The following is a 72089-nucleotide window of genomic DNA, read 5'->3' as shown; positions in this document are numbered from 1 at the left end:
CTATCTATGTGAGGGCCAATCAAATGCATGTTTGGATCACCCAAACAATGTGGGCCTCCACTTGTTTGAATCAGCTTCATAAGATCATCCTAACCCTTCGAACCGTGGAGGCAAAAAATGGACAGATTTGTGAAGGTTTATACACATCCATTTTTCATCCACAAATCGTAGGGTCGGTATGATCCTATAGAGCTGATTTTTTGTTGACACCCTATCTATGTGAGGGCCAATCAAATGAATGGTTTGGATCACCCAAACAATATGCCCTCCACTGTATTTTAAGCTAGTGTGTAGATAACTTATCTACACTAGTGTTTAGAAACCGCTCTCTCTCTCTCTAGTAAAAAAAACCTCGTGTGATGCACGGGCCGAAAAGGAACTGTACGGACCACATCATAAGTTGATCCAAACCGTCCATGTGATGGAACACAAGATCAATAGGTTGTGCCCGTAAAATCATTTCTATAGGCTGATCCTAGCCCTCCAATCTATAGAGGTTTCCATAATCTGTTGTTCGTCTGAAGGTGCCCAGAATTTGTAAATATTTTTACAGGTGTGCTGAATTCGTAATATCCTCAAAATTTTAATAAGGAAAAGTAGTTTTTTTGTAATTGTCATATTTTTTATACCTCTTTTTTGTAGTTTTTTCCCTAATTGTCATATCCAAGTACCCGTTGTCCGTAATTTCCCTCCCAAACTTTACTACGTAATGATTATTATTGCTAGCTTCTTTCTTTACGTATTACTGCTACTAACCTTTCAAGAAATAGTATTTCCGTGCAGTTTTTCATCACATCTAATAAGACAAATCTCTGAATACATACAATTGCAAAGGATGGGCGAGACATAGCATTTGGAGAAGGTGGCTAACAAATCAAGATTCGAAATTACCAGCGAGGTGTTAGTGCCACAGATTTTGCAAATAATTCCGAGCACTCATACCTTTTTTACCTTCACATATATAGTATGTACAGATATGTCGGGAGGGCAAAAAACGATAAAAATCATCCACATTGACGTGTTAAATGGACAAAATTCTCTCATCCTCTCTTCTGCTATATAGTAGTAGATATATATATATATATATATATATATATATATAGAGAGAGAGAGAGAGAGAGAGAGAGAGAGAGAGGAAAGTCTTGGTGAGCTTAAGCTCACCAAACTTATGGTCAGCTTAAGCGCCCAATCACATTGGGGCCTACTTTGTTAGGATGATCCAAAGCATTCATTTGAAAGGCCCTATCATAGATGGGGTGTGTACCAAAAATCAGCTCCATAGGATCATCCTAACCCATCCATTTGTGGAGGTCAAAATGGACAGACATTATTTGTCCACAAATCTGCCCATTTTTGTCCTCCACAAATGGAGAGGTTAAGATGATCCTATGGAGCTGATTTTTGGTACACACCCGATCTATGATAGGGCCTTGCAAATGAATGGTTTGGATCACCACAGAAAATGTGGGACCAATGTGATTGGGGCGCTTAAGATTGCCAGGGAGTGATGCTTCTCTCTCTCTCTCTCTCTCTCTCTCTCTCTCTCTCTCTCTCTCTCTCTCTCTCTCTCTCTCTCTCTCTCTCTCTCTCTCTCCGTGTGTGTGTGTGTCTATATATATATATGAGGAAAATGATTGTGAGCTTGAAGCTCATATAGCTTATATGAGCTTGAGGGCCCAAACACATGTGTGCTCACATTGTTAGGATGATCCAAAGCATTCATTTAAAAGGCCCTTACATAGATAGGGTGTGTACAAAAAATCGGCTCCATAGGATTATCCTAACCCATCCAAAAGTGGAGGGCAAAATGGACAGACACCGTTTGCCACAAATATGCCCATTTTTGCCCTCCGCTTTTAGAGGGGATAGGATGATCCAATGGAGCTGGTTTTTGGTACACACCCTATCTATGATGGGGCCTTGCAAATGAATGATTTGGATCACCACAAAAAATGTGGGACCCATGTGTTTGGGCCCTCAAGCTCATATAAGTTATATGAGCTTCAAGCTCACAATCATTTTCCTCTATATATATATATATATATATATATATATATATATATATATATATATATATATATATATATATATATATATATATATGTGTGTGTGTGTGTGTGTGTGTGGTGTATGCACGTAGCTGCATGTAATTGTTGAAGTATAAATAATTAAATAATGCCAACTCTAACAGCTTAAGCTTTTAGAGTAATTGGCACTATTGCCCTTGTTGAATCTGACATTGGCCTGCTGCCACTGCCATGCCAGAGTCTATGACTGTTGCGACCACCACAATGAACTCCGATAAAGAGATTGGAAAACGTTTCCTATATACTTACAGCATGTACTTTGAACAATATTATTATCCACATGTTCGTACTTTGAACAATGTTTCGTATGAAGGTACTTTGATGAACTCGTAAATACATAAAATGAATAGTTTTTGAGCAAGCCTAGAGCTTGCTAATCCAATGATAGACCTCCAATTGTGCAAAAAATGCATATAAATGTGTGTATGAGTCTCTGTATGGTATCCGTGGGTAGCTATGCGTAATCAAGGTGCTGCCTAGTAGCTGACTTTATAAGATACTTTTGTTGGATCAAACACAAGGGTGGAAAGTTTTCCATCCAAAAGCTTAAGCTGTTAGAGTTGGCTATTTAATCATGGGATTTTTGCTGATTAGTCCCTACATGAAAAATAATTGCTTATTAGTTCCTAAGAAAAGCATATTAGCTGAACAGTCTTACTTTTAGAAAATATTTGCTAAAAGGTCCCTAAAACTCACGAACTTCATTTTTCTACGATAAAAAATTTAAAATGGTAAATTTACCCCCCCACCCAATCCCTTTTTGCGTTTTTTTTAATTTCAATTCCAATATTTTCGGGAAAAAACTAGGAAATAAGAAACAATATTATCTCTTGCAATATTAACTTTCCCTTTGACATTCTCCCTTCTTCTTCTCCTAAAATTAGAAGCCAAACCCTAGTTCTTATTCCCAAAACAAAACTAAAACCCTACCATATTACAAAATGCCTTCTACTTAGGCCCCGTTGGATTGTAGGAATTTTATTGGAAAAGTTCGGAAACGAAAAAAAATCTAAAATTTCTTATTTCTTACACATAAAAAAAGATAAGGTAAACCAACCCTATTCAATTTTTCAGTTAGGGACCTTCGGTTTATGATGTTATCCCTCTAAATTAATCAGACATAATTCCTCAATGAAAAAAAATCCATAGAAATAATTTTCCATCAGAGATATTTTCTTGCAATCCAACGAAGATAGGAATTTCTTAGAAAAGTTAGAAACGAAATATATTCCTAAAATTTCTTACTTTGTTTATCGATGAAGAAAAGATAACTGAACCTATTTAATTTATTTTATAGGGATTTTTAATTTATTTAATTCCTAAAATGATTTTTTTGTTGAAGATTTTTTGACGAGAATATTGGAAAAGATAATATTGTTGCTTATTTCCTAGTTTTTTTCCAAAATTATTGGTAGGGAAATTAAAAAATGCTAAAACTGATTAAATGTGGGGGGCGGGGGTAAAACTGATTACATGGTAAAATTTTAATCATTTATGCTTCAACACTCCTCTTGTGCGACACTTTTTTTTTAAGTTGGCCTTTCAAGTGGACTTTTAATATAAAGGAGTTGGTGGGTTTTGAACCCATGACCTGCCCTAAGGCAATAGCTCTTACATATAGGTTGCTTCTTTCAAGGTTAAAATAACTTTAACGTTCCTTTACCTCATAAAATTTTCAAAATTTTACCTAAAAACCCAATTTATTTTTTACGACCAAATCAGGCGTTTTATTTTGCTATGCAAAATTGGGTCAGGCCTTATCTTCTCTCTCCTTACTAAACAACATTCTTCCCGCCCCTAAACCCCTCTTTTGAAAAAGAGTAAACCATGACATGGGTGAAAATGGATAACTTTATGGGTGATGATACAAACTTCCATTTTTATTAAAAGAGCTGCATTCTTCCAAGATTCTCATTCTCCATTTTTTGAGAGCTGGCAAAACATAAACGTACAGAGCAACTCTGCTTTGTTTTGAAAAATCTGAGATTTTAGCCTCTAGTAATCAAGGATTTAGAAAATTGTCAGAACATGCCCAGTTTGGAAAACCTAATTTCCAATTGACACCGCGAAAGATACAAAAAAAGGTGAAGATTATCGTCTTCAACCTGTTGAAGAAGAGAACCGTTTTTTTTATAAAACACTAGAATCCACAAAAAGAGATTAAAAAAACCTAAAACCGTATTTTATTCCATGGTCTGAAATTCTCAGTCCACATGTCCATATTTATGAAAACTGTTGGGGGTCAAGACCCACGGGCAATAACATCCGCCAATCTACCACCGGTCAACAAACGGAAATACCTAAGAACTTGCACAACAAGATGGAGAAAATATATGCTAACAAACTACAACCACAAAGGGGAGCAAATCACAAACAACCACAAGAAGACAATAATATACGTGGTTCACCACGATGGGCTACTCCACTGACAAGGCAACACTCAATCCATTATTTAGAACCAAAATAGTACAATGTTACATCCACCGGTTAATCCACCGATAAAACCCTTCTCTCCAACCTTCTATGTAGCCACAAATAACCTCCAAATATCCACACCGAGTACATGGAAAAACACTTCTTCGATAAGTAGTTGGAAAACCCTCCAACAAATTGTTTGTGCTACAATAGACAAAATCCAATGGAAAAGGAGAATGGAAGAAGAAGATTACACCTTGATAAACAAGAGGAAAACCATTTTTGCTTCACCACAAAAAGGCCTTTCAAGAGCCGAAGAGAACACCCCTCTTTGCCCTAAAACTTGTCAACCTTTGAGTAGACGAGCCTTGCTTTTGCTTCACCACAAAAGCCCTCCTAGAGCCCCCAAGAGAAAACCCCTCTTGCCTTCCTAGATTTCACCTCAAGAAGAAGAACCTTGCTTTTGCTTCATCATAAAAGCCCTCCTAGGACCCCCAAGAGAAAACCCCTCTTGCCTTGCCCTAGCCTCCTCTCCTCTCTACATTTTTCCTGCTTCTTCAAATCCTCTCTTTCACATACAAACCCTATATAAAGAGAGAAACACATCCCACTTAAAAGGCCCAAGTGGCACCCACTCCAAGAATGAAATACAACCGGTGATTTTGTATCACCAACTCAACAAAAACCAATCTCTCTTTAACCATGATTAGGATAAACTCTATCCCTAATCTAACTCTATCTCATGCTAACTAATAAAGAGACCCAAAAAAAACTAACTAAAAGAAAGAAAAAAAAATTAATAAATACATCCTACATCACAAACATATTTTATCTTTCCATTATGCACAATGGAATAAAGGATAGAAAGCTACCGAAAAGGGTTACAGAACGTAACCATAATAACAAACTGTGGAGAGTATTCATCAACCGGTATAGATTTCTGTAGCAACGTTAACGTATTCCAATTTCAGTGAAGCTTTCGAGTAGAAATGATAGGAAGGATTGATAGTAGTCGCGGAATAGCTTTAATGCTTTTCAAAGTGGCCACTTGGGATGCTGACGAACTTGAAGTTTCTCAACCTTGGAAATCATTTCAAGAAGGTCATCAAATGAAAGAAGAAGACAAGGAACACAATGTAAGGTCAAAGATGAGATGAGCATAAAAGTGCAGAACCAAGGTGGGGGTGGTGCACTTAAGGGGTGGTGCACTTAAGGTTTGGGTGTTGAGTCAAATGAGAGCCGAGGAGACTCTTGAAGGAAAAAAATACATGGTGGAAAATGCTGACAAATTGGTGGGTGTCAATACCATAGTCTCAAATATTTTTCTTTAATAGGGAGAGAAATATTGTTCTCAAATATTCCCATGTACACAAACCCAACTAGTGTCAGGATAAGACTTGGCAAGATAAGCTACCAACTAGTTTGGGACAAAGGCTTGAGTTGAGTAGAATAGGGAGAGAAACAGATTGACAAGATAAGCTACCTATGGCTTTGTATAAATTTGGTTGGAGGGAAAAAAAAAAAAAGTATATTTTTTAAAAGAGGAATGCTTAAGTCAAGGGTGCCTTTGAAAAACAAAAGCGGAAAGGTCGCCCCCATTATCTGCTTGTGATCAAAGTGCATTTAATTTCCTTTTGAGTTGCAGCCATTATAAATGCAATTTGGCCACTTGTAGCCAATGGGGGCGCCCTTGAGCCTAGCATACCGCTTTAAAAATTGTCTTTTTAGGTTTTCATTCGTAAAAGAACAAAAAAAAAATCTAATATATATATATATATATAGAGAAAACGGTTCCTACACATATGTGTAGAGAGTTCTCTACACACTAGCTTAAAATACAGTGGGGGCCCAAATTGTTTGGGTGATCCAAGCCATCCATTTTAAAGGCCCTCACATAGATAGGGTGTGTCTACAAAAAATCAGATCCATAGGATCATCCCAACCCTACGATTTCTAGAGGTACAATGGATGTCTTTAAACCTTCACAAATTAGTCCAGTTTTTGCCTCCACAGTTCGAATGGTTAGGATGATCCTATGGATCTGATTTTTTGTGGACACCCTATCTATGTGAGGGCCTTAAAAATGAATGGTTCGGATCACCCAAATAATGTGGCCCCCACTGTATTTTAAGCTAGTGTGTAGATAACTTATCTACACGTGTGTAGGAACCGTTTTCTCATATATATATATATATATATATATATATATATATAGTAAAAAACCCAGTGCGATGCAAGGGCCGACAGAACTGTACGGACCAGATCATAGGTTGATCCAAACTGTCCATGTGATGGAACATAACATCAATATGTTGTGCCCATAAAATCATTTCCATAGGCTGATCCTAGCCCTCCAATCTATAGAGGTTTCCATAATGTGTTGCTCCTCTTAAGATGCCCGGAATTCGTAAATATTTTTAGAGGTGTGCAGTTCGTCAATATTTTTACAGGTTCTTGCATTCGTAATATCAAACTTTCCGTAATTTGACCCTCACATAGTAAATAAGGGAAAGTAGTTTTTTCGTCATCGTTAGGGGTGCAACTCAAGTCGGGATGGGTCGGGTTGAGGCCAAACCGACCCAACCCAAGGAACCCATTTTCCCAACCTAACCCGACCCAACCCAATTTGCAATTTCCTCAACCCGACCCGATTTCCAATTCGAGTTGGGTTGGGTCGGGTTGACCCGATTTGATATGGTACTAATTGTTGACCCCCTCAACTCAAGCCGGGTTGTTTTGGATTTTGAGAACCAATAGTGAGTCACGAATAATTAGTTTTTAACTCACAGTCGGTTCTCAAAATCCAAAACAAACAGGGACTAACAATTAACAAAGGAAAATGTTATCCGCACTACTATATTTTGATGATCACACTCCTCACTTTATTAAAGTACGGTATGGCTCGCACCATAGGATTATCCAAACCGTCCATTGTGGACTGTGGAGACTATTTCAATGTTGAAAAAGAAAACACATATACATAACATCTTTAGATGGAACCGAAATTCGGGTTTCCGGTCGGGTCGGGTTGCCCGACACCCCAACCCAACCCGATTTCCAATTCGGGTTGATTTTTCATAACCCAACCCAACTCAAATTCGTGTTGAATCCGACCCGCATGGGAACATCCAAGTAACAGTGATGGTTTCAAATTATATATAATGCTAATATCCTCACTACCATATTTTATAATGTTACTACTCACCATAGGATGATCCTATGGAGCTGATTTTTGGTACACCCCCCATCTATGTAAAGGACTTTCAAATGAATGGTTTGGATCATCCTAACAAAGTGGGTCCCCATGTGATTGGGCAAGCTAGCTCACCATAAGTTTGGTGAGCTTAAGCTCACCAACAGTTTCCTCTATATATATATATATATATATATATATATATATATATATATATATATATATATATATATATATATATATATATATATGAGGAAAGTGAAGCTACAGCGCCGGTGTAGCTAATTTAGCTACACTGCCGGCTTAAAATACAATGGGCCCACATTGTTTTGGCGATCCAAACCATTCATTTGATTGGCCCTCACATAGATAGGGTGTCCACCAAAAATCAGCTCCATAGGATCATCCCAACCCTTCAAACTGTGGAGGCAAAAATGGACAAATTTGTGAAGGTTTTTACACGTTCATTTTTGCCTCCACAAATCGTAGGGTTGGGATGATCCTATGGAGCTGATTTTTGGTGGACACCTTATCTATGTGAGGGCCAATCAAATGAATTCTTTGGATCACCAAAACAATGTGGGCCCATTGTATTTTAAGCCGGCGGTGTAGCTAAGTTAGCTACACTGGCGGTATATATATATACGGACCACATCATAGGTTTATCCAAACCGTCCATGTTATGGAACACAACATAAATAGATTGTGCCTCAAAAATCATTTCCATAGGCTGATTCTAGCCCTCCAATCTATAGAGGTTTCCATAATATGTTGTTCCTCCTAAATCGGATGGTTAAGATCACCCTATAGATTTGTTTATTAACAAAGCATAAAAGAGGGGGAAGGATTGAAATTATGTGGCTTTAATGGGTGCATTTGTTAAAAAGTAGAAAGGAGGGGTTAAGATTGAAAATATGTGGGCTGAATAGGTGCCTTTGTTAAAAAAAGTCAAAAAACTGATGTGTAATTTTTATAGAATTTGGGAGAAATTCAAATAATTCTCTCTTTTTCTCATAGACAGGTACTCGTGTCAGTACTTTTCGTATGAAATTGACGATTGTACGCTCAAATAATTTGTCATAAATATAGATGTTATATAGCAACAAAGGGGTTAATGGTAAAAGAGTAATGGTTATGTGTAAATCTGAGATAAAAAGAAAAACAATTTCTTTTTCCTCCAGCTATATTGTAGTAGAAGATATGATCTAAACCGTCCATGTGATGGAATACAACATAAATAGGTTGTGCCCGTAAAATAATTTACATTGGGTGATCCTAGCCCTCCAATCTATAGAGGTTTCCATAATTGTTGTTCCTCTTAAGGTGCCCAGAATTCGTCAATATTTTTACAGGTGTCCTGCATTTGTAATATCAATATTCTGTAATTTGACCCGCACATAGTGAATTTAGTTTTTTTGTCATCGTTAGGGGTTCACCTTGGGTCTCAACCCGACCCAACCCGAAAAACCCATATTTTCCAATCCAACCCGATTTCCAACCCGACTGGGTTCAACCCGACCCAACCCGATTTGCAATTTCCTCAACCCAACCCAACCCGATTTCCAATTCGGGTTGATTTTTCCCAACCCAAATTCGGGTTGAACCCAACCCGCGTGGGAACATCCAAGTAACAACGATGATTTCAAATTATATATATGGCTAATGTCCTCACTCCGATATTTTATAATGGCACTACTCACTGTATTTTGATGATCGCACTCCTCACTTTATTAAAGTGTACGGTATGGCCCGTACCATAGGATGATCCAAACCGTCCATTAGATGGGCCACTGCCTACATAGGTTGTGCCCCAAAAATAATTTTCATAGGTAGATACGAACCCTCCGATCTATAGAGGGTTATAGGTTGATCCAAACCGTCCATGCGATGGAACACAATATCAATCGGTTGTGCCCATAAAATCATTTCCATAAGTTGATCCTAGCCCTCCAATCGATAGAGGTTTCAATCGATAGAGCTTTCCATAATTGTTGTTCCTCTTCATGTGCCCGGAATCCATCAATAGTTTGCAAGTTTCCTGTATGAATAATATAATGTATTTCTTTCGTTATTGTCATATGTCGTGACTTCTGCTTGGTAGTTTTTTTCCTTAATTGTCATAGACAGGCACCCAGTATAAGTACTTTTGTATGTAAAATACAATTTTAACCTCAAATAATTTCTCATAAAGATAGATGTTAGATACTAGCAAAGGGGTTAATGGTAAAAGTGTAATGGTGAGGTAATGATTATTATTGCTATCTTCTTTCCCTACTTATTATACTTATTATTGGTAGCCACCTTTCCACCTTTCAAGCAACAGTTTTCCGTCCTGTTTTTCACCACGTCGAATAAGACAAATCTCTGAACACACATGAGCGAGACGTCGCCTTTGGAGAAGGTTGGTAGCAAACCATGATTCAAAATTAAGTTTGTTTTTTTTGCCGAGAATTGAGCCGCGAGAATTTATGACCAACCCAAACTGAGAGAGAATCTCGTGAGAAAAGGTCAAAAATCTCAGGTGAAGATTTTCTCTCTCATGGGAAGACAAATGGGAGGCTGACACATAAGGCAAGAGGAAAAAAAACGTAAAAACCAAAACAAATATATGCGAGAGGATGCATGGGAGGCTGACACGTAAGCATAATGAACAGTCAAATAGCCCTTTCTCTTTAATATATACTAGTAAAAAACCCGTGCGATGCACGGGCCGACAAAGAACGGTACGGACCACGTGATAGGTTGATCCAAACCGTCCATGTGATGGAACACAACATAAATAGGTTGTACCCCAAAAATCATTTCCATAGGCCGATCCTAGCCCTCCAATCTATAGATGTTTCCATAATTCCTCTTATCTTAAATCGGATGGTCAAGATCGCCCTATAGTTTTTTAATTAAAAAACCATAAAGAAGGGGGGTAAGATCGAAATTATACGGCTCTAATGGGTGCCTTTGTTAAAAGCATAAAGGAGGGGTAGGATTGAAATTATATGATCTAATAGGTGCCTTTGTTAAAAGCATAAAGGAGGGGGGTAGGATTGCAATTATATGAGTTGAATGGGGGCATTTGGTCAAAAAGTCAAAAAATGTGAGGTGTAATTCTCACGGATTTTTCAAAAAAATCGAAAAAACTCTCTGTACGAACCACGTCATAGGTTGATCCAAACCGTCCATGTGATGGAACACAACATAAATAGGTTGTGCCCCAAAAATAATTTCCATAGGCCGATCCTAGCCCTCCAATCTATAAATGTTTCCATAATTCCTCTTATCTTAAATCCGATGGTCAAGATCACCCTATAGTTTTTTAATTAAAAAATCATAAAGGAGGGGGTAAGATCGAAATTATATGGCTTTAATGGGTGCAGTTGTTAAAAGCATAAAGGAGGGGTAGGATTGAAATTATTTGATATAATGGGTGCCTTTGTTAAAAGCATCAAGGGGGGGTAGGATTGAAATTTTCTCGGTGAAAAGATGCGAATGGCAACTGTAGCTAGCAAACACAAAAAAAAATTAATAATTACAAATAAAAGATCCTGTGTAAAGATGCGCATGGCAAATGATGGCAAATGTTGGTAGCAAAAAAAATAAGTAATCATGACAAAAAAAAAAGTAAATAAGCGAAATTTATAAAGTTTTCAATGAGAAATTACCAATAAATGGTTACAAAGTTTTGAAATTACCAAACAAATACGAACAACATGTAGTAATTTATGACAATTACTGGAAAAAAGTCAAACATCTCTGACATAACTATACACCTAAATATCTCTTTAAAATGAGGTATACACAGAAGCTGCATGTATATGGGGTAAATTGAGGGGACGTATGCCTTTCTATACACAGAAATACAGTGTATATCTTTCTCTTTAAGAGGAGGTATACACAGAAGCTGCATGTATATGAGGTAAGAGGGAAATCAAAATTTGTAAATATCTCTTTAAAATGAGGTATACACAGAAGCTGCATGTATATGGGGTAAATTGAGGGGACGTATGCCTTTCTATACACAGAAATACAGTGTATATCTTTCTCTTTAAGAGGAGGAATACACAGAAGCTGCATGTATATGAGGTAAGAGGGAAATCAAAATTTGTTGGAGGGCTGAACCGTAAAGAAGCAAGCAAAAAGCAGCTGGGAGAGGAAGGGACGATGACACGCGGCAGGGGTGAACAGTAAAAAAAGCTTCCGGCTTATTATAGTAGATATATATATATATATATATATATATATATATATATATATATATATATATATATATAGAGAGAGAGAGAGAGAGAGAGAGAGAGAGAGAGGAAAGTGTTGGTGAGCTTAAGCTCACCAAACTTATGGTGAGCTTAAGCGCCCAATCACATTGGGGCCTACTTTGTTAGGATGATCCAAAGTATTCATTTGAAAGGCCCTTACATAGATGTGGTGTGTACCAAAAATCAGCTCCATAGGATCATCCTAACCCATCCATTTGTGGAGGTCAAAATGGACAGACATTATTTGTCCACAAATTTGCCTATTTTTGTCCTCCACAAATGGAGGGGTTAGGATGATCCTATAGAGCTGATTTTTGGTACACACCCTATCTATGATAGGGCTTTGCAGATGAATGGTTTGGATCACCACAGAAAATGTGGGACCCATGTGATTGGTACACACCCTATCTATGATAGGGCTTTGCATAAGTGTGGTGAGCTTAAGCTCACCAACACTTTCCTTATATATATATATATATATATATATATATATATATATATATATATATATATATATGAGAAAAATGATTGTGCGGTCGACCACACCAAGCTTATGTTCGGTCGAGAGCCCCAAACTCATGTGGGCCCACTTTGTTGGGATGATCCAAAGCATTCATTTCAAAGGCCCTTACATAGATAAGGTATGTACAAAATAAGGTACGTACAAAAAATCAGCTCCATAAGATCATCCTAACCCATCCATTTGTGGAGGTCAAAATGAACAGACACCGTTTGCCACAAATCTGCCCATTTTTGCCCTCGACTTTTGGAGGGCTTAGGATGATCCAATTGACCTGATTTTATTTACACACCCTATTTATGATGGGGCCTTGCAAATGAATGGTTTTGATCAGCACAAAAAATGTAGGACCCATGTGTTTGGGCCCTCGACCGCACCTAAGCTTAGGTGCGGTCGACCGCATAATCTTATTCCTCATATATATATATATATATATATATATATATATATATATTAAAGAAGAAATTAAAAAACAAAATCATCAGAGAACTACAGTATTAATTTGTAAAAATAAATTGAAAATATTATAATAAGTTTGAGAAACTTAGGATAAATTTGAGTTTTTGTCTTTCTATCAAATTATTTCGAAAAAAAGAGTAACAATTTTGAAATTTTAGAGACGATGGGGACACAGTTTAATGAGACATTTCATGTTGGCAAGGATGGGAAATTTTATCCGTATAATTTTCTTTCCCTGCGATCGGATGATCGTAGGTTCTTAACAGACACGCCTATTTCAAGTTTTCTGAACTTCTTCACTTAACGCTTGGAGTGCTCACCAGGTATAAGTCCAAGACCAGTTGGGAACAGATCAACCGTCTTGATTGCACATATATTTAAGTATGGGACTATAGGACTGACCATCACTATTCACTCCACCAGTACTAGTCGTTCTTTACATTATCTAAATGACCCCTTTTTTTAGTTTTATTTTCTTCCCTAAGAAGTACTTGCATAGAAACTAATGCAAATGGGTCTGAAGTTAAACATGATTACTTGCAAACAACTGTTATAATAGTGCTACAAATGATATAGTCGATGAAATGGGCAAAGGTATACCAAAACTAGGCCCTAATTTACAAAGCCCATTTGGTAAATGGTGTTGGGCTTAAGTTGAGCTTGACCCAACTTGCAATCCAAACAGTGCCAGTTGCAGTTCCCTTTTAAGGCCAAAAAAAAGTGAAGTAAAAAGAGAAAGTCACCAAAATCAGCAGGTGGAAGACGTAGAGGTGTCAATGAGCCAGGCCAAAAAATGAATAGCCTGAATCCGGATACGATCCAATTACAAGACAAATTTTGGAAGTGATGGGCCCGTGGATCTAGCCCATTGACACCCCTAGAAAAATGAGATAACCAGAAATTCACAGCCTCACATATTCCGTCCAGAACACGGATGACAAAGATAGGTCATTTTCTGTTTACCTGAAAACAACCAATAACACATTAACAACATTTTCTTGCTAAAAGAAAGATAAGCAAAAGAACATAAAAGACCAAGATAGCCATACCAACGCAGTAACTCACCTACGAATGAGCTTATCTAAAAGATTAAAGCAACAATTGATCTCTATTAAGAAATTTTGTTGTGGTGTAATTTAGAATATTCAGTCAAAAAGAGTAGAGAGCACCGCTTAAGCTGAGAAGATGAGAGGGCACAGCTTAAAATGATTTGGGCATATCCAACATAGGCCTTTGGATGCTCCAGTGAGAAGAAGTGACCCGTGCCAAAGTTGGAGTAAAGGATTCATTAGCAGACCCCAACTAGTTTGGGACAAAGACTTAGTTGAGTTGAGTCAAAAAGAGTAGAGACAGATGGAGAGGAAAGAAAGCACATCGAGCGTTAAACAAATTCATTCATCACCAAGCAAAACCATTCATTCATCATCAAGAGGTCAGAGGATCAGATTGCTTAGCGAGCAGATTACAGAGATTTGCACTGAGGTAGTTGGTAGACATCAGCAAGAGCACAACTTTGAGCATGAGCCTATATCACCTTCAGACAACATTGGGCTAGATAAGTGGACAACGGATGACTTAGATCTTAAGATAACAGAGGGATATGTTGATGTGGCAGACACTTTCTACCAGGATCCATTTTTAGAGTACACATTTTTATGCCAGAGGCCACCCATTCATGAGGCACAATATGTAGCAAAAGAATTCATGATACCATCAGTATTGATGTGGTGGTGAGGTTGTGGATGAAAGGTGGTCATGTTGCTATGAGCGATAGACTCGTGTTTGATCCTGGCACTGCTATCATACTTTTTCTAGGGCCAAGTAGAGAGGGATTACATCCCAGCTTGCCCAATGACCTAGACGGAGCCGAGCTTGTGGCCAAGCTCTCTTATTTTGTTTTTGTGTGTGTTGTGTGGGGGTCAGGTCCCGGCCGAAGTAAGATGGGCCTATGCTAGTAAGATGGCATAATTGGAATTAAGCCTTGGTGGCATTAGTCATAATTTCTATGCTTTTATAGGTTGTACTGGAGTGGTATGTTTGTACTAATTGAGTAATTGAGGGGCATGTGATGAGGATTTGAATGTAAAGGAGAAATAGGGAAGAGACTCTCATTTAGGGACTTTTTGGTGACTGTAAGATGATTTTCAAGAGAATTTTTACACCCTATCTTAGGGAGAAGAAGCTTCTAGCTTCTACGATCTTTTAAGTAAGAGAAATTTTCAGCTTGTTCGTTCGCTGATATCATCACATGTTGAAATACAAGGCATTTTCGGGCATAGATCTCTAACTTCAGTAATAATGCCTGCTAATTTCCGAGGACCTGTTGCTTTGCTTCTTCCCCATGCAATGGCATTTGGCCAGTCACCTTCAATGATTAGAGGACAATTCATAGAATTTGTGTACCATCTCAATCACCAAAGACGGGCTCTTACTTATGCCTCATTGGAGTCACATGCAACCGTTGGACCTGAGAGTGTAAGTAATGTGTCCCCATTTGAATCACAAAATACATGTCCTCTTGAATCACAAACTATGCCGCAAATAACAGCACGGTCTGGATTACCTTTCGAGCTTCCATCAAAATTGAGCCTAACCCATCCAATTTGGGGAGGTCACCACTATGGATAATCTTAATCTCCATGCCTTTTACTTTAATTATAGTACTTCAATTTGTAAGTATATCTCACATACTATAATTAGAGAAATTCAAGTCATACCTTCCACATGCTGAGATCAATTTTGATTTCTAATATTATCCTTTCCATTTGCCTCCTTTTTTCCTTGAATATGCAATTATTCCTCTCCTTCCATATATACTAGATCATTGCATTGGGTAACAGACCCCAAGAACCATTCCTGCTTTTCCAAATAGCCATCACACCAATGAAGGATGATATTCTTGATTGATCTTTGGAATACCCAGGAAAGTTCGAAGCTTTTGAAAATGGACCGACGCAACCGATGAGAGAAGGAGCAATGCACCAATAGATGAGCCAAAGACAATTCCTCCTTGCATAAGATACAGAAGAAGACAAGATGGAGCTTTCTTCTTCTAAGACAGAAAAGAGCCAACACAAAATGACCCATGAGTATCAAGGGTCCACCCCTTAGAACAGAAATCTGCCCTCATTGGGGCCGCTCCCACCCCAGAACCGCGATTCAGCGCTCCTTAGGAAGTATCTTCCATGGAGCACGACCCCAAAGAGACGGAAACAACTCCCATGACGCTCCCAACCTGCTCCTATTACTCCATCAGTCCTATCGTCACCAACTTCCTTGCATCAAACTCCTCCAACTCTTCATGCTTCTAAGGTCCACACTACACTAAATGGTCAGGAATATGGGGTTGAGCAATAAGAGGAACTAAGGAGACCTGGAAAAGAAGTACGGCTATGCATATCCCCTCTCCCCTCTCCCCTCTCCACTCTAAATCTAACTAAAGACTCATATAGGGATCTAGTACCACAAATTGACTTCCATGCACCAAATCCTTTTCTTAAAGAAGGGTTCCTATTCTCCCATTCCGCAATCCTGCCCATACTTGTCCGCAATAATTTTGTCCCATAAGGAATCTGTCTCCTTGCTGCATCTCCATAGCCATTTACGAAATAGTGCTTTATTTCACTCCAATTCCAACGCTACCATGTTTCTTTAGTCTACATAACTTCTACCAGTTCATAAAGTGTTTAAATTTCTTATTGGCCTCCCTTCCCTCCCACAAGAAATACCGTTGTAACTCGTATATTGCGACCTACACCGGACTTTAAAGAGACAGTATACCGAAAGGTTTGCCAATGTCATCTTAATGAGAGTGATCATTGCCCCAAAAGATAAGTACTTGAACCAAGAAACTAGTTTCCTTTCAATTCTTTCCACTATTGGACCCCAAAGTGATGTTGCGGAACTCCAACGGTAGTCCTGGATAACTGATGGGCAAACCCTCCTTTCTGCACCCTAATGCCAAAGCGTGTTCCTGAACCTCTTCATTCTGCAAAATTTATTCCTGCTATCAAGCAATTTAAGAAGTTCAACTTTAACCCACATGCTATCTCAAACCATCTAAAAATTCTCTTGAAATTTTTTACTTCCACAACAATCTCCTTGAGAGATATAACAGTGTCATCAGCGAACTGAAGATGAGACAGAGACTGTTTCTGCTAGTTTATTCCTGCGATCAAGCAAATTCTCCTGAAGATGAGACATAGAGTACTTCCACAAATCTATTCCTTCTATCAAGCAATTTGAGAAGTTCAACTTTAACCCAGATGCTATCTCAAACCATCTAAAAATTCTCTTGAAATTTTTTACTTCCACAAGTAATCTCCTTGAGAGATATAATAGTGTCACCAGCGAACTGAAGATGAGACATAGACTGTTTCTGCTAGTTTCCAAACCTTTGATAAAACACCTTTCTTTCACTTTAGAAATAAGAAGACTTGAGCATCTGCTACAATAATGAATAGATACATGGACAGCGAATCACCTTGTCTTAAGCCTCTCAAAGCCCCAGAAAAAATTCAGTCGGGGCCCATTCACTATGACTGGAGTGTGATGACGTGGATATAAAAGCTTTTATCCAACTCCATGTTTTCCCTAAATCCCATATTTTCATGAATGAGGTCGAATAAATTCAAGACAACATGATCGTGAGTTTTCGCCATATCAATCATAAATCTGATCCCTTTCTCACTGCCCCTTTGCCTGGATCAATTACTTGATTTGCAATGAGTAATTCATCTAAAATTTGTCTACCCCTTACAAATGCCCATTGGAATTGCAATATAATTTCCTCGTCAGTCATTTAGTTCTTCTACCTAATACTTTGGCCAAGATTTAATACACACTGCAGTAAACTGATAAGCCTAAAGTCTTTTAACTGAATTCCTCCTTTCAACGAAATGAAAGTAATGAACATGGTATTCATTTCCTTGCGCAACTTACCTCGGTTGTGAAACTAAGATATGAAAGCCATCACACCCTATCTAACTACCTCACAATATTTCTGGTAAAATGCCATAGGGAATTCGTCTGGTTCATGGGTTTTATCTTTTTGCATGCTAAGTACTTAAGGCCGGTAGTCTAAGATTAATCACGTCAACAAGTCATGTTTATCTATTTCTCACGATGGCTATTTCTATTGAGAATTGGACTCTAACCATATCCCATGTATAACACTGTATTGGACACATGTCCTTTAGAATAGATACAAATTCTTTAAAGGAGTTAAATGATGTAAATCACAAAGACATGAAATCAATAAAACATCGGAGACTCACAGTTGTGCGAGTATCCAAAACAGTTCTCATATTCTTTATGGTATCAGAGCCTGGATACCATGTCGTCTCATGAGGGGCAGCGAGTGCAATCGCCATATTACTCGACGGGTCATGTTCAAATTGAGGATACGGTCAATGATAGCAATTGTCTGTTGCATGGTTTCGGCGTCCACAGAACTGGCATGGTGGATATGAGAGACGGCCTGAGCTTGAAAATTGTTGAGGTTGGCCTCGACCAAGTCCACGATTCGGAGTGCGATAGCCGGTATTGTTCAACCATTGTGAGCGTCCACGGTTAGATTGATTTGAAAATCCCCTTGTAGAGAAGTTGGCACTTACGTCAATAGTCTCAGTTGTGTCTGCGAGCTGAATTTCTTGACTGAGAAGTCCATGAAGGTCTATCAGGGATACGGGTTCCACTCTTGTAATGATTGCGGTGACGAAAGGTCCATATTCAAATCGTAGACCACGGAGAACTTGAGAAACAATATCATCTTCATGGAGTGGTTGACCAATTGCAGCAAGGTTATCAATAATTGCCTTAACCTTTTGAAGGTACTCATCGATGGAGGAGGCACCTTTCTTAAGGTTTTGTAATTGAAACTTGAGTTGTTGGAAATGGGCTCGTGTTTTGGACACATATGTTCTTTCAAGAGCGTTCCACACGGCTTGAGAGGTGTCGAGGCCTATGATTTGGGCAAAAAGTGATTCTGTTAATGAAGAAATGATCCAACTTAAAAGGAGATGGTCTCGGCGATTCCAGGTTATATACGTTGGATTGGGAATAGGGGTATCATCTGGTGATAGGGTGAATCTAGGAGGACAAGGGGTAGTGCCATCAACATAACCCATTAGATCATGAGACCGCAATAGTGGGAGGAATTGAGATTTCCAAAGTAATTAATTTGTGGTATTGAGTTTGAGAGGAAGAAATGCGAGCATATTTCCGGAAGATATGGGAGCAGTCATCATTAGTGTGACAGGGGATGAAGTGGTAGAGGAGTTGCTAGATGGTGTTGTTCCATCAGTAATTGAAGGAGTTGATACCATTGCAGGAAAAAAACAACAAAAAAAAAGGGATTGAAAAAGGGACGTGAGTCACTTTGGCTCTGATACCGTAAAGAATATCAGAATTGTTTTGGATACTCACACAACTGTGAGTCTCTGATGCTTTATTGATTTCATGTCTTTGTGATTTACATCATTTAACTCCTTTAAAGAATTTGTATCTATCCTAAAGGACAGGTGTCCAATACAGTGTCATACATGGGATATGGTTAGAATCCAATTCTCAACAGAAATAGCCATCGTGAGAAATAGATAAACATGACTTGTTGACGTGACAAATTTTAGACTACCGGCCTTCCCTAAAACGCCCCCTCAAACAAAACTCACTGGTAGTGAGTTGAAGTTTGGATCGAATATCTTCGAAGATAGCTGATGGTAACCCCTTTGTCATAATATCGGCTAATTGATCCTTCGTAGATATGTACTACACCTCAAGGTGTTTCTTTGCTACTCGATCACGTACAAAATGAAAGTCAATTTCCACATGTTTCATTCGGCCATGAAAAATGGGATTGGCTGTAAGGTAAGTGGCACCAACATTGTCGCACCATAATATCGGTGGAGTGAGAACATAGATGCCTAGTTCTGAAAGAAGAGCTTGAACCCAAATGAGCTCGGCAGTGGTGTTTGCTAGAGAGCGATATTCTGCTTTCGTACTTGAGCGGGCCATTGTACGGTGTTTACGAAAGCTCCATGAAATAAGGTTTGGTCCCCAAAAAATGGCATAGCCTCCTGTAGATTTTCGATCATCTAGGCATCCAGCCCAATCGGCATCAGAATAGGCAAGGAGAGAAATAGATGGACTTTTGCGAATCAACAATCCGTAGTGCAACGTGGATTTGAGGTAGCGCAAGATCCTTTTAACAGCTGTCCAATGTTCAGTAGTTGGATTATGCATGTATTGACAAACTTTGTTGACCGCAAATGCAAGATCGGGCTGAGTTAGTAGTAAGTATTGAAGAGCGCCCACTATTTGTTGATATTGTGTGTCATCTGGTAATGGTGAACCAGAGTGTATTGAGAGTTTTGAAGATGTGGAAATTGGTGTAGAGATGGGCTTAGCATCAACCATATTTGTCCGTTGGAGAAGCTCTAAAATGTACCTTCGTGGGCAAAGAAGTAATCCCTTGGAAAAGAAAGTGGCTTCTAGTCCGAGAAAGTAGTGCAGAGAGCCAAGATCTTTAATGGCAAAGGCTTGGCGTAGAGAGTCAAGTAATTTTGACATGGCCGTCGTATTATTACCCATGAAGAGGATATCCACATAAATTAGGATAAAAAGTCGTACTCCACCCGTATTATAAGATTCGTCTGGTTCATGGGTTTTATCTTTTTGCATGCTAAGTACTGTAGATCTAACTTCTTCCCCAAAGTCCCTTTCCAACTAGCGACATTCATATGCATAAGGTGATTATATTCTGACTAGCCAAGTTTAGGTCTCTAATCATACTCCTTGGAACAAAACATTGAAAAGTATTTAAAAATTGAGTTCCTGAAGCGGTACTTATCTTCAACCAACTAGCGACATTCATATGCATAAGGTGATTATATTCTAGCAAGCCAAGTTTAGGTCTCCAATCATATTCCTTGGAATAAAACATTGAAAAGTAATGAAAAATTAAGCTCCTGAGGCAGTACTTATCTTCAACCAAGTCTAACCCATCTACTTGGTAGTTAATAACATTAATCCTTCTGACATTCGCCATCCAACGGAAGAACTTTGAGTTCTTATCCCCTTCTTTAGGCCATTTAGCCTCAAACTTCCGACGTCAACTTATTTCCTCTCTCCCAAGAATCTCCTCATATTCCCCCTTTAAGGTCATTCTTTCCTTCCTGAATTCCTTGAACAAACGAGCTTCGTCTTTCATTTTTTTTGAAAGGTGCGAGTTTCCTCTTCCATTCTATCTAAAGATTCGATCTTTTGCATTTCTGTACTTATTTTCCTCTTCAAAAGCGTTCTTCCATTCCTTGCTCTCTATCTTCAAAGCTTTCAGTTTTCTACATAAAATGAGGCCTTTACAACTCTTCACTTTAATATTAATCTATCATTCTTTGAACTTCAAAACCAGGAATCTCCCATAGTGCCAAATCAAATTTGGAAGGTCATGGCTCTCCCTCCCAATCTTTCATTTCTAATAAGATTTGAGAACAGTCAGAAATTGAGTTGGGTAGCGCTCTTTGAATAATGAGAGGAAAACAACGCTCCGCTTAAGATATGGTTTGACTGATTATTCGACCAAGTAAATTAGCACCTTCCTACGGCAAGTCTACATGTTCACTTTGCTTGATGAGTTATGATAAATTCCTCATACTCATTGTGGTTCTCCCAAGACCACTCTTTTCATGAGGGTAAATTTAGCACCTTCCTACGGCAAGTTTACATGTTCACTTTGCTTGATGAGTTATGATAACTTCCTCATACTCATTGTGCTTCTCCCAAGACCACTCTTTTCATGAGGGAATATGACAGTGTTAAAACTTCCGCCAAAAATCCATGGACCCATCCACGATAATGGATCCTAGAGACTCTACCCAAAAATGACTAAGTAGTCTAGCCCTTGAAACTCATCTCACCCTTGAAGATAACTCTTCTCACCCTTGGAGATTTGACGATCTTATCGACGAAATGCTAGATTGGATGCGATCTTCAACGTTCCTATTTTGGCACATTCGTACATCTGCTAATTCGATGGCAGATGCCCTCGCCAGAGATGGTGTGATTTTGGAGGATTTGGCCGTTTATGATTCACTTCCTCCTTGAAGCTCTGTTTCTTAATGTGTCACGCCCCGACCCCACTGTGTAGATATTGTCCGGTTCTGGGTCATCTACCCTCCCCGGTTTTGCTTTCCAGCAACACTAACAGTGCTGCAGGGCCCGCCCCTTGGAGATGCTGAAAAAGCGTCTACACAACGAGAGAGGGAATCCACATATATAGCCCAGGAACTTTTCCTCCCTTTCCGAGAGGGAATCCACATTCGTACATCTGCTAATTCGATGGCAGATGCCCTCGCCAGAGATGGTGTGATTTTGGAGGATTTGGCCCTTTATGATTCACTTCCTCCTTGAAGCTCTGTTTCTTGATGTGTCACGCCCCGACCCCACTGTGTAGATATTGTCCGGTTCTGGGTCATCTACCCTCCCCGGTTTTGTTTTCCAGCAGCACTAACCGTGCCCGACCCACTCCGCAGGCCCGTCCCTTAGAGATGCTGAAAACGCGTCTACACAGCGAGAGAGGGAATCCACATATATAGCCCAGGAACTTTTCCTCCCTTTCCGATGTGGGATCTCACAACCCACCCACCTTAGAGCCTAGCGTCATCGTTGGCACACTGAACTGGATGGGAGGTCCAGCTTCGATACCATTATATCACGTCCCGGCTCCACTAGGTAGATATTGTCTGGTTCTGGGCCAGATCTATCCTCCCCGGTTTTGTTTTCCAGCAGCACTAACCGTGCCCAACCCACTCCGCAGGGCCCGCCCCTTGGAGATGCTGACACGATTGATTCCGCATGGACTAATTACGGTAGATCATACCACCTAGGGACTCTTGGCCTCCGTAGGATTCCGACATCAACTAGGGGTTGCGTGGTTCTCCCAAGTTATATACCTTTAATTACGGGGATAACTCAATGGTTTCCCATCACCCTTCCCCATTTCCTTTTTCTTGGATAATTTATATAGTTCAATACATCTTCCAAATTATTTCAGAAAAATGGGAAACTACAGTTAAATTAACAGTTCTCCAATGGAAAAGCAGATATAATGCCAAACATGCAATATAAGAACTGAATTTCATAAAATAAATTTAGAAAAAATAGAATTTTAGAATACTTCGCCCTACTTGTTGTATAAATTGAAAATCCATACAAGCAACGTTAGTTATCACCTGCGTTTCAGATTTTGCAACGTGAAAGAATACACCGGTCTCCGCTACGGAGTAGAAGGGAGTAACCTTGAGGTCAAATAATAAAGGGTAACAGTGTGAGTTTAATTGAATCTAATTTTCATACACCCACACTCCTACACTACTATAAGAAGCCTGTTTTGGGGCGCCAGTACACAACATCAGGAGTTATTTACCATTTTTTTAATACGAAATCACCCTCATTTTAACACTATATTGCTGCCCGTGTTTGGACACCAATACACTCGTATTATACACTGCTGCTGCTGCCCGGTTTTGGGCAGGAAAATGCACACAAAAACACTATTGCTGCATTGTTTTTTGGCAGGAAAATACACACTCAAAAACACTATTGCTGCCCTCATTTTGGGCAAGAAAAATACCCAAAACAACCTCCATACTGATGTCCCGTTTTTGAGACGCAATCCCTTATAAAAACATAGGGTACCACTGTCCCGTTTTGGTGTGAAAACATACAAAAAAATCTATTGAGAAACTCACACCTAATGAACCGTTGAACCATGAAACATATGTAGTACTTTGTTCCTTGATTAGTAAAAAAAACAAATCACATTTATTTAATTTACTTAATCAAGTATACTTTAGGAACAAAAATTTATATATATATAGATATATGTATACACTGATTACATATACAGATACATATATATATATATATATATATATATATATATATATATATATATATATATATATATATCACTGATGAAGTATGAAATACACCAAAAATCTTTTATTGGCTTATGTATATATCACTGATGGAATAAAAAAAACCATTGGCTTAACCCTATGTGCATGTTTCTTATTGTGGTAAAAATAAAGTTATTTACAAAAAGTTTTGATGTAATCTTACAGGCATACAACTGAAAAAATATAAAATACATTACAATTCATTTCTTCACCTTATGCACTGATGAAATCGAAAGCTATATAAATATTGCATTCATTCTTTTATAAATCTTAATATGCAACTACTGTTGGAAATAAAATTACTCCTAAAAATTTTTTTTGCAAGCTTGCGTACATTCAACTGTTAGAATTCAATATAAAGATTTTATGGATAAAAATATGCTCACTCAACTATTTGAAAGCAACCATAAGAAAATTTCATTTGAATATAAATTATTAAACTTAGGACTCTACATGCCATCCTAAATTTTATGCGATAAATACACTAACAGTTGAATCTAATAACTCTTGAAAGATTAGTACTACATAATATTTCATTGTTTTAAAACCCAAGTAATTGGATAAAAATCAACTGTTGGTTTAGAGTGTTTATAACTCCGATGAAATCCAAAAGTTTCATTAACTAATTAAATTTATAAAATATAAGTAAACCTAAAAATTTTCTGAACCGTTTAAAATTACGATGACAATCAATTTTTTTATGGTTTTATTATGTAAACTTAATCAAGTGAATTAACACCCAACTTGTATACAACACAAACAGGTATATCATGATTGAAGTGTATTTTTGAGACAGGAGATTGAGGCTCCAATTTTATCTTCACTTTGTCCCTTCTTTCTTCCTACTGTGAATATGCGCAAGGGAACTAAGGAGAAGACAAGTATAGGCAAAATATATAAGAAACAGAGTGGGGCGTGGGTTTTTAGAGGGCATGGGTTGGGCGTCCTACTATTGTTGGGCGTGAAAGAGAGTCACATATATTCCCTTCCTTTTTGTTAAGATTCCTCTCCTTATGTATAGCAATTAGGGTGAGACATAGGATATAGTGAGTTGTCTAATCTACAAGATCTTATCTTCTAATTTTAAGGGTTTTAAATTTTGAAAAAAAATCAAGGAAATAACAATCAAAAGTGGGAATGATGCGCACAATGAGTTGTGCGCACGATTCCCAATATGGGAATCATGTATAGCAGACAAAATTTGATATTTCTTTCTATTTTATCTCTCATCCATCCATTTCTCATTGGTTACTAGTTATTCTTAATAATATCTCACTATTCATAGATTTCTAGATAATAATCCAAAAGAGATTTAAGGAATAAAGTTTGTTTTCTGTATTAAACAAATCAGGACGTGGGCCCACTTCTTATTAAAGAGTAGGCACATTTTCCCATGAAAGGAAAAAAGTGGCTTTTTCCCAAAAATTTTAAATCTTCAATTTTCCAAATTTTAAGTCAAATATTCCGTGCAATAAAATTTCGAGGAAGCTTTCTAACTATACTAATAACCCTTAATTCAAAGACCAAGAATCTAAATTAGTTTAATACTAACATATGATAAACTCTCTTTAATTGAGGGTTAATCTAAACGATCTCAACCCCAGATCAAATGATCAGATGATCCAATGGTCCAAAATGAATTTATTTATGTGTGTATATATATATCTATATATATATATATATATATATATATATTCCATATAATTTACACTTCAAAATGTCGGGTTTTACATATTCACAGTAGGAAGAAAGAAGGGAAAAAGTGAGGATAAAATTGGAGACTTATTCTCAAGTCTCAAAAATACACCTCGACCATGATATACCTGTTTGTGTTGTATACAAGTTGGGTGTTAATTCACTTGATTAAGTTTACATAATAAAACCATAAAGAAATTTATTGTCATCGCAATTTTTAACGGTTCAGAAAATTTTTGGGTTTACTTATATTTTATAAATTTAATTAGCTAATGAAACTTTTGGATTTCATCAGAGATATAAACAACCTAAACCAACAGTTGATTTTTTTTCCAATTACTAGGGTTTTAAAACAATGAAATATTATGTAGTACTAATCTTTCAAGAGATATAAGATTCAACTATTAGTGTATTCATCGCATAAAATTTGGGATAGCATGTACAGTCTTAAGCTCAATAATTTATATTCAAATGAAATTTTCATATGGTTGCTTTCAAATAGTTCAGTAAACATATTTTTATCCATAAAACCTTTATACATATATTGAATTCTAACAGTTGAATGTACGCAAGCTTCCAAATAAAATTATTAGTAATAATTCTAATTCCAACAGTAGTTGCGTATTAGGATTTATAAAAGAATTAATGAAATTTTTACATAGCTTTCGATTTTATCAGAGCATAAGGTTAAGAAATGAATTGTAATGTATTTTATATTTTTCCAGTTGTATTCCTGTAAGATCGCATCAACACTTTTTGTAAATAACTTTATTTTTACCTCAATAAGAAACATGCACATAGGGTTAAGCCAATGGTTTTTTTATTCCACCAGTGATATATATATGCTAATGAAAGGTTTTTGGTGTATTTCGTACTACATATATATATATATATATATATATGAGTTAAGTGAAGCTACACATACGTGTAGCTAACTTAGCTACACCGACGGCTTAAACTACAGTGGGCCCACATTGTTTGGGTGATCCGAACCATTCATTTGATAGGCCCTCACATTGATAGGGTGTGCTCAAAAAATCAGCTCTATTGGATCATCCCAACCCTTCAAACCGTGGAGGCAAAAATGGACCGATTTGTGAAGGTTTTTACACGTCCATTTTTGCCTCCACAAATTGTAGGGTTAGGATGATCCTATGGAGCTGATTTTTTGGTCACACCCTATCTATGTGAGGGCCCATCAAATGACTGGTTTGCATCACCCAAACAATGTGGGGCCCATTGTATTTTAAGCCGTCGGTGTAGCTAAGTTAGCTACACGTATGTGTAGCTACACTTTTCTCTCTCTCTCTCTCTCTCTCTCTCTCTCTCTCTCTATATATATATATATATATATATATATATATATATATATATATATATAAATTGTTACTGATTAAGTAAATTAAATAAAGGTGATTTGTTTTCTTACTAATCAAGGAACAAAGTACTACATATGTTTCATGGTTCAACAGTTCATTAGTTGTGAGTTTCTCAATAGATATTTTTGTATGTTTTCACACCAAAACGGGACAGTGGTACCCTATGTTTTTATGAGGGACTGCGTCTCAAAAACGGGGCAGCAATATGGAGGTTGTTTCGGGTATTTTTCCTGCACAAAAACAGGGCAGCAATAGTGTTTTTTAATGTATTTTCCTGCCAAAAAAAAAGGCAGCAATAGTGTTTTGTGTGCATTTTTCCTGCCCAAAACCGGGCAACAACAGTAGTGTATAATACGTGTATTGGTGCACAAACACGGGCAGCAATATAGTGTTAAAATTGGGGTGATTTCGTATCCAAAAAGATTTGAGAAATAACTGATGGTGTTCTGTGTACTGGCACCTCAAAACAGGGCATCAGATAGTAGTAGTGTGGGGGTATGAAAAATTAGATTCAATTAAACTCACACTGTTACCCTTTATTATTTGACCTCAGGGTTACTCCCCTCTACTCCCTAGAAGAGACCGGTGTATTCTTTCACGTTCGGAAATCTAAAAGGCAGGTAATAACTATCTCTGCTTGTATCAATTTTCAATTAATACAACAAGGAGGGTGAAGTATTCTAAAATTCTATTTTTCTAAATTTATTTTATGAAATTCAGTTCTTATATCGCATGTTTGGCATTATATCTGCTTTTCCATTGGAGAACTATTAATTTAGCCGTAGTTTCCCATTTACTTGAAATCATTTCGAAGGCGTATTGAACTATATAAATTATCCAAGAAAAAGGAAATGGAGAAGGGTGATGGAAAACCATTGAGTTATCCCCGTAATTAAAGGTATACAACTTGGGAGAAACGTGCAACCCCTAGTTGATGTCAGAATCCTACGGAGGTCAAGAGTCCCTAGGCGATATGATCTACCGTAATAAGTCCACGCGAAATCGGGCGTGTCGGCAAGGGCAACAGGCTAATGGGAGCTGGAGTGCCCTGGGTTTAAAAAAAAATGTCAAAATAAGTATGAAATAGATTTATATGTATTTCTATTGTAATTGACTCTGCTCATTCCAGTTATCAGTACAAATCATTGTTTTAAATTGGTTTCTCTATTCTGTTTTTGAAATGGCAAGATGAATTCATTAAAAAAGGAAGGGAACCGAGGTGGGCCTCAACCAAAATTACAAGAAAATAAAACAACAATAACAAGAAAGACAAATCTCAGGGAGGAAGGAAGTCATTGGTTTCTCTATTCTGTTGTAGAAATTTTGCGTAAATCTTTATTTTGGAATTCAACCGTTTTATTAGCATTATACGAATCTTGAATTGTTGTTAAATTGAACTTTTATACCTGCCTGGTTACTATCAATCTACTCTGACATTGTTTTCTCCACTATAGGACTAGAGACCGTTAACGAGAGTGCGTTTGCGCACGAAGACATTTAGAAGCGTAGGGGATGGGAGCAATTAAATAAGGGATACTACACAGCTTGGTCGTCACTTTCATTTAGTTTAGATTGTCCGGTTGAGACTTTGAATGGTTGAATAATTGTTTTTAAGTGGAAGTTCTTGTAAGGAAACTCTATTGAGATTGGAATAAGAACTATGGATGTTTAGTGTTCATGTCAAGGTTGTCAGAGCGGGAATCGAAACCGGGAATCGAAGGCTTTCAGGGAAGAATCCTGCTCAAGGTTGCCAGAGCGGGAATCGAAAGCGGGAATCGAAACGAGAATCGAAAGCGGGAATCGAAGGCTCCCAGGGAAGAATCCTGCTTCCTTGGTTCATGTAAGGGTTTACAAAAAAAAAAAAAAATAAGTGGTTTTGACAGGTTCTTGCTCGTAGCGATCCGGTCACGGAAATCGGGTCATTACATGATGTATCTTTTATTTCTCATTTTTTCTTGTTCTTGCTTTGTGCTTGCTTTCTGTATTTTGACCATCTCGATCTTTCATTAATGAAATTGGCTACCATTCAAAAAAAATGTCTAGTACTTGAAACTTATTATATTATAGTTTCAATTTAACATCGTTGCCCATACTTGAAACCAGAATAGATAAAGAAAATTCCTTTTTCTCGATCTATTTTGTAGAAAATTTACCTTCCCTAAAAATGATAATGATAAATCACGCAGTCCCTTTATCACCCTTGGGGATTTGACGATCTTTTCGACGAAATGCTAGATTGGATGGGATCTTCAACGTTCCTATTTAGGCACATTCGTAGATCAGCTAATTCGATGGCAAATGCCCTCGCCAGAGATGGTGTGATTTTGGAGGATTTGGCCCTTCACGATCCACTTCCTCCTTGAAGCTCTGTTTCTTGAGGTACCTACACATTTTTTCTTGTTCTTGCATTGTGGTTGCTTACTGTTTTTTTACATCTTGATCTTTAGTTAATGAAATTGGCTACCATTCAAAAAAAAAAGTCTAGCCATTGAAACTCATTATATTCGTTCCCATTTAACACCGTTGCCCGTACTTGGAACCAGAATAGATAAAGAAATTTCATTTTTCTTGATCTATTCTGAAGAAAATTTATCTTCCGTCAAAATGATAATGTTAAATCTCAGTCCCTTTTATCATCTAGAGAGGCCCACTCTTGATTCCTCTATCCCATAGACTGTCTGTCACCTCAATATAATGTCTTTGACAGCCCAAGGTTGCCTGAGCGAGACGTGAAGGCTCTCAGAAAGGTGGGAAGCGGGAAGAGTCGGAGAATTTTTTTAATAGTTAAATATTTAAAAAAATTAAAAATTTGTTAAAAAATATAAGAAATATTTATATAAACCATATTTTCAAAAAAACATTTTATTAAAAGATCCAAATTAAAGTAAAATCCCTATCAGCTGAAATGCATGTGTTGACCAGTCTGTTGACCAGTGCCTGACAAGAAGAAAAAAATTTAGAAACCAAATTACGAGACTATTTTACACGACTTTTGAGATTTAATAATGTTTGGACATGATAGAATTTATTGCTTTTTTTAAATTGGAAAAATACCCCATTCTTTGGAAGTTAAGATTTTGACCCAACCCGTTTTTGTTTTAATTTTGTACTACGACTGGAAAGTTGACATTTTATCCTTTTAGATTTGGATCTTGGAACCATTTCTAATAAATTCAAATGGGGTTTATTCCCTTATTTACATGTAAATCTTAAGTACTTAAATTACTTTGCATGTAAATACTAAGACGAGCAAGAGAAAAGGATTAGCAACTGACAAGGAAGGTAAATAGGTTGACCAGTGCCTGACAAGAAGAAAAAAATTTAGAAACCAAATTATGAGACTTTTTTACAAGACTTTTGAGATTTAATAATGTTTGGACATGATAGAATTTATTACTTTTTTAAAATTGGAAAAATACCCCATTCTTTGGAAGTTAAGATTTTGACCCGACCAGTTTTTTTTTAATTTTGTACTAGAACTGGAACGTTGACATTTTATCCTTTTAGAATTGGATCTTGGAACTATTTCTAATAACTTCAAATGGGGTTTATTCCCTTATTTACATGTAAATCTTAAGTACTTAAATTACTTTGCATGTAAATACTAAGACGAGTAAGAGAAGAGGATTAGCAACAGACAGAGGGTAAATAGGAAGCGCGCTTCCCATAGAGTGAGAATCGAATTTCCAATAAAGTGAGAATCGTGTTTCCCACGTTTCCGAAACAAGATTCCCAAAAATTGGGAATCGAGAAGATTCCCGTTTCGGAATCGATTTTCGGGGAATCGAGATTCCCCATTCTGAGTAGAGATTCCTTCTTCCTTGTGATAGCCAACCCATTTTTAACGGAAATATTTTCCAAAATATAATCTTCAACTTCAACCTGAGAATCAAATTCCCATCATCGTATCTCAGGACAACATCTTAACACCCACAGCCCTATAATCTTATCCTTCTTCGTAGTATCACACCCCTTTATCCTGGTGTGGATCCCGTCCAGAGGGTGACCAACGAGGGTGTGTATTATAATGATAGTGCCTTTGTTCATTGATTTTGAATATTATTGCTTTTCTCGTAAATTAGGGATGAAAATCCTAATTTACGAGAGAAGCCATGACCAGAGTCGCCACCTAGATTAGGGATCTAGGACCCATGATTAACTTTCCGAGTTGGGAAAGTTACCTGATTACAAGAAAGGAATGTGTTGGCCACCCTTCTTGCCCGACAAATGTCGGTCTTTACTTTTAAAAGCTTTAATTGTTTAAGTTTTAAATAAAGGGGTTGAATGCTTATTTTAATTAAGAGACCTAAGTATTACTAATGATTTGGTCGTTCACAGTTTATACTCATGCGGGCCAGGAGTTGTGTTTTCCTAAATGCTTAGCTAGAATGCCTAGTGCCTATGTGAGTGTTTTGTTGTTTTATGAGAGGATGAAGATTGAGTTTGAGTTGGATTAGATTAATCAAGGATCCTTGCATTAGTCTTAGGAGCATATTGCATAGGTCATATCACTTCATGACAATTAATCTAATCCAACTCAAACCCAATCTTCATCCTCTCATAACACACCAAAACACACACATAGGCACTCGGCATTCTAGCTTGGCATTTAAGAAAACACAACTCCTAGCCCGCATGAGTCTAAACTGTGAACAGCCAAATCATTAGTAATACTTAGGTCTCTTAATAAAAATAAGCATTTAACCCCTTTATTTAAAACTTAAACAATTAAAGCTTTTAAAAGTAAAGACCGACATTTGTCGGGCAAGAAGGGTGCCTAACACAATCCTTTCTTGTAATCAGGTAACTTACCCAACTCGGAATCGTAGACAAAATACACAGAGTTAATCATGGGTCCTAGATCCCTAATCTAAGTGGCGACTCTGGTCATTGCTTCTCTCGTAAATTAGAATTTTCATCCCAAATTTACAAGAAAAGCAACAATATTCAAAATCAATGAACAAAGGTGCTATCATTATAACACACCCTCGTGGGTCACCCTCCGGACGGGATCCACAGATTCGATTGGCGACTGCTGGGGATTGATTGCCTAACTTTACACTTTTAAAAGCTTTAGTCATTTGGGTTATAATTAAAGGGGATAAATGTGAAACAAAACACACACAAAAAATTCAAAAATTCAAAAAAGTCAAGACAAGAACTAAAAGATGTTGTGTGCTTACTTGGATGAAAACAAAAGGTGGAACCAATTCTACATGATCATAAAATGTAAAGAACAAAATGTAATCTTGAGTGAAAAGGTGAACCTTGGTGTTGCTTCATTCATGAACAAAAAGGAAAAAGTGAAAACAATAATCCATGTGCATAAAATGTAATCACCCAAACCTTCAAAAGATTAATTAAAGGACATGAGGGCATTAGATGCAAATCCCCAAATTGAACACTTACATCACTTGCATCTACACCCATGCATATCACATTCACACACGTCCTATTTTTTAACCCGGAGTGTTATCTACCATGGTGGTGGACTGGGAGGTCATGACTCAGAGCATCTTGTGTTAGAGAAACATTCCACCATTAGCCTAGTACCTTCATGGTGCGTAAACGGGTCCGTTGATTCACGTATTGCTACACAGACACCGGTAGAGTATATCGAACACGGATTCGCACTAAGGGAACTCTTGGCCTTACCCCTAGATTACCCCACACATTCATGTAGATCGGACATGTGTAATTCACGCATGTGAGCCTAGACTAGGAAAGCCTTTCCCATCTTTAGAATAGGTAGCCAATCTTTTGAGGCTACATCCGATGTCTTAGGAACACAATGGTTCTGCTAGATTAGGGGTTAAGAACTTCGCCCTCCAAGTAAAGCACAAAGAATTAAAATGCCTTTGAGATTGGGATAAAAATCTCACCAGTCTTAGATCTAGGGAGTTCCATCTCATTTGGTTTGGTGAACTTGGGTTCTTCTAACCATAATCTACCAGTCCCTCATCTGATCCTATGGTCAATCATCACCCATGATCTTCCTTTAATAGGTAGCCAATCTTTTGAGGCTACATCCAATGTCTTAGGAACATAAACAAAGTCATGAACTAAACCTCTTGGTTCCGCTAGATTAGGGGTTAGGAACTTTGCCCTCCAAGTAAAGCACAAAGAATTAAAATGCCTTGGAGATTGGGATAAAAATCTCACCAGTCTTAGATCTAGGGAGTTCCATCTCATTTGGTTTGGTGAACTTGGGTTCTTCTAACCATAATCTACCAGTCCCTCATCTGATCCTATGGTCAACCATCACCCATGATCTTCCTTTATATACATAATCGTCCATCCACTATGGGTCACATCTCCTATAGCTTAGGGTTCACTTTCATGATTCATCTCCATAGCCTTAACTTAGGACTTCATCTCCCCTAGTAGACATTTTCAAAATTTCATGCTCTTCGAACTAGGGGAATCTCATCAAAGTTCATCTTTAAACCCCTATAACTCCAATCCTTTCAAACTAGGGGCGTCTTCTTCGAAATCATCCTTGAAACCCCTCAAATGTCAAAGTAGGGGCATGCCCTTTCGAGGCTCATTCCTTACCAATTCGTTGGTCGCATTATTTCAACCTTAATATAAATGAGACGATTTGTGTAAAGTGAGTCATTCTAGCCACTGCATGTTAGGTCTAAACTTCCAATCTTTTCTTTGTCCGGAGTTCTTGCATTCATCATTGATTATTCAAAAGCTACTTGGATATGAGCATCATCCCGTCTTGTAAGAATTTCCCCCCATCTTCTCCTACCTCTGTTTCAAGGTCTGAATCAACAGAAAGCCCTCAGCCTCCTCGCATTGAGGATATGTTGATCGAACTCACCCATCAAATGAGCTTACTCCGTGAAGAAAATAAGATCATGAAAGCTCAATGGGAAGGAAAATTCGGTACTCCCACTTCAAAAGGCAAATCCATAGCAAGCACATCCGAGGTTCACCCTCAACCCAAACTGTCTCCTCTAACCATTGAGGATCAAGAGCAGTACGCCGAAGAAAATTGCACCCTGATTCCACCTCCAGAAGAGAAGTCCCTTGCTGAGAAATTTGAATTGTTGCTTCAAGAAGTTAAGGACATCAAGAACCGAGAATTAAGCAGTTTCAATCCTGATGACTTGACTTTGTTTCTGAATGTCTGTCTCTCTCCAAACTTCCAGATTCCAGACTTTGATAAATACAATCGCACAGGTTGTCCTCTTGCTCAGTTACAAATGTTCATCATACGGCTGCAATCCCAAGGATTGAATTCGGAGCAGATGGCTCAATTGTTTCCCATTTCCTTGACTGATACTGCAAGAAAATGGTATCAGAGTTTGGATAAGACAAAGGTCACAGAGCCTGCAAAGAGATTACAGAGCAATTTATCAAACAATCTCCTTATGATGACGGATCTGAGGTGACTATCCGTGATCTAGAGGTAACTAAACAGGAGCCAAACGAGACGTTTGTTACTTCTGTAAAAAGATGGAGGAAGCTTGCCGCTTGCATGATGGACCGACCTACTGAGAAGGAACAATGCAAGATCATGTTAAACAATCTGACCCCAACAATGCTTCAGCAAATGTCGCTCCAATATTGCCCTAACTTTGATCTCTTCATCAATGCTGGGACCAGATCGAGGATGCTATGAACAAAGGTGCTATCATTATAACACACACCCTGGTGGGTCACCCTCCGGACGGGATCCACACCTGGTCCTTAATAACCTTGAACATTTTCCAACTTTGGGTTTCTTCCATCATAAAAAATCTTCCCAATTCCTTCACAATATCAAACATCGTGTCTTGTTCTGAGAATAGTCACAAAAATTTATCCAAGGAATTTCTGGGCACGATTTATCTCAGAATATTTTAAAAGTTTTCACTATTTGGTTTATATTGGAAAAATGATTTTTAATGGTATATATAAGAAAAATATTAGAAAAATAAACGAATAAAAATAAATAAATATTTAAGTACATTTTTTTCAAATGAATATTTAAGAACAAAATTAAGGCAACAAATATATCTTGAATTTATCATGATAATTTCTCGGTAGAAATAAAATAAGAAGACATCTCAATGATTTTTCAAGATCATACGAAGATTTCGAAATTATGTCGTTTCATCAAAAATTTGTAAAAAATCAAGATATTTATTCCAGCTGCCAAAATCTTTGAGGAGTTGATCTTTAGCCCAAATGTCATCTCAAACCATCCAAAAATTATTCTCAAAATCCCTAACTCAACATTCTCCTCGAGCTAAATAGAAGATGTGATATACGTCAAACATTTCTGCTAGAATCCAAACCATCTACAAGTTCTTCTCAAAACTCGTAATTCAACATTCCCCTTAAGAAATAAGTGACATCAAGGACAGAAGTGTCGAACATTTCTACAAGATTCCAAACCTTGAAAAACCCATTTCTTTCGATTTAGATATGAGAAGACTTCGAGCTTCCACAACAATAAAGAATAGATAAGGGGATAAGAGATCACTTTGCCTTATGCCTCTCGAACTCTCGAAAAAATCCATTCAGAGCCACATTCACTATGACGGAAAATGATGGTGTGGATATAAAAGCTTTTATCCAAAGGCCCCGTTTCTTTCGATTTAGATATGAGAAGACGGTTTAAACAACAATAAAGAATAGATAAGGGGATAAGAGATAACTTTGCCTTATGCCTCTCGAACTCTAAAAAATCAATTCGGAGCCTCATTCACTGTGACTAAAAATGATGGCATGGATAAAGAAGCTTTTATCCAAAGGCTCCATTTTTTCCCTAAATCCCATCTTTTCCAAAATGTGGGTGAAAAAATTCCAACCCACAAGAGCGTACAGTTTCTACGTATCGAACTTGCATACGATCGATCCCATTCAGACCACCCCTCTTCCTGCTATCAATTACTTCATTTGCAATGCGTATTCCATGTAAAATTTGTTCGACATTTACAAATTCGCCTTGGAATTGCGATATAATTCTTCTCATCACTCCTTTAATTCTTCTAGATAATACTTTGGCTAAGATTTTTATTTTATACGTGCTGTACACTAATGACTAAACTGATAAGCCCAAGTCTTATAATTGAATTTCCCTTCATTTCTTTGAAATGAGAGTAACTAAAGTGGTATTCATCTCATTGACAAACTTATGCCTGTTATGAAATTCAAATATGAAGGCCATTATAAATCCTTTAGAATCAACTCAAATATTTCTAGTAAAACACCTTAGGGAATCTGTCCAGTCCAGGGGTGTTTATCTTTTTGCATGCAAAGATAAAGATCCTAAAGTCACTTTCTAACCAGCAGCTTTGATTAAGCATGGGCAGCTTAAATTCTAGCTAGCCAAGTTTAGGTCTCAAATCAAATTCCTTAGAAGATAAATTTGAAAAGTATTGAAAAATTAAGTTATTGAGGCGGTATTTATCTTCAATCAATTCCACCCCATGTACTAGGCAATTAACAACATTAATCCTTCTTACATCCGTCATCCAATAGAAGGAATTTCAGTACGTATCCGATTCTTTAAGCTATATAGCCTCAAACTTCTGACGTCAACTTATTCCCTCTCTTCTAAGAATATCCTCTTATTATTCGCTCTGTTTGGTTGCCCAAAACGTGGGAGGCTGGGAGATTTATGGAATTTGAAATGCCGGACGTTGTTTGGTTGCCAAATTTGAGTTGAAACTCCATTTGACTACCAGACATGATAGGAACATCATGATTGCCTTTTTACCTACATTGAGCTCATGTGGTGGTAATGTTCACTCATCTAATCTTCCAACCAAATTTTACCAAAAAGGTGGTTTTTTCTCTCTTTTTCACTCTTCCCTGCTCTGAATGGTTGCTCAAAGGTGTCCGGGAGATTAGTGGAAGAAGAAGTCAAAAGGGAGTAGATAAGCATGGAAGATGTATAGAAGAGTAGTGGACGAGTGATAAGTAGTGTTTGGTTGCACGGCAATCCTTTAGAAGATTAGTGGAAGATGTAGGGGTGTGATTACCATAATAGACTTCTGTAGAGAGAGATAGAGGAGAGAAAAGAGAATAAGACAAGAACTTTGTCACTCTTCCTCCACACAGAAAACACCTTTTTGGTGAAATTTGGTTGGAAGATTATAGGGAACATTACCGCCACATGGGCGCCACTTAGGAAAAAAGAAAATCATGATGTCCCCATCATGTCTAGTAGTCAAATGGATTTTCAACTCAAATTTAGCAACCAAATAGTGTCCGGCATTTCAAATTCCACAAATCTCACAGCATCCACATTTTGGGCAACCAAACAGAGAATCTCTCACTACAAAACTCTATATTGGTAAAGACACCCTTACATCTTCCACTAATCTTCTAGAGGATTACCGTGCAACCGAACACCACTTACCAATATTCCACTACTCTTCTATACTTTTTCCATGCTTGTCTACTCCATTTTGACTTCTTCTTCCACTAATCTCCCAGCCACCTTTGAGCAACCAAACAGAGCAGGGAAGCGTGAGAAAGAGAGAAAAGAGAATAAGACCTTTTCCACTCTTCCTCCACACAAAATCTACCTTTTTGGTTTGGTTGGAAGATTAGAAGAAGGAACATTACCGCCACATGGGCATCACGTAGGAAAAAAGACAATCATGATGTCCCCATTATGTCTAGTAATCAAATGGAGTTTCAGCTCAAATTTGGCAACAAAACAGTGTCGGCGTTTCAAATTCCACAAATCTCACAGCTTCCTTCAACGTTTTGGGCAACAAAACAGAGAACATCCCTCACTATAAAACTTTATATTGGTAATGACACCACTACATCTTCCACTAATCCTCTAGAGGATTGCCACGCAACCAAACACTACTTACCAATCTTCCACTACTCCTGTATACATCTTTCATGCTTCTCTACTCCCTTTTGACTTTTTCTTCCACTAATCTCCCAGCCACCTCTGAGCAACCAAATAGAGCACTAAGGATCTTCTTTCCTCCTTCCCTTCCTACAACAAGCGAGTTTCCTCTTCCTTTCTATAAAAAAATTCATTCATTAGCAAAACACCTTTTGTGTACTAATTTTCCTCTTAAAAAGTTTTCATCCATTCCTTGATCTTGATCTTCAAAGCTTTTAATTTTCTGCATAAAATAAAGCCTTTACAAATTATCATGGGATTTTCTTCATCACTCCTTTAATTGTTCTAGCTACTACTTCGGCCAAGATTTTAATATTTATACGCGTTGTACAGTAAACAGATAATCCTAAGTCTTATAATCAAATTTCAGCGTATTTCTTCAGAATAAAAGTAACGAACATGGTATTTGTTTCCTTGACCAACTTACCACAGTTGTGAAATTCTAATATGAAGGCCATTACTACCTCTAGAATCAACTCAAAATATTTCTAATAAAATGACTCAAGAAATCTGTGCAGTCCAGGGGTATTAACTTTTTGCATGCTAAAGATTGAAGATCCCAAAGTCCCTTCCCAACCAGCAGCTTTGATCATACATGAGGTGTTTAAATTCTAACTAGACAAGTTTAGGTCTCGAATCATATTCCTTAGAAGATAAATTTGAAAAGTATTGAAAAATTAAGTTCTTGAGGCGGTATTTTTCTTTAATCAAGTCCACCCCGTGTACTATGCAATTAATAACATTGATCCTTCTTACATTCGCCCTCCAATGGAAGAACTTTCAGTTCTGATCCTCTTTAAACTATATAGCCTCAAACTTCTGAGGCCAACTTATTTCCTCTCTTCTAAGAATCTCATCCTATTCAACTTTTAAGGATCTTCTTTTCTCCTTCACTTCCTATAACTAGCAAGTTTCCTCTTCCTTTCTATCAAAAAATTCAATCTTTTGCAAAACTTCTTTTCTGTACTTATTTTTCCTCTTAAAAATGTTTTCTCCCATTCCTTGATCTTGATTTTAAAAGATTTTAATTTTCTGCATAAAATGAAGCCTTCACGAATTCTCATGGGAATTGTGATATAATTTTCTTCATCACTCCTTTAATTGATCTAGCTAATACTTCGGCCAAGATTTTTATTTTATTTTTTTTTGAAACATATATACATGTTGTACACTAAACTGATAATCCTAAGTCTTATAATAGAATTTCATTGCATTTTTTCAGAATGAGAGTAATGAGCATGGAATTCGTTTCCTCGACCAACTTACCACAGTTGTGAGATTCTAATATGAAGGCCATTACATCCTCTAGAATCAACTCAAAATATTTCTAATAAAATGACTTAGGGAATCCGTCCAAGTCCAGGGGCGTTATCTTTTTGCATGCTAAAGATTGAAGATCCCAAAGTCCTTTTCAAACCAGCAGTTTTGATCATGCATGAGGTGCTTAAATTCTAGTTAGCCAAGTTTAGGTCTCCAAACCAGCAGTAATGAAAAATTAAGTTCTTGAGGAAGGTATTTATCTTCAATCAAGTCCACCCCATGTACTAGCCAATTAATAACATTAACCTTTCTTACATTCGCCATCCAATGGAAGAACCCTCAGTTCTTATCCCCTTCTTTAAGCTAGATAGCCTCAAACTTCTGACACCAACTTATTTCCTCTCTTCTAAGAATCTTGTCGTATTTAACTTTTAAGGATCTTCTTTCCTTTACTTCCTCCAACAAGAGAGTTTCCTCTTCCTTTCTATCAAAAAATTCGATCTTTTGCAAAACTTCTCCTCTGTACTTATTTTTCTCTTAAAAGGTTTTCTTCCAGTCCTTGATCTTGATCTTCAAAGCTTTTAATCTGCATAAAATGAAGCCTTTACAACCCTTCACCTTAATTTTCTTCCACTATTACTTCATTTGCTCATCAAAACCAGGAATTTCATATAGTGCCAAATCAAAATTTAAAGGTCATGGATCTAACTCCCAATCTTTCATGCAATGTTTCAAAACGAGGATGCAGGTCATCACACGGCGTAAGATTTTATAATTTTATACGTGTTATACACGAAACTGATAATCCTAAGGCTTATAATAGAATTTCATTGCATTTTTTCAGAATGACAGTAATGAGCATGGCATTCGTTTCCTTGACCAACTTACCACAGTTGTGAAATTCTAATATGAAGGCCATTACATCCTCTAGAATCAACTCAAAATATTTCTAATAAAACGACTTAGGTAATCCGTCCAATCCAGGGGTATTATCTATTTGCATGCTAAAGATTGAAGATCCCAAAGTCCATTTCCAACTAGCAGCTTTGATCATGCATGAGGTGCTTAAATTCTAGCTAGCCAAGTTTAGGTCTCCAATCATATTCCTTAGAAGATAAAATTGAAAAGTATTGAAAAATTAACTTCTTGAGGAGGGTATTTATCTTCAATCAAGTAAACCCCATGTACTAGCCAATTAATAACATTAACCTTTCTTACATCCGCCATCCAATAGAAGAACCTTCAGTTCTTATCCCCTTCTTGAAGCTAGATAGCCTCAAACTTCTGACACCAACTTATTTCCTCTCTTCTAAGAATCTTGTCGTATTCAACTTTTAAGGATTTTCTTTCCTTTACCTCCTCCAACAAGCGAGTTTCCTCGTCCTTTCTATCAAAAAATTAGATCTTTTGCAAAACTCCTCCTCTGTACTTATTTTTCTCTTAAAAAGTTTTCTTCCAGTCCTTGATCTTGATCTTCAAAGCTTTTAATCGGCATAAAATGAAGTCTTTACAACCCTTCACCTTAATTTTCTTCCACTATTACTTCATTTGCTCATCAAAACCAGGAATCTCTCATACTTCCAAATCAAAATTTAAAGGTTACGGATCTAACTCCCAATCTTTCATGCAGCGTTTCAAAACGAGGATGCAGGTCGTTACACGGCCTAAGATTTTAATATTTTATACGTGTTGTACACTAAACTGATAATCCTAATTCTTATAATAGAATTTCGTTGCATTTTTTCGGAATGAGAGTAATGAGAATGCTATTCGTTTCCTTGACCAACTTTCAACAGTTGTGAAATTCTAACATGAAGGCCATAACATCCTCTAGAATCAACTAAAAATATTTCTAATAAAACGACTTAGGGAATCCGTTCAATCCAGGGGTATTATCTTTTTGCATGCTAAAGATTGAAGATCCCAAAGTCCATTTCCAACCAGCAGCTTTGATCATGCATGAGGTGCTTAAATTCTAGCTAGCCAAGTTTAGGTCTCCAATCATATTCCTTCGAAGATAAAATTGAAAAGTATTGAAAAATTAAGTTCTTGAGGAGGGTATTTATCTTCAATCAAGTCCACCCCATGTACTAGCCAATTAATAACATTAACCTCTTACATTCGCCATCCAATGGAAGAACCTTCAGTTCTTATCCCCTTCTTTAAGCTAGATAGCCTCAAACTTCTGACAACAACTTATTTCCTCTCTTCTAAGAATCTTGTCGTATTCAACTTTTAAGGATCTTCTTTCCTTTACTTCCTCCAACAAGCGAGTTTCCTCGTCCTTTCTATCAAAAAAATTCGATCTTTTGCAAAACTCCTTTGTACTTATTTTTTTCTTAACAACTTTTCTTCCATTCCTTGATCTTGATCTTCAAAGCTTTTAATCTGCATAAAATGAAGCCTTTACAACCCTTCACCTTAATTTTCTTCCACTATTACATCATTTGCTCATCAAAACCAGGAATCTCGCATAGTGCCAAATCAAAATTTAAAGGTCATGGATCTAACTCCCAATCTTTCATGCAGTGTTTCAAAACGTGGATGCAGGTCATCACACGGCCTAAGAAAATCCTAGTCGACTCAGCAAAATGTGGTCGAGTACTCAGTTGATGTGGTTGAGTACTCGGTAGGCGCGATCCTAACTTGGGAGAGTCAAAGGAGTTTTTACTGACTCTATAGGGCAAAACACTGAATTTGGTGGCAACGCAGAAAGCGGCCACGAGAAAAAGGGATTCGACTCTGGGGAGTCCACAATGACGCGGGGAAGTTTTAAAACTATGCTTTCATGTCTAATAAGATTGGAGAATGGTACGAATTGAGGAGGACAAAGCTCTTCAAATAATGAGATAAAAACTAGCCTACAACTATTTGGAGATCAGAACACAATCAATCGAGCCTGCATAAGATACGGGTTGACTATTTATCGGATCATGTAAATTCAGCACCTTCCAATGCCAAATCAACAACTTCAATTTGCTTGATGATTTCAAATAAATTCCTCATACTCATTGTGGTTCTCCTAAGACTACTCTTTTCACGATGGAATCTAATGGTTTTAAATCATCCGCCAGCAATCCATGGATCCATTGATTATGGATCATAGATGTCCGGCCGTGGACTGCCCACACAGGAGGGCAAGCCACGGACTCAACATGGGGCGTCGTAGAATGCCCACTCGGGAAGGCAAAGTCGTGGACACTTCAAGAGGGTGAGCGTGGACAGCCCACAAGGTTGGCCGTGGACTCTCCACGGGGTGTCCTCGAAGCCCACGTGGGAGGGTAAGTTGTGGATACTCCACGGGATCAGTCGTTGACTGCCCACACGGGAGGGCAAGCCACGGACTCTCCAAGGGGTGTCATAGACTGCCCACAGGGTATCATGGACAGCCCACATGGAAGGGTAAGCAATAGACACTCCACGGGGGAGAGCATGGAATGTCTACATGGGAGAACAAGTTGTGGATTGTCCACGGGGTATGGGGGGAGGTCGGGTACTACACACGGGGTATAGGGGGAGGTCGTGGACTACCCACGGGGGACCCAGTTTTTTTTTTTTTTTAACTCCACAGTGGAAAGCATTTTTATTTATTTTTGGCACATGAGTGTGCACTAAAGCTCCGCTTGTGTTTTTCATAGCCTGTCCCAAGCCAGGATAAAGGAGGAGCGTAGGCGTCAAGTTGGCAACCGGCTGTAAACTTTGCCACTTTTCTATGAAATGAATCCTATAGAAAACTCGTTGGGGTGCCACCCTCTTAGCAACGCGCTGCTGCCAATCCCAACTAGTTTGGGACGAAGGCTTAATTGAGTTAAGTTGAGATGATTGTGCACTAAAGAAAAATTTTATCCCTTCTCAGGTTCAACCAACCGTTGGGAAATACTAATAATCTCGTCTTCAACACATTCAGACGACACAACCATTCGCTACACATTCCAATTTCAAACTAATGTAAGTAGAATAGCTACCTAAAGGGTGCATTGGTATGTACTCCCAAATTGCAATTTGAGCGCAATTTTGCGCTTTCTAAATCGCAATCTGAAACCCCAAAAAAAAAAAAAAACACTCAAATTGCAACTTGGGTGTATATCGAAGTGCACCATATTCGAAAGCAACCACTCTGTAATCGAATCCTGTACACTTAGGAAAACCTAAAAATCCAATGGCAGTCTGTTCTGAATCAATCAAAAAATCAAGATCCACATATGTAAAAGTACTGAAGCAGGAGCTCAATAGCCAAACATCAGAAAAGAAAAAAAAACAAATAAAAGAAAACCGAGAAAAAGAAAAGAAGAAAAAGAAACCCTAACCCTAATTGTAGACCAGATGATAGCATAAACAGATTCAGACAATGAAATTCCACCAATAACGTATAAAAATACAGAAGCAGTAGATCAATAACCAAGCATCAAAAAAGAAAACAGAAAAAAAAAAGAAGAAGAAAACGAAACCCTAACCTTAATCGAAAAAAAAAAGATGAAAATGAAACCCTAAACCTAATCTTAAAAAAAAAAAAAAAAACGAAACCCTAACCCTAATTGTAGACCAGATGACAGCATATACAGATTCAGACAATGAAATTCCACCAATAACGTATAAAAATACAGAAGCAGTAGATCAATAACCAAGCATCAAAAAAGAAAACAGAAAAAAAAAAAAAAACGAAACCCTAACCCTACTCGAAAAAAAAAAAAAAAAAAAACGAAACCCTAACCCTAATCGAAAAAATAAGAAGAAAACGAAACCCTAACCCTAATCGAAAAAAAAAATAGAAGAAAACGAAACCCTAACCCAAATCGAAAAAAAAAAGAAAAAGAAGAAAACGAAACCCTAACCCTAATCATACACCAGACAACGAAAATCCACAAAAAAGGCATCACAATTCATGGCATTCAATCAAAAACCCTAAAACCAAATTCATAAAAAAGGGTAATAAATTTTCACCTTCATTTACAATACCGATCAGCCTTCTTCTTAACACGATCATCTAGGGCATCCTCAACCGATTTCGATTTCGCTTTCGGATCATACCCAAACTTCTTAGCCTCAACAGGAAATAACTGATCGTACTTCATACGTTTGGCAGCATCGATCGTGTAGATATCATCACCCCCACCACCGACCGTTTCATTCTCTTCTCCGGCGTTTTCTTCCGAAACTCCGGCGTTTTCTTCCGAAACTCCGGCGATCTCTTCCGAAACGTTTTCGTCGGAGATTTTTTTACTCTTTTTGCTCTTCTTCTTCTTTTTGTCTATGGATTTTAGAGTTGCTAGGGTTCCGCCTTTGAAACTGAGTCTCTTTCCCTTTGCAAGTTCGTAGGGATTCGTCGACATATCGCAAAAATAAACGTTGAGTGAGAGAGTGTCCTTTGTAAAGTGCTATATAAATATATAATGTTTAGAAGGTGTAATGGGTCCCACTTAAAAGGATGATCTGAACCGTTCATCTCCATTGGATGATCCTAACCTTTTGGTAAGTTTGTAGGGTTAGGATAATTCTATGGAGATGATCTATAGGGGGGAAATGCATTTATGTTGTGACACAACAAATCAACGGCTTAGATCATCCTGTGAGGTGGGCTTCACTGTAGTCTCTGAAAATACTAGACTAGGTGCGTATTCACCATATCGGTCGCTCTTAGAATAGGCCATCACGATGTGGGCTGCTTTTGAATGGTTCAGATGGTGGATTGTCCTGTGGGACCGATATCAATTGTCAAAACTCATGTGGGCCCGCCAAATCAACTATCTTAATGTCCAAACGATGTGTGATTGGGCTGCTTTTGGATGGGTCAGTTTTGAACCAAGGACCTTTACCATGTGAAACAACCAATTATTCCAAGAGTGAAGGGCAAGGTGCAAAAATATAGCTCTATGGGTCTATATTGGGCCTAAATTTTGGCCCATCCGATAAAATGGGCTGAGCCCTAGCCTTGTGTCTTTACGCCCAATGGGCCTTGCTGCATGTCATAGAGCCGCGAGAGTTAAAAATCAAAATTAATTATGGGCATCTTTGCATATAATACTACGGAACCACTACGCATAAAGTCACTTTTACAATCAATGATAAAAGGCAATTTTTGGGTCACACAAGAGGCTTAAGGGAAAATCAGTCCCGTTGATTTTGTAGAGCAGCATGAGGCCATTCACATGGTTTCCTTGGTCTCATCCTGAACAGACATCACATATGTTAACTTACCAACTTCTCCAAAAGCTTAAGCTGTTGGAGAAAGGCGTTATTTATCTTTTATACTTTAAAGCTTCGCGCAAGTGTGGCCCACTTGACAAACAGGTGGCACATGTGGTCCCACTTTGGGCCGACCATTGCATGTGGATTTTAACTAACGGGGAGGTTTGAGCTCAAGACCTTTGGCTTTGATACCATGAAACAACACAAGAAGACGATATTTACGTGGTTCGGCAAGATGCCTACTCCACGAAGAGATCTCTGGTTTTTTCTTTCATATAAAACCCATACACATACATCACTCTTATATAGAAAATGGATACAATAATCATGCTCAATCACATCCCAATCAAATCTGATCTTGATCAATCAGATCCTCCAGCAAAGGCAACAGATGGCATAACGGTAAAGAGGGTGAGATGGCATCTCACGCTCCAACAACATATTCAGGTAAAAGGCTACAAAAATCAATTATCTAACTTTTGTGGAGAAACCTTAAACAAAGCTTGATCGAGGCTTGATGTCCCAAGGCCCAAGAGCTTGATGGCCCACGGGCTTTGACTTGATGGCCCATGGGCTTATGATCATCAGATCAAGGGGTTCTCAACGGCAGTCGACCTGGCCTATGGTTGTTGTATGGATTAGCGGATCTGATCAAGTAAGGGTGACATATGACCAAATACTTATCTTCTTCTTCTTTTTTCCATTTGGGATTGAGCCTCTAGCTCAATGGTCAAGAGGCAGAAGTTTCAATCCTCGCTTACCTATCAAAATAAATAAATTATCTTTTAGCAAGAAGCTCAAAAGTAACTTTCTTGTAAGCATTTGTCTAACTCTAAATGCAAATAAGGAAAGATGAAGTAAAGGTCGCCCTTAAAAACCTAGCAGCAAGGGCGCCCCATTGGATCCACGGCAGTCAATCTGCATTTCACTACAATTATTTTTCTTGCTGTGAAATATGTGGATCCAATCGGGTACCATTGCGCCTGGGCTTTTGCAAAGGTTCCCTTCACTTTATCTTTCCTTTGTGTAAACAGATTTGAAGTTAAAGGTACGATTATTTGCAAAACAATGGTTCTGCTAATCTAAAAATGGTATAATACCGATGGGTTCCAAAGAGGCCCCATGTGTTTACTACATGATTAATTTAAAACTAAAATAATCTTATTTACAAATAAGGATCAATTTCAGTGGCATTCAAGAGAGGACCTTAATTAAGAAAGAAATGAGATCTAAAAGGGAAATGATATCAGCGCTGCAATGTTTTTGATAGGGTATAAAAACACCAGCCAATCGGCTGTTGACACTTGGCCCCAGGATGGCCCACCACAAGCCTAATTGTTGTACAGGGGTATTATGGTAATTACCTCGGAGTAGGTAAACTCGAACCTATGACAAGCCGACACCTGTCCTGGGTTAGGTAATCCAACCACCCCAGGTTTCCCTCTATAAAAGGGCTTTCAAAGCTCAAACTAAGGGTAATAACTTCTTCTCAACCACTCTTAAAAGTAGCTCTGCACTCCTGCTCATACTGACTTGAGTGTCGAAGGGCCTGTCCGGAGCAACACTCCGGGTTAGTCTTCTGACCTCGTTTACTCCTTGTGCAGGACTCAGCTCCTCAGCCTCTCCACTCCGGTTCCTCAGAACTCAGCTCCTTCACTTCGGCTCCTCGGGTCCTCCAGCTCAGCTCTGACGTCACTGCCATATCTGTTACCGATTTTAGGCCGAACAGTTTTAATAGATGCTCGTTCACTGCTTGAGGATAAATTCACCCCCTTTAACGTTTTTCCTTTCCTTCAACACTTAACGTATGACGTTAAAGTTGGGGGTTGGGGGGCTATTTTATCCGTCAGAGGGGGGAAATATCATTGCCCCAATCTTAAATGACCTAACTGCACTCAAAGAAATCTCTTGCTCGTAAATGAGTTATGACAAGTATTGCATTGAAAGAGAAAAGCTTACATTACATATCCCCCTGCATGTGGCACATGTGTATGGTGATTAGAGCCGTTGATTTGCTAATCCAGCTAAGACATAGCTCGTCAGGACATACAATGAGCCTTGAGTTCTCAGCTCCTTTTTTTTTTTACCAAGGGCCACAAAAAATCAGTAGTTCTAAAGTCCTCGAAACGATATCAACACAACTTTCTTTTGAGATTTGGTCAAAGCACGTAGAGACAAGATGAGTTCGCTCATATTATCAAAAGACAGTTGTGATAATATCATTTTCTTATACTATATCTACATTTCTATATATCCATATATATACATATTGAATCAATGTGAGTCCAAAATCGATTCTACACAACAAGCTAAACAGATTTTGCCAAGAATCAGTTTTGGACTCAAAATCAATTCTCAAAATCTGAAACAAACAGTACCTTAATAAGTATCAACTTAAAAAATGGTTTTGGACTCAAAATCAATTCTCAAAATCAAATCGGGCCTTCCCGACTATCCTATTTATGCCAAAATGTATCTCTTTGATTTGAAGGGGTCTTGAAACAAGTATCAACTTAAAAAATGGTTCGGTAATGTTTCAAGTACAACAAACTCAAGGCTTTATATCAATAAAAAAACATGTTAAAGCGAATCCAACTTTCTTTATTCATGTGTACATTAGTTGGTTGGTTAGTTTGGAGATTACCATCTTACACAAATTGAAACCACGGAGGGTCTACTTGTAACTTTTTAAACATTAGGGGTTAAGTTGAATGTGTCAGAAACCGCAGGGGGGTCTACGTGTATTTTTCCCCAAAAAAAAAAAAAAAATCTATTGTATTAGTATCCAAAGACGCCCTAAACAACTAGTTTTATAATGAATATAATCACTAGATCAATTAATATAATATACAACAGTAGACTTTTTAAACTATTACATTACTTTGAATATGCACCCACTTAGAAAGACTTGTAAAGTTAGTGATAGGACATAACAACCGAATTTTTTTCTCTTAATGATTGTTACTTGTCAAAAAAATTATAATTTCGCAACGATATATTATAATAACTTTGAATCATAATGTGTTTTGATGAGCACCCGTGTCGAATTTTCCTAGTCCTTCAATCTTTGTTCAAACAATTATGTAGATAACCAATATTTTACTTCAAAACCGATATATTTTTGCTTTTCATGAGATGAACGACTGAATTCAACACGCCAAGGAAATTGGAGCCGCAAGGGAAGATCATAAGATTTTATATGTGGTGTGCGTTTGAAGTCCACTATTTTTTAAAAAGTACTATGGACAAACTTCTTAGGATGATCAAAACCGTTCAGTTGTTGGGACACAGCGTAAATAGGTTGTACCCCATAAATCATCTCCATAGGGTGTTCCTAACCCTGAGATCTATAGATGGTTCTAGAATGTGCAGTCCCTCTACAAATCATAGCGTTAGAATTAAAATGTAACTTCGTGATGATTAAGGACAATAATGGCCATTAGAGGGCCCACACAATTTTTTCTCCAAAAACCATCAAAGAACGTAACAAAAATCAATAACAATAGAAATTCGGAGAATTAGATATCAAGCAGTGAGAATTGAGAGATAAATAGAGCAAATGTAACCTTCAAAGTTATGGGTTTGTTACTAAGATTTTCTGACCCTAAGTAAGATAGGGGAAAGAGGTGCTGGATGCCTTATTCCCTCCCCCTCCTCCTTTATTTCTTACCCGCCGCCTCCGACCCGCCCACCCAGATATCAGAGAAAGAACCCGCATATTAGTCTCAGTAAACCTGATTATACCTCAGTCATTTCTTGTTGCTCATTATATTGTTGGTCCAGAATCTAACTTGGGTGTCGAAGTGATCGTCCGGGACCCACCCCGGACCTCCCTGACCCCTCTGTTTGGGATTGCAGACCCCAGCGGAGGCCCTCTACCCACCGCGCGATCGCAGACCCGGATTCCGGCGCCATCACTATTCAGCTGACTATATGTTATGTTCTTGTAGATTGAATGAAGATTAGAAAGGACAAGCTTAGAGAAGGAAAAAGTTTTGGCTTACTTTTGGAGAATATTTGTAAGGTATTGTACTTTATTGTGAATTGATGTGTGGGCTCGTAATGAAGAAACCAATGTATACATTTGGAATCTTGATGTAAAATATTTGGACTTGAAAAGAAAGAAAGTTTTTGAATTAGATAGCAGTGCTCTCCATTGACGTTAAGCGCAGTCTGATATGAGTATGTGAGGATCTTGAGTGGATGTTGTCTCTTGAAAAAGTGAGCCACGAAATGGCTTTTTGTGAAATTGCCTAGGCATTCATTTATTATCATTACATGCTTTCATCAGGTGAAGCCATATTATATTTTCTAACTTCACCTCTAAAAATCCATTTTTCAAAAAAAAAAAAACTTCACTTAATACTAACTAGCTCTCTCTACTCTTATTCTCTCTATTAAACTTAGGGCGATTACTTTTTCGCCCCCTCCCCCGGGATAATGCGCCCCCATTTTTACGTGATTTGACGTCAAAAAACTTTAAAAGTATGCCTGCAATTCACGTTAAAAGGGGGGGCGCATTAACCCGGGCGTAGGGGCCTAAAAATTCATCTCCCTAAACTTACCCTCTCTCCAGTCTAGCTTATCTTCTCGTAGAGACCGCAAAGGTGATTAGGGCGCAGCCCAAGCTTCTTTCCTGATAGTAGTTGCTGAGTGAAATATTGAGCCGCGTATGGTTTTGCAAATATAATTACAAGAATATGGACCATGACTCTCCTCATGGGTTCGCTATCGATTAGCAAATGACAAGACACCAATGGGCTACCTTGCAGTTAGTCACACAAAAATAAATGACATCTATGATAACATATTATTTTTATTTTTATTTGTTTATCATCATTTTCATCACGTCAAATGCAGCATTTTTAATTTTGGCCATGTGGGTCCAGTTGTGAAAGAGAGAGAGGAAGGAGATGGAGTGACATGAGAGGATGGGAGCGAGGAGAGCATGGAAAGCTCCAAAAATCTGAAAACAGAAATCAATTCTAAATTCTTTTCATTAGTTTTTTTCGATTATGATGCCAACTCGATTCTCATCCACTCAATTCTTTCCATCTCCTCCCTTCTCCCTTCCTCTCACACGGTTTGACCCACGAATAATACATGGAAATTTTTTTCAAGGTTGCCATGTGAAACGTGTGAGAGACAGGAAAAAACACCATCTCGTGCCACACAATCACAATTGAGCTCGGCATTGGAAGTGTGGGGTCTTAGTGTTTCACATGCCACACGTGTAACACACTTGTTTCTCAGCCATTGCCTCTATTTCACACATGTCTAGGTAAAAATTAAAACGTTGATTGCCCACAAGGCCAACATTTTGAATACCATCATGGCAAACAAGTGTCTCTCACTTTTGAATGATCTAGACCGTTTATATTTTAGGCCTTGTTATGGATGGGTCGCGTATCAAAATTCACTCTCATCGTACGGCTCTAACCTGCCAATTTGTGGCCATTAAATAGGCCGTATAAAATAAAGAAGCACCGACCTATATTCACAGCCACAATTAAGATTATGACAACTGATTGTGAGTCTAAAAACCAATTATTGGACTCAAAATTACCTTTAATATTGAGCCCCGGTCATTCGTCTTGAACTGACAATCGGTTGTCATGATCTTCAACGAAAATGTGCTTCATGGAATCATGGATTATCTTTTCCTAAATTATTAGGGGGATTGTATTCATACACCCACATTTTGTTAGATACAACCTCGCTTCTCTCTCTACTACTACTCTTTTCGTTGGGTGACATCAAGCGAAAAAAAGGATGCTTTGAAGTAAAAAGAGGGGGGCAAAACTAAAAGCGGGGTTCACGTTGCCTCCTACTTCACACATGCATGGCCATAAAGTTATTTACTATTGATTGGTGAAATGTTTAGGCGAAAAATATAAGCCAACAACTGTTTGCACACAAAGCCTATAGTTGATAAGGACACCCTTTGAAACAAAATAAATACAGGAGTAAAAATATGAGCAGGCAAAAGTAACATTGGGGCTCACTTGTAAAATATCCAAATATCACCTTTCGAGCAATATTTCAAGAGTTTTATATGTTGTGTGGATGTAAAGTCCAGTATTTTTTTAAAAAAGTACAGTATGGCCCACTTCAGAGGATGATCCAAACTGTTCATTTGTTGGGCCATGACATATAGTGCCCCGAAATCAGTTCCATAGGATGATCCTCACCCTCCGATCTAATGAGGCTTCCACCATTTACTGTAGATTGGAGGTATGATCATCCTATGAATATGATTTTTGGGACAAAACCAAATTTACGTTGTGGCCCAATAAAAGAACGGCTTGGGTCATTCTATGAAGTGGGTCATACTGTACTTTGGACTTTACGAGAACACCATGTGTGTAAGATTTTGGATTTCAATATTTCTTAATTGAGGTACAACGTTGGAAGAGGGGTAGCAATAAAAAGAATCTGGCTTTTTCTAGTCATATCATCTATTGAATTTGGTGGAAGTTTTGTTTACAAGAAAATAACATCTTAGACTGCCAATTTTCCTAGTTGCTGCCGGGAGACGGAAATTCAAGGATAGTATTCCTGATGTGAAATAAGTCCCCTTTCAAACAAGTCCTTTTCTCCACATAAGCAAGTCAGAGTTTTATAACAATGGCTAATCCAACAATCCTATTTTATAACAATCAAGCAGCAATACACATCTTAGCCAACCCCGTCTTCCGCAAACGCACAAAGCACATGAAACTTGATTTTGTCATTTTGTTCGTGAGAAGATTCAATCGAGCCTAGCTGGTCATTCCAACTACTGAACAAGTTGTGGATCTTTTCACCAATCCTCTTGGCAAAGCTGAATTTCATCATCTCATTTGGCAAGTCGGGTGTTCATGATATTCACTCTCCACCTTGAGAGGGAGTATTAGGAAACTTATCATGATTCACGACCGTTAATTACCAAGCAACTGTAAATTACATTAGAAAACTTACCGTGATTGCCGAGTGTTGCCAAGCAACTATATATTACGCTTCTATTCTAAGCTAATTGGTGAATGACGAACAGGGTAATTTGAAGATAAACGTTTTTCAAGCTAGACAGTCAATCTCAAGAACAACTTATTTGAGGATTTAAATCCCTGTGGTGTACAACCCCAATAGCCCTATATTCATCAACTATATCAACACTTTAAAACTATTGTAGATATGTAGCCAGAGATATCGGTTGATGCACGAGCGCATGCTAATGAATTGCAAATGATTACATGCATTGTGCACTCTAATCATTAATTAGAAAGTTTCCATTAGTTGGTACAATATAACTAATTCGATAGCTTCTATTAGATGTTCACTATTATTAACTAATGAGTTAACGATGTTAGAAAGTTCTTAATTAGGTAGTTTCTTGCTTTTTATTATTTCATTTTCTAGGTTTTGGCCATCTATATAATGTAATGTTATGAGTTTGGAAAAATATAGGATTGAAAAAAGGTACATTTATGGAACATCACTAGTGAAAAGAGACTCCTTGAAATTTTTGAAGGAAGAGCCTGGACTCTTTGAAATGTTTAAGCTCCTTTACGCATTATAGTGGTGTTTCTCTCCAAAATCATGCTACGTGTTTTCAAGTCCCCGTGAGTTGATTAGTTGATTTAATCGTTGTTCCTTGTGTGATCTCCATTTTAAGTTGGTCAATTGATTTTGCATGGTCGACCATCAAAGACTATTGACCGGCCACTATGGCCCCAATAGATGTACAGTCCTATTCCTTAACGAGTGGGCATGGTGCATGTGTAAGTAATGGGAGAATGGAAACAAATGATGTTTCACTTATGGCCATGTTTGGCCACCATGAAGAAAAAACAATTCCAAAAAAGGATTTCACTTGAAAAATAAAGATAAATTGACCAAAGATTTGTCCATTTCCATGGTTTTTTTTTTTTTGCATTTGGTGGGGATTCGATGTCACTTGTCTTATTAGGCGTGTGTCACAACAATACAACATAGGGTTTCGTCTTTATTTTCCAAACGAAATCTTGTTTTGTTAGAATGTTTTGTGAAGCTGGAGCACAAAAAATCTCTAAAAACCACAATCATAAAACCAACTCTAAACTGGTATTTTCTTTTCACTACTTTTTTAGTGATTTTTTTTATGCGATCTACTCGCGTCCACTCAATTCCCTGTCTCACTCTCATCTCATGTGCGATTAGGCCACCTAACAAATATTTCATGAAAAAAAATTTCACGGTTGCCAAACAGGCCAATACTGTCGTTTACACGTGTTTCAGTTATTAACTTTTGGGAGATGAACCCATTTATAAGGGGTGCGAATTATCCTACAGGAGGTGCGAATTTATCATCGTAGTCCTACACGAGTCTTGGGGCGGAAGTCAAGTGCTTGACTGGAAGGGCTGCTCGGAAATAGCCTACGAGGCACGTTTTTGAAAAATTGAATTTGGGTTCGTTTCTCGTTGGACTTGGACGAAGTGAGTGGACTAACCTGGGCCCACTTTTTTTAGACTTACTGGTGGGCCCACAAGATGTTCCTCTGCCTTTCATCATTGTACTATGAGGGCATATAAAAAATTCGAACGCACTAATAAACAAAGAGAAATAGTTGCGGTAGATTTTTTGGCTTATTCATGGGCCCCACCTACCACGAAAGGAGTGTGGGTTGTGAAATAGTACCATTGAAATCTACGTTGTAGCTTGTAAAATCCAGGGTTTTACAATCTTGGATTATTACATCTACATATTAGGAGCTAAATCTAGCTTTTTCAAGCTAAAACTTGGATTTGAAATCTTAAAAACTGAATTTTAAATGTGTATGTTGCCGCTGAGGCCCTGTTCATGGCCCTGTTCGTCTGAGATTATGACAACCCATGGTGAGCCCTCAACCCGATTTTTTGAGTACCATAATCAGGTTGGGGGCTCACCATCGGTTGTCATAATCTCAGATAAATAGGGCCTCAATCTTGTAAAATCGAGATTTTGGATAAAAAAAATCTAGGTTACAGCTTGTAAAATCCAGGGTTTTACAATCTTGGATTATAACATCTACACATCCAAACCGCTAAAGCTTCAGGGGGGTCTCGTGCTGAATAGACAATCTCAGCCGTTTGATCAAGCAAGGGCATTTCAAGGGTTTTCCCCTCCATATTTGCACCGTCGTCTGTTGCAGGCAATGACAAGATATATTGGATCAGTACCATAATGTGATAATTATGCTCCCCAATAAATCTCAATAGTTCCTATAACCACCATACACGTGTAAGTACATCGAGGCTCATGGTACAATTGCTTCTATGACTGTTGCCACACAAAATTAGAGTGCGTGCCAAAGAGTACAATAATTCTCCAACACTCAATTCAAGGTAAGGGTGTCAATTTTGGCTTATGCTCGGAAGTTCGTTCGAGCTCGGCTCGAATCCTTAACGAGCCGAGCCGGCTGGCTAGGCTCGTTAAGCTTAACAAGCCGAGCCGGCTGGCTAGGCTCGTTAAGCTTAACAAGCCGAGCCCGAATTAGGCCAGGCTCGGCTCGGCTCGTTAAGGCTCGTTAAAAATTTAATATATTTAAATATTATATATTATATATTAATATATATATTAAAAGGGTTGTCCAGGGAGTGAAAGGGGGAGGCAAAATATGTCACTTCTTTTTTGGAACCCCATTTGTCACTTGGACCACCCCCGTAGTGTAAATAGAGTAGTCAAATCACACTAGATAGGGCTGTCCAGGGAAGATGAGGGGTGTGAATTTAATATAATCCGAGCTCGATAAAGCTCGCGAGCCTGACCGAGCCGAGCCCGAGCTTGGTTCGAGCCCGAGCCGAGCTTTTGAGCTTAACAAGCCGAGCAGAGCCGGGCCAAGCTCGGCTCGGCTCGGCTCGTTTACACCCCTAATTCAAGGTGTAATCAATCCATCTCGTGAATTGAATTTAGACGACGGAGAAGAAGAGGGGAAAACCACTTCTTCCTTGTGATCTTAATGCCTTCTAAAACAATTAAATTAGGGCAGATGGATAAATCGACTCCCCATGTGTCTATCTCTCCTCTTTCTCTCTCTAAACTAGAGGAGAGAGAAAGACACATGGGGAGTCGATCTATCACTCCCCTTAAATTAAGTACCAAAATGCAGGCCCAAATTCACAAGCAGACAAGGATGCAAACGAAAGGTTTGCAGTACACCATTAGTCACTGAAATAAAAGGATTAGCTTTCAATCGTTGTTACAATATCCAAGTCCTTACGACACCCAATCTGATAAGAACATCTTTGGCAATCAGGAAAAAATATTCCTTGCAAAATTAGTGGGAACAATTGTGACAGGTGGCCAAATAGCGAGAGACTTTTGAGGATATATGGAGCATTTAAAGCCCTTGAAAACCAGGAAAAAAACAATTTAAATTAGTGTATTATTTTTCACTATTTGAAGGGATTTCCCACGGTTTCACCTTCTCCGTGTAGTCTCCTCTTGTGCCCCGTCAAATCCCTTCCCGTCTGTTTTAGTTGGGCCCACGAATATAACGTGGAATAATTTTTCATGGTTGCCAAACATGTCCTAAGGCATATTGGCAATCATGAAAAAAATATTCCATAGAATCTTTATGGGGCCCGTTGTGAGAGATGGGGGCCGAAGGAGAGACTTGATAGCGTGAGTGTGGTGAAGCATGAGAGGCCCCTAAAATAAAGGAACTAATATGGGCAATGATATCATCACAACCATGTTTTAATATTTGCGGAGACCTAGCATGTCTTTTCCTTTTTAATTGGCTTGTGAGAGCTTATTGGGCAAGATGGGTTAGTGAAAATATCAAAACAAGGTTGTGCTGATATCATTTACCAAAACTATTTAAAAAATTTACGTCGGGTATATCTTTTTATTGCTTTGGAAAATTTCCATGCTGTGTAGGGGTGCAACTCAAGTCGGGTTCAACCCGGAAGAAAGGTCAGGGCCGGGCGGGTTGGGTTCAGGTTGAGTTTTCCCGACCTGGGTTAAAGTAAAAGAAATTAGGTAAAGTGCAATTTCTCACTCCTTGTTATACTTCAACAAAGGAATTCGACTATCTCTTTCAAATTCAAGTAAAACACCTTCCACCCATTGGGAAGAAAGAAGGAATCACATGCATCTAAAGTCATATCTTCTTTGCCCCTTAGAACGGTTTTAGCCGGCTGGAGTCTGGTTAGACCATCCAACCTACTTTCAAGGGAGACCAGATTCAATTGTTTGATTCAGAAAAGAAAACTGAAAAAAAGAAGATAAAAAGGAGGAAGAGCCCAAGACCAAGGACTAAAAACAAAGTAGAAAAAGAGATTTGTCTGTTCAACATACACTACGGGAAGAAGGTGGTGGGGTCTACCTTCAGTCAAGGACGACCCCACAAGTGTGAATCCCATACAAGATATTAGAGTCAATATTCTTTGTTCAAAGCCTTATGCAATATCCTTGCACCTTCCACCTAATTTCCTACGGAACTCTCCCCAGGCCCCACCTTAACTTAACTTCCATATCAAAGGGCTCTCACCTCCTCTCAGTTTTTCCCCTATATATACCCTCCCTTTCTACCCATTTCTATCATTCCAAACACACACCTCTCTCTCTCTCTCTCTCTCTCTCTCTCTCTCTCTCACTCTCTCTCTCTCTCTCGTCCTCTCTGGTTCCTACCTCTATCTTTCTCTCTTTCTTCTTCTGTTTCCTCCAAACAAGACCCAGTAACCATTAATGGATCAGCTAAAGAAGTGTGAGGCAAATTACGTCCCACTCTCTCCAATGACATTCGTCGAGAGGGCAGCCACTGTCTACTCGGCTCGCACGTCGGTAGTCTACGGTGAGACCCGTTTCACTTGGAAACAAACGTACGAGCGGTGCTGCCGCCTCGCCTTTGCTCTCCGATCACTCAGTGTCACGAAGAAAGATGTTGTTTCGGTGCTCGCCCCCAACATTCCCGCCCTCTACGAGATGCATTTCGCCGTGCCCATGGCCGGCGCAGTGCTCAACGCCATAAATACCCGCCTTGATGCCAACAATGTGGCTACCATAATTGAACACTCTGGAGCAAAAGTGTTCTTTGTGGACTACCAATACGTGCCACTAGCGCGAAATGCCCTCAAGTGTCTCATCAAGGGTAAGAGCCCACAAGATGATCCATCGGCATCCTTACCGTTGGTTGTCGTGATTGACGATGTGGATGCCCCGACGGGCATCCGGTTGGGTGGGCTCGAGTATGAGCAGCTGATCAGAGAGGCGGATCCGAGGTATAGGCCCCAAATGATTGACGATGAGTGGGACCCAATCACACTTAATTACACTTCTGGGACAACATCAGCTCCTAAAGGAGTGGTCTACAGCCACCGGGGTGCTTACCTAAGCACCCTCAGTCTACTCCTGCAGTGGAACGTAGGGAGCGAGCCAGTGTATCTCTGGTCACTCCCTATGTTCCACTGCAACGGGTGGACTTTCACCTGGGGCGTGGCTGCACGCGGAGGCACCAACGTGTGCATCCGCAACACCAGCGCCTCAGAAATGTACAACGCTATTGCTGACCACCGTGTTACCCACATGTGTTGCGCTCCCGTCGTGTTCAATGTCCTCCTCAACGCCACTCCTTCGGAGCGGCGCCCCCTCCCCTTCCCAGTCCGTATCCTCACCGGCGGGGCCCCACCACCGGCCCCACTCGTTGAGAAGATGGAGCGGCTTGGGTTCCACATAACACATGCGTACGGCCTAACGGAGGCGACGGGCCCTGCCTTGGTCTGCGAGTGGCAAACTAAGTGGGACCGACTGCCTCACAATGAGCGGGCCAGGCTCAAGGCTCGGCAGGGCATAAGCGTGCTAACACTTGCCGGGGCCGACGTCAAAGACTTAAATACAATGGAAAGTGTCCCACGAGACGGGCGATCAGTAGGGGAGATCGTCCTACGTGGGAGTAGTGTCATGAAGGGGTACTACAAGGACCCCATGGCCACGTCGGACGCCTTTAAAGCGGGTTGGTTCCGTACGGGTGATGTGGGGGTGATCCACCCTGATGGGTACGTGGAGATCAAGGACCGATCGAAGGACGTGATCATATCCGGCGGCGAGAACATAAGTAGCGTAGAGGTGGAGACCGTACTCTACGGTCATCCAATGGTGTTGGAGGCCGCCGTGGTGGCAATGCCACATCAGCACTGGGGCGAGTCACCGTGTGCTTTCGTGACCCTCAAAAAGAACCCCACCAAAGAGTCCAAAATGGGTACTACCATAGTGAAAGAAGGTGACATAATTTCTTACTGCCGTGACAATTTGCCACATTTCATGGTACCAAAGAAGGTGATCTTTGTAGATGACCTTCCAAAGACTTCAACAGGCAAAATTCAAAAATTCGAACTCAGGGCACTGGCCAAAACTTTTCCAACTGCTACTGCCACCCTCCCTCAAGAAAAGGCCCAAAAGGTCTCTCCCAAGCTCCAAAGGACCTACAGCCGCAACAACAACAGCAACAGAAATGTTCGGCCACATGAACCCCAGATCGTCGCGAAATCTCGCCTTTGATTTTAATATCTCTCTGTTTCTTTCATCTCTATCATAATGTGTAAATACAATGTTACAACAAAAAATTGTATCTCGTTTGGTTCATCTCTTTGTTCTTCTTCTCCTATTTTATTATCAATTAAACGGGTTTTAATTGAAGAAATCAGAATCATATACATTTTAAAGAGCACCAGAATTCACACTAATTGCTTGCTTACAACAGAATTTCCGAAACTGACTCGACCCAAAACCAAACCCGTTATATCGCAAATTTTAAAAAATAACTCACGAAACATCAACTACATACCTACTATACAAGATCCAAAACCCAATAATTTCCCAAAGTGACCAGATAAAAATCAATTAGAGAGTACTTTTGAAAAAGGTTATGGCCCCACGCATTTGATAGTGGAGGTGTAACTAATATTGTTTGCAATATTTACGGTCTAATACCCATGGCCCCCTCCATTTTCTTACAGAATTTTCTCGGGAAAACTTTTTCTTCCACGATTTAGAGGCAAATGATATGATACTATGATTATGGTTAATTTAGAGGGATATCTTCATAAATTTAAGCTCCAAGCTCCAAATTTATTTTTTTTTTCAGCAGGAATTTGTGTTCTTTCCATTATTTAGAGGCAAAAATTGGAGCTCCCTCTAAGTAAAAATTAAATAGAGTTGGTTCATGTTTTTTTCCGTCTGTGTCAACAATGTCGGAAATTTTTTTAAATATTTGTCCTTACTAAAACTTTTCCAGAAAACTCCAGCAATCCAGATAGGGCCTTATTACACTTCAAATTGGATCCCTCGAAAGAGAAATGTGAATGTCATTTGCCCAAAGGAAGAAGAAGCATTCCCCTCCCTTTGTTGGAACATAGCATGGGATCTATACCTGAAATATCAAAATTTTTGGTGCCACCAAATCCACCATACAAAGAATAAGCAGTCATTCCTCTTGTTAGTAGCTAAAAATAATCCATAAATAAATTACTTATATGCAAATGATTTTGAATTTAATTATAATTATTTGTAAATAATGATTGAATATGGCTATGGAAATGATGTAGTTAAGGGTCTTAGTGTCCCATTTACAAAGGAAAATGATTTCAGCGCTCCAATGTTTTGATAAACATGCGCCCACTTGTTTGTCGTGTAGTATTTAAAGGGCTTTAAGAGCTTTTTGAGAACCGTAATATCCTCTGACATCCCTTTAAATACTACATGACAAACAAGTGAAACGCATGTTTAACAAAACACTTGAGCGCAGAAATCATTTCCCTTTACAAATAAGGTTAAATTATGGGCAGTGATAAATCGTCCCCCATATGCCTATCTCTTTCTCTGAGCATTGCCCTATATGGGGGTCGATTTAAGATATACGGGGGTTGACTAATCACTGCCCTAAATTATTTGCAATTAAAGATTATTTTTGGAAAACACTTTGAAAACAGGACTCTGTTTTGGAAATAAAAATGGGCGTGAAGTGACCGTTGATTTGACTTTTTCAAAGCGTATTTTTTGCTTTTATGGGGATTTGAGCTTCCTCCTTTGTTTTTAGTGGATGTGGCTCCAATAAACAATGCCATTTTTTTTATCCCAAAGAGGGCTCTAAGGTAGTCTCTCACTCGTGAATGCAAGATTTAGTGCAACTAAAGGTGTTAACGGACCCTGAACCCAAACAGTCTGTTGAATCTGAAGGATTCATACGTTAACGGACAAGATTTGGGCGCAATTGGATCGGATCCAAGTCCATTGGATTTTACCATAACCTATTGTCCAAATTTATTTTGGATTGTGACCCAAACGTAGCCACAATCCGATAGAGTATCCTAGATTCGAATGGAGGGCATCAATGAGTGTAATCCTAAAGCATTTCAAAAAGTATCCGACTGATAAGGGATCCGAACGGATCCTGAACAAGACATAGGTAGATCTGATCCAAAGTAGATTTGTTAACTCCCTAAGCCAAACCATAGGTCTCCTATTCATTAATGAGTGCAAATGGACCCTGTGGTCAGGGACGTTCCTACTACGAAAAGCTTATTTTGAATAGAGTCCGACCATTATTTCCAATATTTTGACTACTTCCTTAGCAAAATGACTTTTCCACTGACTCTGTCTTTAAAATGAATTCATTCCAAGGGGTGGAAATGCTGTGATTTCCAGCAAATGACAAACAAAAGGGAGTGAACGTGCTCAAAGGGGTGGAGATATCATTTCATTCTTTCCAGGAAATCATTAGTAATTAATCTTCTAGCATGCAGATGTTTAGAAAACAGACTTTCCAATAAATAAAGACTTCTATTGATAAAAATTTAATATAACACAGTCTTTTGGTTGACAGAACCTTAGAATTCTGCATGGAAGTTTATTTCCATGAAAATTAATTCATGGTCAAAGTATGCAATGATTTTCTTTCCTTGGTCCAAGTCGTTTGCTTCGAAGACATGATTTTTGTTTATTAGTGGGTTTTCCTTGTTTTTGCATGGAATTTTCATCGTACTCAGATTTCGAAAACTAGGGAAATTTTAGGCTTGTTTTCATATCCTCTAACATGGGTCAATGCAAGCCACTTGCCTGAGCAAATTTCATAACTAATAAAAAATAAAAAGTTAAAAATGGATCAAATGCCTTTGATTATCACTAATAGAATATAGATTTTTATTTTATTTTATTATTATTTTGTTGGTTAGATGAGCTGTGATAGCTTGGAGCTCACACAATTATAAATTAAAATTTTATATTGTTTAATAATTAAGAGATTTTATATACTGAGTGCGCATGAAGTCCAGCCCACAAATCATCATCCTAACCCTTCGATCTGTAGAGGGATTGCACATTATCGAAACCTCTATAAATCGGAGAGTTAGAATCATCCTATTGAGATGGTTTACGAATTAATTACAGCCTATTTATGTTCTAGCCCAATAAATGAATGATTTGGATCATCCTATGAAGCGAACCCCACAATACTGTTTGAAAAATACTAGACTTCACGATCACGGTATGTCCCTACAACGTAAAACGATTAGAAAATTTTCAAATTACAAATGATGATTATAAAAAGAGACCACTAGACTGAAAACAACATGTGGCATATTGGTGATCGTTGATCTGATGGGCACGCATTCGCGATTGTCAACCGTAATCAAAGACTTCATTAACACAACATTTCTTTCTATATTTTTGCCCCTTTTCCCTTGTGTTGCTCTCTTCAATCTAGACCACTGATCTTGTAAACCTCGTCACAGATGGATTATCTCCCAAAAAAATTCACACCAATCACGCACCCTAACAATCTAAGGCCCTGTTTCTTTTGGATTTTGAGAAGCGATTGCAAGCCCAAATCTGATTAGTGGACTCAAAGTTAAAGGCTATCCTTGTTTAATTTTGAGTCTAATAATTAGTTTTGGACTCACAATCTGTTCTCAAAATCCAAAACAAACAAGGCCTAAATATAGTTTTGAGTCTAATCGGTTTTGGAAAATTGATCAAACCTTCTTTTTTTTCTAATTGTCGACTCACTTTCTCAAAATTTCTCCCATCAAATTATTAGCATCATCTTCTTGATGTGGATTTTTCACAACGGTCAATCTAGGATGTGACACACAAAGATGAATGGTTTAAATCACACAATCAAGACCCATAGAAAATGAAACAATGCGTCTACAACCACATATTTTCCCTTTGAAAAAGGTTTTTAACTTCTATATACATTCCTTGACTGTGAACCGTGGACCGTTGTTCAAATTTTCTACCCACGGGTGATGAAGTAACGCATCTTACTAGGTCGTTGTCTACTAAGTCTTTGTCAACACACCTGTAAAAATATACTTCTAACGAAAAGTGGAATTTTTCATAGAAAAGTGGCACATGAAAGACCAGAACAATCAAAGCACATAGGCCATGTTTGGCAACTATGAAAAATTATTCCATGGTTTTTCCCTTAAAATATGGACTGGGCTCAGTACGAATGGTGCTGAGCTGACCCCAGAAGTAGGGGTGTCAATGAATCCAGACAGTCCGATGGACTATCGGAGGAATCCGAAGTTTAATGGAGAAGTCCAAGACACAAAACGAGGATCCATGGACATATTTCGGATCCCGATCATAGGATCCCAGAAAATTACCAATCGGATCCAGACAACTAATAACAGCCCGTGGGACAGTCCGAAATCCGATATTATATTATTTTACGAAAATATTCTTCAATTTTTATAACATTAATTATTATTTCAAGGGTATTTAGTAAAAATAAGCCATATCTATTTTCCAACCTATTTCTATTTTTAGTATTTTTTCATTCATCTGTCTCAATTCTTGAGTTAGCCTCTTATTTTCTAAGCCTCTAGTCCGCTGCGTCCGCCCGCGTTGTCCCCGTTGCAACTCGCCTTCGCCCTCTTTTGAGAATTTGAACTGTGTACAATGTAAGTAGGACCTACTAGGACACTCCGATGGACGGTCCGATTTGAAATGGATCGTGACTAAGACATGGGAAATAGGATCCAAAGATCACTTCGAATTCGATCTGATCAATAAAGGAATATTGAATGCATCAAGACATAGGTTGATCCGATGAGAAGTGGATCCGTTGACACCGCTACCAAGAATAGGTGGCCTTTGACTTGCGAACACAGAGAAACGTCGAAAAATTAGAGTTTGTTGGGAAAGTTGCGTTATTCCCACCACTGTAAGAGTGGCTTGGGTGGGAAGGCAGAAGCAAAACTTAGAAAGTTATTGTTTTAGGTTTTTTGGGAAAACCTAGCTGTATAAAAGCACTCGGTTTATCTCTCTTGTGGGAACGGCAAGAGGGTTGTGGCGTGAGACTCTTGTGGTGTGTCTGCTGCCACTAGGGAGGCTTGGAGTGTGTTGGTTGCTTCAAGGTGAGAGAGAGAGAGAGCTTTCTTCTTAGGTTTTCTGTTGGGGTTTTTCTCGGGGGTTGCTCTGTTTGGTTGCCGGGTTTTTTTTGGTTCCTGGGATTTATGTGGGAGAAAAAAAAATCCCAGGAGATTGGTGGGAAAAAAAAGTCCTACAAGTATCCTGGTAAAATAAAAATCCCATGTTTGGTTGACCAGATTACGGTGGGGAAAAAAAAAAACCTTTGTTCGGTTGCTTGAACTGTTGGGTAGAAAAAAAAAATCTTCTCAAGCTTATTTTTGGTTCGTGAGTTTATTTTGATTCTTGGGGTTATTTTGGGATGGGACAAAAATTTTACTAAATCTTCCTGGAACAAAAATTTAACTGGCAACCAAACAGAGCTGGGTTTTCTCTTGGGTTACTCTCTTCGACGGTTTTGGGTTGGGAAGAAAGGAAGGAGTTGCTTGTTAGTGGGTTTTGGTTTTAAATCCATTAATCCTTGTATTTTGTTTTTCTCATAGTGGAAGATCGTGTTTCTTGTCCGTAGAATAGGCTCGGCCGAACCACGTAAAATATTGGTGTTCATCTTGTGGCTTGTGTTTATTTTCTACTTTTCGTTAATTTGTGCGCGATCGGATTCTTTTCCCCGCTGATTTTCTCAACAGAGTTCAATATGACTTGAGCTCTCTGAAGGCTTAGTGACTTTAAAATGATGGGATGAGATGCATACCTTGAGTTTAATTCCCATGATTTAATAACACCAATTCTAACCGCTTAAGTTTTCGGAGTAATCGGCTGTTTCTCGGGGGTCGCTCTGTTTGGTTGCCGGGTTTTTTTTGGTTCCTAGGATTTATGTGGGAGAAAAAAATCCCAGGAGATTGGTGGGAAAAAAAAAGTCCTAGAAGTATCCTGGTAAAATAAAAATCCCATGTTTGGTTGACCAGATTATGGTAGGAAAAAAAAAAAACCTTTGTTTGGTTGCTTGAACTGTTGGGTAGAAAACAAATTCTTCTCAAGCTTATTTTTGGTTCCTGAGTTTATTTTTATTCTTGGGGTTATTTTGGGATGGGATGAAAAGGCAATCATTACATAAGTGGGATTAAAAAATTCACCACACAAGCAATCATTACAAGAGTGGGATTAAAAATTTTACTAAATCTTCCTGGGACAAAAATTTAACTGGCAACCAAACAGAGCTGGGTTTTCTCTTGGGTTACTCTCTTCGACGGTTTTGGGTTGGGAAGAAAGGAAGGAGTTGCTTGTTAGTGGGTTTTGGTTTTAAATCCATTAATCATTGTATTTTGTTTTTCTCATAGTGGAATATCGTATTTCTTGTCCGTAGAGTAGGCTCGGCCGAACCACGTAAAATATTGGTGTTTATCTTGTGGCTTGTGTTTATTTTCTACTTTTCGTTAATTTGTGTGCGATCGGATTCTCTGAAGGCTTAGTGACTTTAAAATGATGGGATGAGATGCATACCTTGAGTTTAATTCCCATGATTTAATAACACCAATTCTAACCGCTTAAGTTTTCGGAGTAATCGGCTGTTTCACACAATCTATGCTACGGTGGGACCCACCACTCTAACGATCAAGATCAATTCACTCTCCATGTGATGACCACGTGAAGATGATCAATAAAGTCCAAACAAAGCGGACCACATTATTGATCCCTCATCTGATTCTAGTACGAAATTTCAGATGAGATATTCTTTCTTTTCCGAGCACATATGATGGATTCCACCAACCTGAAATAGGAGCTCAATAATGGGTGTTTGGCTGTTTGCACTTATTGTGAAGGTTGGGATAATGAGTACGCCGCATTTGAAGGTCTTGCAAGGGTGGCTCATTACACCAAAGAATGAGAAACCATGAGGGAAAATGTGAAACAACCAAATTACTCCAAAAGTTAGGCCATGTTCGTTTAAGACTATGACAACTGATTGTGAGTGCCAAACTGACTAAAGGACTCAAATTTAAGTCCTGTTTGTTTTAGATTATGACAACCGATTGTGGACTCTCCAACCGATTATTGGACCGAAAATTCCACTAAATCTGAGTCCAATAATCAGTTGAGTAAAAAATTATGTTTAATTTAGTGCAATTTCGGTCCAATAATCGGTTGGGGACTCCACAATCGGTTGTCATATTCTAAAACAAACCAGGCTTAAATTTCGAGTCCATTAATCAGTTTGGCATTCACAATCAGTTATCATAATCTTAAACGAACAGAGCCTAGCGTCTTAGAATTGGTATTATTTAATCATTTATACTTCAACAGAAAATTTAGCTAGTAACGTTAGCATTCAAAGAATCTTGTGTGTTCATCTGCTGCATATTATTGATCTCGTGATTCAATCAACGGCACACTTGTGATTGATCGAGTGGGTCCCACCGCTTCAACCTATAGGTGTCCAAAACTACCTTGTGTTGTAGCCTTTAGGTTACCAGAGCAAAATGATTTTCTATGGAAATAAAGTATTTCAAGCTATGTTTCACTCTGCATATCAGTGTAAAATGGGCGCAAAACAAATTTTGATTAAAAATGGGAGTAAAATGTGTTTTATGCCCATTTTACGTCGAAAGAAACATATCAAGGGAAAAAAAATCTAGAGTCCGATAGAGTTAATTTTTTGCTAAAATTTTGAGAAATTGGAAAAGAAAATCTATGAAAAACGAGTCCACACTGAAAACCTAGCATGTCAATGGATGGAGTAGTTTGAAAGAAACTCCTGAAAAGTGCAATTAGAAGTCGAAAGGCCTTATGGCTCTGTTTGGATTGCAAGAAAATATTTCTTGCGGATTTTTTTTTACCTTCCATAATTTAAAGGGAAATGATATGATTATAGCTTATTTAGAGTAATAACATTATAAATTGAAGGCCCTTCTAAGTAAAACTTCAACTGCGATTGTTGAAGTTACTGTTTCTCGTTTCTAATGAGACAATGAACAAAAATAAGAAATTCAAACGGGCCTAAGTGAATGGATCAGCAAGTTTATCAACTATAAAAAGATTTGTAGGTGTCCACGCGATTCGATGAAGATGTATGCATATCAAATTGAGAAGGAAACGCATTAAAGAACCATCATCTTCTAATTAAAGATGTTTATTTTAGATTTTGAGAACCGATTGTGAGTCCAAAACTGATTATTGGACTCAAAATAGACAGCGCCTAATAATTAGAAATGAGTATTAATATAAGGGATTTGCTAGGCAATTTCGCAGAAAGCCATTTCATGGCTGGCTTTTGCATGTGAGAACTGCCACATCAGATGAATTAAATGGATAAGACAAAACTTCCCAAAACATGCAAATGTCACCCGCGAAATGGCTTTCGGCGAAATTGCCTAGCAAAGAATGGACAAGCGTTACCCTCATGAGCTTTCTTTTTCGAAAACCTATAATTAGGAGTTTTTATATGTTGCCCGACCGTCAAATAAAGTCAAAACGGTACTCCCCTTGATATTTGATCCAAAACCTACCCTTGTTGGATCAAATATCAAGGGTGGTACTTTTGAAGTACCACTTACACTTGACTTGACGGTTAGGCATCATAAAAATTCTCAATTAGGAGTTTTTATATGGTGCCCGACAGTCAAAACGGTAACCCCCTTAATATTTGATCCAACAACTACCCACTTTCTAAGAGGCTGTTGTTGGATCAAATATCAAAGCTGGTACTTTTTAAGTACCACCTTCACGTGACTTGACGGTCGGGCATCATATGAATTCTCAATTAGGAGTTTTTATATGGTGCCCGACCGTCAAGTACAGTCAAAATGGTACCCCCTGATATTTGATCCAACAACTACCCACTTTTTAAGAGGCTGCTGTTGGATCAAATATCAAGGGTGGTGCTTTTGAAGTACCACCTTCACGTGACTTGATGGTCGGGCATCATATAAATTCTCAATTAGGAGATGTCACGTCTTTCAGCCACATCTTTTTTCTCTTTTATGCTACAGAATAAGAGCTTATATAACAAGAGAAATTATTATACGGTGCCCGACCCTCAAGTCACATGTTGATGGTACGTCATTTTTGACGGATAAAAAATATAAGGGTGGTACTGCCCACACTGGACTTTACAGTCGGGGACCATATAAAAACTCATAAAACAAATACCGTTGCTCAAAGGAGAGGCCCCATTTTAAAAAAATATTAGCTAGCTCCTCTATTTGCACTAGTACTAGGGGTGCAACTTGGGTCAGGTTCAACCCGAAAAAAAGAAAGTCGGGTTGGGTCAGGTCGGGTTTGGTTCGAGCCGGATTCGGGTTAGGTTCGGGTTGAGGGTTCAGGCAAGCCGACCTGAGTAAACCCAACAATTTTTATCAAATTTTTTTTTTGTAAGCTTAAAAACTCGGGTTGGGTTTGGTTTGGTTAAACTCGGGTCGGATTAGGTCGGGTTCGTGTTGGAAAAAAGGGCTCCTCGGGTCGGGTTGAACCTCGTCAAGTTGGAAATTTGGTTGGGTCGGGTCAGGTCGCATTCGGATTGAAAAAAAAGGGTTCCTCCTAACCAAGGTTTTAATTTTCGGACCTATCTGAAACTGAAATTTTAGCCGAAATCCAGAAATTTCGGCCAAAATTCGGGATTTCGGCTAAAATTCGGTAATGAGCTCTTGAAATGTTGTTTTTTGGGCTAAAAATTTGGCTGAAATTCTGTAAAGGAATAAAAAATTAATATTTTATCTTAAATTTCGCTGAAATGTACAAAACCGAAATTTTACATTTCAGGAATTTCGGTTTTGGAACGTTTCAATTTCGGTGTTGACCAAAATTTCGGATTTCGGTCGAAATTTAAAACCTTGCTCCTAATCCGTTGCATCCCTAACAGTACATACATGACTAGTTTGGTCTACTAAGTATCCTTTCCATCTACATAAAAGAGTGACCATAAGTAAAGGAGGCGTCCATCACCTGACAAATCGCTTCTAATTCCCAATTAGTGGTGATTAATTACACGGTTGCTTGGTTTCGGATAGTGTCTCCAAGATATTGAGAAAATTCATCACTGACATCGTTACCTTCTAATTCCCAATTATTGGTGATTAATTACGGGGGTGCTTGGTTTGCAGATAATGTCTCCAAGATATTGAGAAAATCTGTCACTGACCTGATCATGCACGAATAAACAACAAAGTAAAAGTAAAAGCAAGTCACAAGATGAACACGGTTTTTACGTTGTTCGGCCAAGATGCCTACATCCACAAGGGCGGCGAGAACACAATCTTTTACAATGAGAAAAAGAAAATACAAGGATTACAATGGATTAATACTAAACCGGTGTTAGGATGATCCAATGGGGAGGGGGGGGAAGAGCTAGACATATGCTGTTTGTCCACAAGTGTTAGGATGATCCAATGTAGCTGATTTTTGGTACACACCCTATTCATGATAGGGCCTACAAATGAATGCTTAGGCTCACTCAAAAAAGTGGGCCCACCATGTTTCCTGCACTCGAGCGCATATAAGCTTATTTGCGGTCAAGCGCGGTTCCCAATTTTCTCTTCTCTCTATATAAACTTAGGTTTTCCAAAAACCTAGAAACACATGATTCTAATTCAACTTCTCACTAAACCATGGAAAATAAGGCAACTTTTCCAACATGATATGCGGATCTTCGCCTGAACCTAGTTCTCCCTCACTCAAAAAATGATGTAGATCTCTCACGCCAATCAACCATTACTCTAGTTCAAAATCTGGATTCAGCCCTGCCAAGCAAATGACCACTTGAGTAGGCATATGTAATCTTCAACTTGTAAAATTCTGTTGAGATAATCCGTGAAGAAAAATTTGATCGTACGTTGCCCATATTTCCAAGGCTCACATTCGGCCATAATTCGAAAAAAATTCTAAAATTATTCACAAATGTTTTGAGTAAATTGCAATTATAATTTGAGCATCTAGTGATTATTTATTAATTAATTCGAATATCATTATCAATGGATCTTATTAAAAGTGATGAAGCCTTGATATGGTTAAGGTTAATCATTCCGACTGATGGGATTTTAGTTTCTTCATCCACCCAATAGATGGACTGTCAGCATCATCATCTCTCTCTCAAATTCCTTAGGCTTAGATTTCCAATCCGCCTATTTCTCTGCAACTAAACTAAGACTCTAGATTTTTATCTTTATCAATAGCTTTCATGGAAGAAAACCTAATCCTCCTATTCCTCTGCAACTAAAGAAAAACCCTAGATTTTTATCCTTATCAATAGCTTTCATGGAAGAGAACTTAATCCTCATATTCCTATGCAACTAAAGAAAAGCCCTAGATTTTTTTCTTGTCTTTCGTTAAGCCATAAGGCTGTGTTTGGTTAGATGAGATTTTAGTGGAAGTAGTAGTCAACAAGGAGGTGGCAAGGGTGGGATATGTGTAGACTTGTCTGAGAAGATTAGAGGGAATTTTAGAGAATTTTGATTGTGTGTTTGGTTAGATGTCAAAGCATGTGGGAGAATGGAGGGGTGTCATTAACAAAATAAATAGTAGAAGAGAGAGAAAGATAAGAGAAGGAGAGAAAAAAGTAATGATTACACATGGCATTTCATATTCTACTCTTCTCCCCTCTAAAATTTACCAAAAACAAGGTTTGGCATTGGAAAAGTAGGGGAGGGGACAATCCCGCCACATAGGCACCACCTAAGCCAAAAGCTAATAATTATGTCTCTTCCATGTCTAGAAGTCCAATGAGATTTGAGCTAAAAAATGACAACCAAACAACATTTGGTATTTCATATTCCTAGAAATGCTCCGCCGTCTTCCCTACTTTTTGCAACCAAACAGAGCCAAGGGATCCACACTAAAGGCCCATAAAATGAATGGTTCAGATTAATCTAAGGTGAGCTTTACCGTAGTAGATGCGCCATAACAAAAAAGACAAAAAATCTAAAAAAAAAAAACGGGTGACCCGGCTCAACCCTTAATCCATCATTATCCTAATCTGTTGAAGCTTCTCTTACCTCTTCACAGGCTAAAATCCTTTCAAAACCCCAAAGCCAAACCCCACATCATTATCCTAATCTGTTGAAGCTTCTCTCACCTCTTCACAGGCTAAAACCCTTTTAAAACCCCAAAGCCAATCTCTCCCCTCCCTCCCCCACCCCTCTCTCCTTAAAAGGACACCAAGATCTTTAAGACCCCAAAAATTCATTTCGACAAAAGAAGAAGGTATGCAACCCATTCAATCATTCCATTTCATTTCTTTTTTTACCTGAATTAGAAATTTAAAAGGAAAAAAAATCCTCTTGGGACCTTAAATTCTGTTTTGATTTCGGTATATATACTTATTTTCAATGGTTTTTCTCTGGCAGATGACTTTATAACTGGAAATAAATAGAGAAAGTGGAATTTGGCAAGATGGGTTTTCAGTTGCTGTTGCCAAATTCTGGTTGTCAGAGCTTTTTCTCCCCAAATTCTAATCTTCTACCTAGCGATTTTTGCAGGTCGCAAAGGATTTCAAATACCCATTTGGTATGATTCATGAGTTTATTTTCTACAGTCGTCAATTCTAGTTTTTTCTTCCTGCCCATTTCATAAATGATTAAAATATGATGATATGTGGATTTATCCATCTCTATCTGTTGTTGATTTTCCATAACTTTGATGCTTTTACATTATAATTTACATGTGGCATTGAATACACCTCACACGCGCATTCACACGGACGCATTCACTGAAATGCAAGCTTTGGTGCATACAAACCTGTAAGAGAACTAGGAAGTACTAATTTAAAAATTAAGCCATTGTGGAGGGGTAAGCCTTGTATACATGCATGGTGTGCTGTATTAGGGTTTTTTGAATTGCAATGTGCTGTATTAGTTTATACCAGCTTCTCGAAAGATGTTGCTATTGAATCGCGGTCTCACGACGAATGGAAAGGAACCCGAATGTGAATTTCTCGTTAGTGAAGTGACACTTCTCTCCACTATATATTTTTTTATGGGTAAGCTGGGTTGAGCGGGGACCCCTACCAATTTATTTTATAAAGAGAAAGATGATACAATAAAAGCACAAAACCAACCCTAACTCGGACCATGTGAGAGAGGGAGAAAGTAAGGCTTAGCACATATAAGCGACAAAGACTAAGCCTAAGATCTCCAAATGCTCAATACTTGTGAATAACATAATCAGCTAATTTGGAAGGGGTATGTTGGGCTCTTTGTGAGCGTTTTGGCCAAATTTTCTTTTGAACTTCCTGTCGTGATTCATTTGATTCCTGAAGTTCTGGAGTCTCTTCTTCACCTCTATCTTTGTGCTGCTGATTTTGTTTTTCTTTGCCTTTTGATTTGATGAGAAAAGAGTCTTCTTGATAGTGTAGATTCATATTTGATCCTCTCTCCTCTGATTCTACCCTTCTCTCCACTATATTTAGTTCATATCGATGTTTATAAATTAGGACTTAGTCGAGTTTTTCACTGACTCGACCAATTTTTTTTCTCTTCTGTTTGACTCTTTGAGGACTGAAATTGAGTTCATTCTTC

At 38.3% G+C, this 72089-nt stretch overlaps 3 protein-coding genes across 3 annotated transcripts in view; 2 read left to right on the top strand and 1 right to left on the bottom strand.

Moving 5' to 3' along the window:
* Nucleotides 1-13442: 13442 nt before the first annotated feature.
* LOC143886767 (uncharacterized) lies at nt 13443-44439 on the bottom strand. The gene is made up of 2 exons (XM_077390881.1): nt 44028-44439; nt 13443-13887 (listed from the first exon to the last, which is right to left on the bottom strand). The coding sequence occupies exon 1, from the start codon at nt 44414-44416 to the stop codon at nt 44030-44032; it is 387 nt and encodes a 128-aa protein (XP_077246996.1). The 5' UTR covers nt 44417-44439; the 3' UTR covers nt 13443-13887; nt 44028-44029.
* Nucleotides 44440-56832: 12393 nt separating this feature from the next.
* LOC143886310 (trans-cinnamate:CoA ligase, peroxisomal-like) lies at nt 56833-58927 on the top strand. Its single transcript, XM_077390252.1, has one exon. It carries the CDS (start codon nt 56962-56964, stop codon nt 58768-58770), a length of 1809 nt encoding a protein of 602 aa, XP_077246367.1. The 5' UTR covers nt 56833-56961; the 3' UTR covers nt 58771-58927.
* Nucleotides 58928-70423: 11496 nt separating this feature from the next.
* FSD3 (Fe superoxide dismutase 3) overlaps nt 70424-72089 on the top strand; it is a 16769-nt gene continuing 15103 nt past the window's right edge. The window contains exons 1-2 of the mRNA XM_077390880.1: nt 70424-70776; nt 70920-71079. Of these exons, the coding sequence (XP_077246995.1) occupies nt 70966-71079 (114 nt within the window). The 5' untranslated portion in view covers nt 70424-70776; nt 70920-70965. The remainder of the gene's footprint in view (nt 70777-70919; nt 71080-72089) is intronic.

The sequence above is a fragment of the Tasmannia lanceolata genome, unplaced genomic scaffold (assembly GCF_043159265.1).
Source record: "Tasmannia lanceolata isolate RefF3 unplaced genomic scaffold, GAP_Taslan_0.1 ptg000011l, whole genome shotgun sequence".
In the NCBI taxonomy this organism is placed as follows: Eukaryota; Viridiplantae; Streptophyta; class Magnoliopsida; order Canellales; family Winteraceae; genus Tasmannia; species Tasmannia lanceolata.
The sequence above is the reverse complement of the archived record's forward strand: the minus strand, read 5'-3'. Positions and strand labels throughout refer to the sequence as shown.

Bases quoted from the DNA above. Each gene is read 5' to 3' on its own strand.
- LOC143886767 (XM_077390881.1), bottom strand. From the start codon at position 44,416: ATGTCGACGAATCCCTACGAACTTGCAAAGGGAAAGAGACTCAGTTTC.
- LOC143886310 (XM_077390252.1), top strand. From the start codon at position 56,962: ATGGATCAGCTAAAGAAGTGTGAGGCAAATTACGTCCCACTCTCTCCA.